At 34.2% G+C, this 72,089-nt stretch overlaps 3 protein-coding genes and 1 pseudogene across 3 annotated transcripts; 2 read left to right on the plus strand and 2 right to left on the minus strand.

Moving 5' to 3' along the window:
- Positions 1-11,160: 11,160 nt before the first annotated feature.
- On the plus strand, positions 11,161-11,810 carry LOC143550342 (E3 ubiquitin-protein ligase ATL59 pseudogene; annotated as a pseudogene).
- A 13,333-nt stretch (positions 11,811-25,143) lies between these two features.
- LOC143550351 (vacuolar protein sorting-associated protein 52 A-like) lies at positions 25,144-32,776 on the plus strand. The gene is made up of 20 exons (XM_077041014.1): positions 25,144-25,190; positions 25,284-25,378; positions 25,504-25,561; positions 26,479-26,574; positions 26,701-26,802; positions 26,900-26,983; positions 27,127-27,207; positions 27,393-27,536; positions 27,626-27,717; positions 29,952-30,033; positions 30,115-30,297; positions 30,385-30,500; positions 30,645-30,703; positions 30,794-30,894; positions 31,386-31,436; positions 31,512-31,691; positions 31,774-31,908; positions 31,996-32,070; positions 32,221-32,278; positions 32,371-32,776. Exons 1-20 carry the CDS (start codon positions 25,164-25,166, stop codon positions 32,670-32,672), a joined length of 2,121 nt encoding a protein of 706 aa, XP_076897129.1. The 5' UTR covers positions 25,144-25,163; the 3' UTR covers positions 32,673-32,776.
- A 3,442-nt stretch (positions 32,777-36,218) lies between these two features.
- Positions 36,219-49,574, minus strand: LOC143550352 (histone acetyltransferase HAC1-like). The gene is made up of 17 exons (XM_077041015.1): positions 49,490-49,574; positions 47,898-48,158; positions 47,192-47,297; positions 46,836-47,082; positions 46,255-46,737; positions 44,030-45,432; positions 43,641-43,937; positions 43,289-43,567; positions 42,234-42,362; positions 41,930-42,130; positions 41,702-41,844; positions 40,751-41,063; positions 39,174-39,313; positions 39,000-39,078; positions 37,375-37,767; positions 36,439-36,656; positions 36,219-36,345 (listed from the first exon to the last, which is right to left on the minus strand). Exons 2-17 carry the CDS (start codon positions 48,062-48,064, stop codon positions 36,234-36,236), a joined length of 4,710 nt encoding a protein of 1,569 aa, XP_076897130.1. The 5' UTR covers positions 48,065-48,158; positions 49,490-49,574; the 3' UTR covers positions 36,219-36,233.
- On the minus strand, positions 48,067-53,142 carry LOC143550344 (histone acetyltransferase HAC1-like). The gene is made up of 5 exons (XM_077041008.1): positions 52,976-53,142; positions 52,270-52,375; positions 51,914-52,160; positions 51,642-51,815; positions 48,067-48,158 (listed from the first exon to the last, which is right to left on the minus strand). Exons 1-5 carry the CDS (start codon positions 53,140-53,142, stop codon positions 48,067-48,069), a joined length of 786 nt encoding a protein of 261 aa, XP_076897123.1.
- Between the last annotated feature and the right edge of the window lie 18,947 nt (positions 53,143-72,089).

The following is a 72,089-nucleotide window of genomic DNA, read 5'->3' on the forward strand; positions in this document are numbered from 1 at the left end:
AAAGAGATTATTATTACTGAAGAGCTGATTAGACAAGTAATGGAGTTCGGGGACTCAGAGTCAGATCCTATGGCGTTGGATGAGAATATAGTTAAGGGATGTTTAGTGAGGATGGGATACCAAGAGGAGATGAACACTATTTCTTATAGGAAGACTGCTTTGTCGAGTCCTTACAAGTTCTTAGTACACGTCATTGTACATCGTTTGGGACATCGCAAAGGAGGAGATGACGAGATTTTGGATTACCAGATGTGTGCGTTGGCAGCATTGTGCTTGAATTTAAAGTACAATTTCTCGAGGATGATACTGGATAATATGAAGAATAACTTTGGGAAAGAAAAGTGGTTGCAATATTCGAGATTCATACAGTTGTTTATTGAAGATCAGTTTCCAGGGGTGAAGAAAATGGGAGATATTCTATTTCTTGACCACATGACGGGGAATTTGTGTGCTAAACTGGTGTCGTATAGGGGAAAGTCAGAGACAGAGATTCCTAAATTTAGAGGCTTATTTGTACACTTGGAGAGTGATACATATGTTGCTCCAACTGATAATAAATGGAGAAATGATGGAAGTGATTCAGACAGAGCAAATGAAGAAAATAAAATGTCTATGTTTAAGCCGATTGGAGGATATAAGAGATTCATAAATATTGAGGAGGAAGAATCTCAACAATTAAAGAAGAAAATGAGGAAAGTTGTGAAGAAATAAGTGGTGACTCCTGAAGTAACACCAAAAGTAGTATATTCTGCCACATCTAATAAAAATGCTAAGGAAACCGAGTCGGATTCGGAGAAAGGAGGAAAACTATGTTTGATCCATGTGCAAGATATGAGGCTAGACAACAAAAGAAGAAAAAAGTACCTAGTGAAGATGATGATGAAGCGTATGAATCAGATGTGGCTGTTGAAAAACCGGTGTAGAAGAAAGGCCGACTAGCCGAAAGAAACATATGGCGAAATGTAAGAGATCTCTAGTGAAGAGGTTGATTAATGAACCTGATGTAGAACAAGGAGAGAAAGTGATCTTGAAATCCAGGTTACTCAGATTGCAAAGGAACTTATTGTTGAAGAACCTAAAGTGGATCTTAGTCGTAATGATAATATTTTGAAGACATCGACAGTACAGGCGACACCACCACCTAAAAAGTCTATTCCAAAGACTAAAACTCCTCAAGGACAACCAGAATTTGGTAATTTTCCTGAATTTGATCCGAGTTGTTTTGTTGATGTTCCATATATTAAAGAGTTTGAGGAACTAAAGGGGGTTGTGATAAATCAAGGGATCAAAATTGACAGTCTGACCATGGAGAATGATTGAATAAGGAGGGAGAATGTGGAGCAGAAGAAGGTGATTGGAAAAGGAGAAATGAGGAGGAAAATACAAGCAGATTTACTTAATTAGTACATGAAATATTTCATCGTGATTGAAGGTAAGCTAGGGATTAGCTTGATGAAAGAATCAGAGGGTATGGATAATAAATTGTTTGAAAAAGTGTATGGAGGTGATGTATCTGTTAAAGGTTGTGCTTTCAAGACTTTGTATGATCAAGACAAAGTAGAATTGAAGAATAAGGGAAAAGTACCTGAAGAACCTATCGTTTTATCTGAGGAAAAGGGTGTTCCTGATATGGTTGAAAAGGAGGTTGGTACATCATGTACAGTTGTTGATCCTGTAATTGTCAAACCAATTCTTGAGCAAGTCAATGAATTGGTTGTTGATCAAGGACCAGTTGTTGAACAAGTATCAATTGTTGATCAAGTTAGTGAAACTGTGGTTGAAAAAGTTGTTGACAAGAATATTGTAAAGAAGAAGAAGAAGAAGAAAAAGTTGATTATAAAGATTCACATGTGCATGATGACGACAATAATGATGATAATCCAGATGATCCGAGTGCAGGGGTGGTATTGGTGTTAAGGTTGGTTATGGTGATGCTCCAGATGTTGAATTAACTCAGACCAAACAACCTGATGTAGCTGAACAAGAAAGACCAGTTGAAGGATCAAAAGGTGGAAAGGTTGATGATGAGTTGAAAGTCTTATTTGTTGATCCAATCTCAAATAAACCTCCAGTGTTAAATCCTTACAAAGGTGTTGAGTTAGAGGAAGGAGAGATTGAGTTTGATCGAGCTGATATAGTCAAATTGTTGAACGTCATGAAGAAGAATTTGACTTTGACTTTGAAAAAGAGAGAGGAGGAGTGTGTGATGATAAACAAAAGCTGATTCCTATTGACGAGCCTGTGATTGAAGAAGTATTGGAGAAAGAGCAAGTCAAATATGTTAACCAGGAGAATCAAGAGTTTCCTGAGTTTGATGAAGATTTCAATGAGGAAATATAGATGTTGAGTCATGAGCTTGATAGCCAGGGTAATCGAGTTGTTGATGAGGAAGAGGTTATAAGTGAAAAGAATGAATGGTTCAATGAGTACAAGGTGGAACCAGAAAAACAATTCTTGTGACCGTTGAAGTACTATAAAAAGCCGAAGAAAGTCACGTTGGGAAAGTGCATTGTGTTGCTTGTTTGAAGAAGATTCAAAAGATAGCAGTTAGACATGTATTTGGTTTTCAGTATTTTGAAAGTCTATGCGAGTTAAAGTCTTTACCATGGATGGATGTGATGGATCTATGCCAAAAGAGATTATTATATGCTCTAGAGAAGGGTCCTATAGGAGATTTTGAACTTTATTGTGAGACAGTCTAAGTGTGGTTTTAGAAGTTGGTCTCCACAACAACCGTTCTTACATGTTTTACGTGTAAAGATTGATCCCAAGATGGAAGATTTTGTGAAGACGTGGAGATATAAAAGGCCAGAAACTTTGAAAATAATTCAAGTATACCCGATGGAACAGAACTTTCACGTTTATTTCAAATTGTGGTTCTATGATAGTTATACTAAGGAAGCTATGATTGTATTATACAAAGAAGGAAAGTGGGATGTTATCACTGTGTTAGACCCAATATAGCTGATGAACTGTGTTGAAAAGGATATTGAAGCTCTACATGCTAACAAGATTCAGATCTACAACAAGAAGCATGTTGACCAAGCTCTACAGTATCACCAAGTCGTTAAAGTTGGTTTTGCTTACAAGATACGTTCAGGTAGAGTTTGGGAGAGAAAGTGGAGAAATCTAGGAGGTGAGCAGGAGAGGGAAGAGCAGGAGAGAGAAGCAGACAGTAAAGAAAGGACGGAACGGGCTTCGTGGTCAAAGTTTCAATACAAGCCTTGTGGTATTTCTATTCCTACCAATCACAAAAGGTCAAAGAAAAAATCGTTAGAAGATATGAAAAAAGAATATCGAGAACGCATTTTTAGAATGAAGGAACGAAAAATGAAGATCAAGACCTAGTAATATCCTAGGGGGAGTTTGTTGATGCTTAAACGTCTATAGCTAGGGTCTTGTATGTATTAGAAATACTCAAAATGTAATATTTTGTATGTACTAGCATACAAGTCCAATATGTAACGCATATCTTATGTGGCGCATAAGTTATGCGCCGTATAAAAATATGCACCGCATATGTACTTTGTGATGTCTATAAAAAGACATGCATTTTAGAACACGATCAGATTGTAGTATTGTACTAGAGCTTAGATATTGTCATATCAACATTGTACTTTGACTATTTTGGATATATATGAGGATTTGAAAGTGATTCTTGTGTGTTTTCGTCTTTAATGGATTTCGTACATAAAGTAAGGGTAGATAATATTACACATCGATCCTACGTCATTACACGTCATCTTTCAATGTTGCATTGATGTCAATGAACCAAGTTTTAGTGTAAATTGTAATGTACTATGAGATATCAGAATTTGAATTGCTCGCTTTGACTTTCTGGTTTTTATCAATTTCGACTCTGACCATTAAGTCAAATGAACTCATTCGTTGATATTCATCCGTTACACAATTTCTTGTCATTCGTTTATCGTGATTAACGAATGACCTCATTCGTTGATTGTCTAATGAATGAGTGCCCATATTTCCTAACGAATGTGAGATATATTAAAGAATGAGTATATTCGTTAAATATATTAACGAATGTGTCTATTCGTTAATTATGTTAACGTATGAGAACTATTTTCATTCGTTAAACTCTTAATTTATAAAGAATGAGGAAAAATGAATCAATTTTAATAATATTTCAAGTATTAACATGCTTGTGTGTGCAGAAATGGTTGATAATCAACTTATTAATGTTCTCGAGGGTGGACAAGCTCAGCCTAGATTTCAAGAAGCTCATGTTATTCAACAACATATTGAGTAGTCTGTTGTCAATCCCGAGGCACAACAAGAAGAACTTGTTAATCGTTTGGTAGATTATAAGAAGCATAAAATTTGTGCTTTCTTGGGTCAGAACTTCTTCGGGCGTGCGATGTTCAGTGATGTAATTATGTTCTTGAGAAGATCAAGAATTACCATGCTATCTAAACAAACCTTCAGGTGCATTACATTATTATAAGACCATTTTGGGAGATTGCTAGATATGTGGCTGGGAAAAACCACATTGTTGCTAAAATACAAAGGAAGAAGATAATTGTTGATGTTGAGATCATTCGTAAAGTATTGGATTTTGGTGATAATACTGATTGTGTTTACGAGTTCGATAAGGAGTTGATACGAGGGTTATTCGGAAGGTTAATGCATAATGGAGATTTGAACAAGTCCATGTACAACAAGGCCAACCTTTGCGAGCAATACAAGTATCTACTACATATACTGATTCATTATTTGGGTGGACGTAAAGGTGGGTTTGATGAATGCAGAGTCATGTTGTAATTGGCCTTTGTTGCATTGGTGTCGTGCAAACCTTTTAATTTCTCGGAGATGGTGTTTTATCACCTAAAGGAGAACTGTACCACAAGGACGAACAAGTTCTTAATGTATCCTAGTTTTCTACAGATGATCATAAATCATTTGGAGCATACTCTTGTCAATGACCCAGAGATTCTAGATGATCTTGTTAAATTAGATCATATTAATGAAGATACAATGAGGAGGATTCAAGTTTACCAAGGTAAAATTGCGCAGAATGGTGATGGTGATGGTAATGGTAATGGTGGTCCTGATGGTGGTGATGGTGATGATGGACACGTAAGCATAAAGCGAAGGGAAAGACTGTTGCGGTTGATACACCAAAGCCTAAGCAAACCAAGAGGGGTTCGGGTGTATTTATACAAGAGGCGCAACCACAAGTTCCAAGGGTTGTTATTTCTACTCATGTTACTTCAGTTGTTACTACTCCACCTACACCGGTTGCTACTACTATTCCGATGTAACGCCCGTCAATTTACGGTTTAAAGATTTAAAGTTGTAAAGTATGTATAATTCTCGGGACTTAACCGACACTTCTTGGAATCCTTCTCTTCATCCCGGTACGTTATAACCTTTAACCTTTCAACCAAAATGTTAATTCTTTATAATTGGAGGGACTAGATGTGAAAATTGTTTATAACATAAACAACCTAACCCTAACCCACTCTAAAACCTGCGATCGGCAGCTTCCAAGACCCCTCCCCCCTGCAATTGTTCTTTATCCAGCCAAGGTGTGAGCGTTAAACACCAATTAAAGGTTAGTACTATGATTCCCCAAGTCCTATACACCTTAATTGATCATATTAACGCGCTTATTGGTCGTTAAGGTTAAGTTTTGATGATAACAGTTTGCTGACAGATTCGTATACGTTTATTGTAGGGTCTATAACGCGATGATAATCCATTGTTTTTTATCGATTCTTGATTCCATGATATTCTAATTTGAGTCTAGTTTCCAGAAAGGTATAATACGTAATTTTTGGACGATATTTGAATGGTTTTTATGAATTTATAAAATCGAGTGTCAAAGCTGATGCGGGATGACGGATTCTGGCCTGTCTTCCCGACGTCATAACCTTTTTTCGACAGGTTCAAATGGGTTGGTTCCACTTCTGAAAGTTAGTATTTTGAGTTAGGAACCAAACCCAATTGGAATCGTTTAATTTGGTTTGGTAATGAATTTTATAAAAATAAAACCATTTTGTTGCGCACTGAAATAGCTGCACGTACCTTACTGTGTTGGAGGAATTTTTATAATTTTTGTGTCCAATAGAAAAATATAATAAAAATATTTTTATAAACCTAAGACATCTATCAAATTCTGGTAAAAATTTAATAATTTATTTCAAAGGTTATCCTATGTAATTAAATGCATCTTCGCATGCTAAAATCTACACGTTTTACTCGTTATTAATCGATAAGTTCGTTTTAGGCTTAACCGGTGGATTTGGTTAGTTGAAAGATTTTAGGGGCTGAGGTAAGGTTGTTAGGCCTTTGGCCAAGTTGTTGGGCCTTGGTCCAAGTGTTGGGCCTTGGCCCAAGTGTTGTTAGGCCTTGGGCCAAGTGTTGGGCCTTGCGCCAAGTGTTGGGCTTGAACGGCCCATTAGGCAAGAGTGTTCTTACGGTCTACTTTAGTAACACGTTGTGTATACTTTACAGGCCCTTGCTTGTGATTGTGCACTTAGGGATTTCCTAGCTCGTTGCAGGTGTTCGATTGATTTCAGGTGAGTTCTTGATGCCCCGTTTAACTCTTTTTAAGTTTTGGGCTAGCATGCACACCTAAGTGTTTTTCTTACTTGATGAAATGTTTTGAATGGTTTTACATAGGCTTGCTAGTATCGGTAGGCCTTGGAATGTTATAGAATGTGTATGTATATATATATTTATATATATTTAGAATGGCCAATATTTGGTGAATGTTGTAGTCGTCTCGACTATTGAATGTTGCGTATGCCTACTTTGTGTTTGCATGCGCCGAATATTACGTGTTTGGGTTGTACGTTTTCTCGGCCCTGAATGTTATATATATATATAGGAATGCACGTATAGAGATGCTCATACGTAAGAATGACTATTTATTGAATGTGGTAACCTAACCGATGTATTTCCGTTTACCGTTTTAAAACCGTTGGAATGATTATTTAAGACTTTTGTTACTTATTTAAAACTTGAACTCACTCAACTTAAGCTGACTTTGTGTGCATGTTAGTTTGAGTTTCAGGTTAGGAAGATGATGCCTTATCGCTTGGACGTGCACGAAGCTACTTGGACGGTGAAGGGCATACGGGGAATGAAGATTTTATTATTAAACATTTATTTTTAAAAGTTTTTATTTAAAGATAATTATGTTGATTTTGGGCAAAATTCCCGAGTTTTGGGAACTCATTTACTTATTTACGTTTTCCGCCGAATTATACTCTGTGATGCTTATTTTAATGAAAAGAATTGTTTTCAAGTTTAATTATTTTTACGAGTGTTTTGAATGATTACCAACTGTGGGGTTCCCAGGGTTTGGGGCCTTACATTCGAGTACACCGAATGTACATTAATGACAACTACTTCTACAGATTCGCGCTTCATGTCTATTCCAAGATATGCTTTATCTCCTATGCCTTCTCCTCAACAAATTCTGGCTACTACAAGTCCAACTGTACCTGAAAGACCATTGCAAATGCCAAAAATGTTTCATTTATGTCATTTAAAAGACCTCAAGGCCCAATGCAGCTAATTCATCCAAACTTTTACAACTTTCCTGTGCAACATCAAATGTTCCAATTAATGAATCTGATACATTTATAGAAGAATCAAATGGTTATCCATCATTTTCAAGAAACTATGAGGGCAGATCAAAGACAGATGATGAGGTCTCCAATTTTTGCAAAGGGAGAATAGAGAGCTGAGAGCATTGGTTGCTGCTCAAGGGAGAAGATAGAAAAGCGGAATGAAATGATTCTTCGACTGACCTGCAAAGAAGATATGCTAAAGAAATTGAAGGATCTGGATCGTGACATGGATCCTGAGGCATGCAGTTTTGATCAGCAACCAGGTGGTTCATCTGGTAATGTACCTGCTAAGGGGGAGTCAAGCTAGAAGGAGATATTTATCATGACTCAACTGAAGTGCACCTTGTTAACACTTTGAAAGTCAAAATGGTGTTATTTTTTTATGAGAATGGGGTTGCAATGAACATGGTGGATGCGGATGAGATATAAGAAGGCGAGTTTGTTGATCACTCGTTAACAAAAGAACATATCGCCTTGCTTCTTAATTTAATAAAGAAGATTTGAAAGAATTGGAGAAACGGGAAGATGTGGAGATTGAGGACATAGAGGAAGTCATATTTGATAACAGTGTTCCATATGGGAATACTAATTTTTATGATGTGGATATGAAAGATGTGACATCTGAGGAATACCCAAACATGTATACTCAATTTAATTCTGATGATAGGATTCCATTTTTCACGACAGAACATTTTGAAGCAGCCGAAGAACATCTAAGTAAAGGAAAAGAGAAGGTAACTGAACCCGAGACACGATAGACTTCAGATGGTATGTTTAAATATAATGAAAAGAAGATGAACAAGATGATCGAGTCGTTGCGGTATGCTAAAAAGAAAGATTATTTACAATCTAAGATCCGCAAGACTGCATATCAGATGAAGAAGTTTGTTGTTGTGAAGACGGTTAAAGGTAATATTGTTTCGTGGATGTACGAACCGGAGCTTAAAGTATGTATCGTGAAATGGGAGAATGGAACTCAGTACTTCAAGCATATTACTGATGTCTTACCATGCCAAGACGGGATGTTCGTACGTTGCCAAATAGACCATGCATGAACAGAGGTGATAATCAGTTGGCAGATTGGTTCTATCTTCATCTTCTTCATGAAATAAAAGATTTTTCAAGTTCTTTAAGCCGTAGGTGCCAACCAGGAAATATGTTGATGAAATTGATCCACACACCGGCTAGAGAAAATTGGTGCTTAAAGTGAAGCCATCGCATACGTTAAAGAAAGTTCTTTTAAAGACTTTTTCCCAAAGTCTTTACAAGAGATTCAATCGGTGGTACTATGATGACAAGACTGGTGAAGCCGTAATTGTATTGGGTTCAGGATTGAAAACGGATTTCATTAAAGTTATTGATCCGATGTGGTTGGTCAACATGTCTGAATCTGATAGTGACATGTTATATGATAATTGGATCAGATGGGCGCACAGTAAAGATAACGAGAAAGCTATGCAATTCCAACGAGTCATTCGGGTTTGTCGTGCATTTGGAATTCATAGTTGTGTAGATTGGAAGACCAACAGATTTCAAGTATGAAGATGACAAAGCTCGAGACGAGGGGGAGTTTGTTGATACATCATTTAGCGTCTCGATCTTTGCTTAACGTATTTTGGAGAATAATTTAATGTATAGGGGTATTTTGGTAACATTATGTAGGACTCATTCGTTAGAGTTATGATAGCGAATGAGTCTGTGGCTTTTGTGCTTCATTCGTTAGGAATATTAACGAATGGAAGGTAACGTATGTGTATCATTCGTTAAGGATTGTTTAACGAATGACTTAACGTATAGGTAGCGAATGGGAGGCTCATTTGTTAGGTATGTCTAACGAATGAGGCACAAATAACCCCTCCCCTACATATACCCCTGTAACATATTGTAAATCAACAAAGTTCTTATTTTACACATTTGTGCCTCGTTACTCTACCAAAATTCTCTCTCAACACACACACTTAACGTATTTATACCTAACGTAATCATATCGAAGACTGGATCTTAATCAATTGAATCATACATGATTCACCAAACAAAAGTCAAACTTTGGTCAAAAGTCAAACCTTTCGGTCAAAGGTCAACAAAAGTCAATTTTTTGTCCAAAGTCAAACCTTTTGGTCAAATGTCAACAAAAGTCAAAGTTTGTCAAAAGTCAAACTTCGGTCGAAAAGTCAAACCTGGGTCAAAAATTCAAGCTTGGTCCAACTTGGTCAAACACAATAAACAATCAATGGGATTGTTTAGACATTAAAGGTTCTAGGAACCATCACACATCAAAAGTACAAGTCCTTTATGACAATCAGATGGGATAATGAGAAACAAAGGGCGTGTTGTTATATGATGTTCTTATAGCTAATGAAGAAGATTTCAAAGTGCTGATAAACCTTCCACTTGAAATGGAAGATGGTGACACCTTAGAGCTTATTTCTTGAAGTAATTCCTTAAGTCAGAAGCAAAAAGGTTGTTAAAATAATACAGTGGATCCTTTTTAAGTAAATGTTTTTGGTATCATCAATCCTAGAGGAGATTATTGTAACCTAGAAAGGACGGATGACCAGAAACCAAACAACTGATTAATATTAGTTGTTCTCCACTATGGTGAAATGATAAAATATTGCTCTCAAACAGCTGATAGCAATCTACTAATGGAACTACTGAAGACAATTGTCACACCCACAAATTTCCACTAATAGAGTTTTACTGCGAGGCGTGCAACATACTAGGATCTAGCTCATTCGTTATACCAAAAAAACCAAATTAAAATATTCAAAACATTTATTTAAGTCTCATTCAAATATCAGAACACAAAATCTAATCCAAACAAATTAAAAGTGTCGCGGAAGCGTTACAGTGAACCAGACCGAATGGTGAAAGGGGTCAACCTTTTTTGTTTGGTTTTTATGATTGGATAGGTTTTAGTGGTTTATTAACACCCCTGTAAATCTATAATAAAGGTGAGATTGAGGTATATTTGATTGAATTTGTTTATAACTAGTTTTTCTGTCTGGCGTGTTGGTAGGAATAATGTGTTATCTTTTCTATTACGTTTTCACCCCTTATATTGCAAATAATAAATATTTTAACCTATTTATTTATTTATTATTCAATTCGATATTCTCAGATAACTTGCGTTTGTTTGCTTTAAAAAAAACTCTAAATACGCAATTGTGTTTTTTTTACTCGACCATCTAGTACAAAATTTATTGAAAACGGAGTTATATTAAATAAAAATAAATTAATAAAGTATTATTTATCATAGGCAATACAAACGCTGTTACCGTAACAATATTATGATGAATGGAACCGATTTCAATGAAAAATTGAGATTATCCTACTCTTTACCGATATTCGTTTTTATGGTTTTCCAAAACCGTGATAATTATTCTTGTTCTCCAACTTATATTAAAAAAAAAGGAAAGAAAAATAGGTTTGGTGGTACTTTGTAAAAAAATAAAGTTGATCTGGTGCGGAATAAGAATAGGCTGCTGCTGGTCAAGTGAGAGTCAAAACAAAATGGCAGCGGCATTGATGAAGTGAGATGATTTGGCCACACACAGTCCAAATGGCTTGTTCATCAACGGAGAGTAGTTGCTGGGATTGGAGGCGGGCATTATCAGCTGAAATGAAGCTCTTCCGAGGGCTGGCGTTGGCTTTCACTCTCGCCTTCACCTTGCTCCTCTACGGTAGCATATTAGTTTCTAGGGTTTTGTTTTTTTCAATTTCAAATTTATGAGATCTATCTAATCTATAGGAGGAGCAGCAGCAGGCTGAATTAGGGGTGAAGAAGGAATTGAGGGAGATGCTGCCTGTTATTGTCTTCAACGAGAGCTTTTCTGTTACTGATACTCTGTCTCTTTCTTTCTTTCTTTCTTGTTATTTCTTTATTATTAGGGCTCTAAACTGAAGAGTATTATTATTATTATTATTATTTATATCATTTGCAGATGTTCACTATGCCTTGGGGACTACCAGGCAGAAGGTAGGCTGCAACAGATACCCGCTTGCAAGCACGCCTTCCATGTCGACTGCATCCACAACTGGCTTTCTACTCATACCACCTGCCCCCTTTGTCGCCTCTCTCTTCTCGCTTCTTCTCCAACTCAACCGCCACCAACTAACGACGCCGTAGCTACTGATCCTGAAAACACTACGGGTACGTCTATTCAGATTGAAAGTTGTGGCCAGTCTTCGGTAGATCCTGTAAGGCAATGAGCTCATAAATTGTTTTGATATAGAATATGAATCTTTGAATAAATACTAGTTAAGGTTATTGGGCTTACAATGTGTCCGGATATACGTGTATTATGTAAATTTTGGTTTTCCTCGTTTAAATGCGTATCCATTTGGATATGATTTATCTATCTGGTTTTGGTGGAGTTTATCCGAAAGGGATGAAATATCACGCAAGAAAGTAAATAGATAAAAGACGATAGGGGTGTAAACGAGCCAGGCTGAGTTCAGGCTCGTCTAAGTTTGAGATTGGCTTGTTTAGTTTACCAAAGCTCGAGCTCAGCTCGTTAATAGATTTTCAAGCTCTTGCCCAACTCATTTACTTTTTTATCAAATATTTAGTTATGTGTGTGTATATATAGTATACATGTATCTATAATTATAATTTTTTGTGTATAACAGAAAAATATATATTATTTCTTTATATTTATTATCATTTTGTATATAGTAACATTTTATTTTGTAGATATATATTTATTATGTGAAATTATGATGCTATATTGATAGGCCCGCAAGCTGAGTTAATCTTGGTATGTGAACTGTGAAGCTTGGGCTTGACCTCATTTATTAGATGAACTCCATCCTGAGCCTGCATAAGCTGAGTGCTTGTCCGCTCAAATTCATCTTGAATTTACACATCTGGAAAAACAAAAACAAGGAACGCGGGATTTATGCTGTTTTGTTTGTGCGTAGGCTGCATTTAGTGTTGGTGGCATCGGCTATACCAATGCTTGGCATGCTATATTTCGTTTAAATTGGAATACCGGACTTGTGACCGATAGTTTCGAGTTGTTATGGGAGTTGATTTGTACACCAAGATAATTATTCGTACACCACTTAACTGATGATTTAACAGTATTCTGTAGATGTAACATATTTTATTACAAGATTTAGTAATTTGAAAACATTTTTTGTATTGAAACCACATAGAATTTGTTAGTTTTAAAATGCTTCCAGGTTACTTATAAAGGTTTTGAGAGAGGATAAAAGACAGACAGAAAATATATGGTTATTTAAAGCATGTTTATAGTTGGTTTGGTTCAGCTATTTAATGTCTATAGTTGGTTCTTAAAAACTTTTAACTTCACAATAGAATCTCAATGCATACCTCTAAACCAATATTTTTAGAACTCAACAGCCATCGAACAGATTGCTTTACGAATTCATTGGTCAGTCTAGTTAGATCAGATTTAAGAACTGAATGATGGACTGAATAATATAAAAACTAAAACTGTAAGCATATCTAATAACCAAATATGGAAATGAATAGCCCTCTATAAGATAGAAAACCAAATATCATTTGTGATATAGTATCTAGCATAAGTTTCAAAGTTAAGTATAAACACATGATTAGTCCTATATAAACACATGATTACTTCTATATAAGATAGAAAACCAAAATATCACTTATGATTTAGTATCTAGCTTAAGAATTCTACAAAAATACAATGCTAGTGTGTTAGTGATGGTTTCAAAACTGTAGAATTAGAAAGCCACCACTAACAGAAATGGTTGTGAAAGAGTAAAAGTGAGTTTTTTTTTTCTTTTCTAAAAGGGAGTAACAAGAGCCTGAATTATAAGTACAAGATACAAAATCATAAAACAACAGAGCTTGAATTATTAGAAGACAATAACAAATGCTAGATACAACATCATAAAACAATATATTGGCAGAATTACTAGAAAACATGACTTACTAAAAATTTGAAAATATCTACAAAATCAAGGTTATAAAAAACGTTAAAGTTGTTTTCTAACTTTCTTTTTAGAGCGATCAAATAAAATTTCATTAACCGTCAAGCAGCATAGCAAGTTGCTAACCAACCTGGATGCAAAAGCCTCCTAATTAATACAAATGAACAAACAAGGAAAGAAAAGAAAAACGGCTACAGTTGCAACCCCCTGATGTACACCCATTGTTAAAAGTTAAAAGAGCTATATTTCCCTCACGTTAGTTCCGCCAGTGTCGATCTATTCCAGATCCAAAGCCATCCCAACGCTTTTATGTTGCTAAAAGCGGTATTAAAGCTCTGTGGTCTACCATTAAACACCAAGTCATTGCGTGTGCTTTATAGACACCACATCGTGACCAAAGAAACCGAATGAAGTGTTTTCGCCTTTTGTTTGGCAAAACCCATAATAAACTTGTAAATATCCAAAGTGTCGTGAACACTACTACACCATTGGGAAACAACTTGCCAAATTGTTTGTGAGGAGGTACACGATACCCAAACATTTAAGCAGAAAATAAATAAAAAATTAAATAAAATTATGTAAGTGTTGGGAAACAAAAGCCTATTAATTACACTGAATATGCATGTTATCATATAGTAGAGAGAAAATAAGATGTAGAGAAAAGGGAGAAGTTCTTATTCATTGAGATATCAAATACCAAATACAAGAGCCACTATTTATAGAACTAGAACATTAATACAAACAAAATGAAATATAGAGGTTATGAGTGTGGAGAGTCACTACATTGTGATGCAATTATAACACTCCCCCTTGACTATCCACGTGATGAAATAAGATAGCGTATTATACGCTTGATGATGTTGTCTCGTTAAAAACCTTGTTAGAAAAACCCAGACAAAACCATAGCTAAGGGAAAAAGAGTGCAACACGTATAATACCCCCCCTCATTTATACATCCTTTAAGTGACGTGTTCTGATCTTCCGAGAAACGTTACCTGAGACTTTTGTTGTTAATAATTCACCACTTGATCTTGAAGCACATATTTTCTTGTATCAAATAATAATGTGTTATCTTCATATATGATTTGTAGCGTCTCATCTTTTTTCAAACTCAATTCCAAACATGCTCTTATAACTCAAAAGTAATTCCACCATATATCTCAATTATCACATGCATGCATACTTGCATTTCAACTTTCAAACTTAAGTAGAGTTTTTATTTTTCTTATAGATTCTTCTTATAATTTTTTTCTAAACCAAATAAATATGAGTATATACAATAAACTGATTAGAGGTGATTACTCGTTTTAGCTCAATTTTAATTTTATAATCATTAAAATCTATGTATGAACCAATTAAGTGTTATATTCAATGAAAGTGTAGGAAATATTAATATGATAATATGTATATTTTAGACCACAACAACAATATAGAAAATACGAGAGAACAATAAATTATTGTGTCAAAAGATTGTGTTACGTCACTTTTCTAATTTTATATTTTGTTCTCATATATGATCAATCCCTCGGCCACTTTTGGTGGTCGATCTCATTATTAACATGAATATCATTAAAATTTTTATGGTCGATCTCACTATTAATATGACCATTATTACAATTTGCTAATTATAGCCAAGATCACTATTAATACAGTTATACAACAACACAGGTAATATTACATTCACTTCACGAAATGAAGTAGATCAGAAAAGTTTAATGGTTGTATTGCTTTCTTGGACCCCAAGAACATGAAAACATATCAAACACTTCGTATTGAAGTGTGACAATTAAAAATATTCTTATTTAATTGTTCTTCACAAATAATTTCTCATAAATATCAATTGAGATAGTAATTAATCATGTAATATTTATCGGTCTAAAAATCACGACCACCTATAAGTAAATAATAAGATTTAGAGAGCACGACACTTTTGGTGTCATGTATATATTTATACTTTTTCATGAGAGTGATGATAAATCGTAACTTTGGTTTAAACTTTCTATAATTCATAACTTTGGTTTAAACTCTCTATTCAAAACCATTTGTATAAATAAATAGTACTAAATGTTTGGACTTGAATATTGATGTATAGCAAAATGCTAAAAGTTAAATCTTTCGTTAATCAAAAGTTGGATGATTTGAGCCCGTCCACTAATCTTACTGTCAACCTATAGCCCAAAGATTATTGATTATTTGAAAGTCAACTGAAGTGTATGATTTAAACTTAGACCCAACAAAACCCGTTCTTTTCAGCCTATTACCGCGTTATGTAACTGTTAGTTATCAGAATTTGATTGTTTATATTGTACCTATATGCAATAATGGGATCTGAAGTGGTGTTTGAATTTGTGTTTTCACTTTTCATAATCAAATATTTGTGAATTTGGAATATTTTGATGTAACACGCCATTCATAATCAATAATGATCATTTTTTGAATGGATTTCTTGCACCTTCTTTGGTTCTTGGAATGAACCCCCAGGGGATGAGATCTGACGACCAACTTCAAATAGATGAAGCAATTGATATAAGGAAGTCAGTTGGGGATTGATTCATAACCGGTGTATCGAACTTTTTAATTTCCTGTAAACAGTTAATAATGTTAATAACTGTATATTTCCACTTTAATAACCGTTATATTTATTATACCCTCACCGCCGGCCATTCACTCATACGATTACCATTATCCTCCAGCGATGCATTCAAGAGGCGATTAACACGCGACCTTAATTGCTCCGTTCATATACCACTAAATTGCAACCTGCATTTAATTCTTGAATCATTTCTCACCAATCAGTTATGGAGGGTCTGTTCACTTGAAGAGTCAGTCATCCATTACCACCAGATGATTGCTAAAAGTACAATTTGTCTCAGCCCCCCCCCCCCCCAATCGCATCATCAAAGCCAGCTAGGTACGCATTCTTCTTATCCAGTTAATAGATTTTTTTTCCCATTTGAGGGTCTTCAGTTTCTAATTTGGTTTTTGGTTGTTATAGATTGTAAATTTTGTTTAATCCATAGCTTTTTCGAGAATTCGACATGACAGCAGTGTTCAACACAAAAAACTGGTCATGTTGTTAAGTTGCAGTTGTTCAGGTCCTGAAAGCATTCTTATTTATGAATATCTACTTATGTGAGCCTCGACCACTTTTTTTTTTGGTAAGTTTAATATTGTCAACAATTATGTTTCTTTTGAAAGTTTGTCATCTAATTTCAAAAATGTGTAACTTTTAGTATTTTGTAATACATCTAATGAATTTGTAAATTTCTATAGATACCACAAGGGAGTGAACTTAAACTGAGAAAAAAGATAAAATATCAACACTAATACAGCTGAAGGCCTTGTGGCTTGTTCACCTTCATGAAAAATACCAAATGTCGGATTATTTATAGGGATATTAGAGCTGCAATATATTATTAGACTTGGAAGTTTCATGCTAAAATAGCTGATTTTGGGTTGGCCTGATCTTTGTAAGAGCCACATTAGCACCATGATTGCAGGAAAATTGTAAGTACATTAATTTCCTCTTTTAAAAGTTTTAAATTAGCAGCTAATATTTTTAATCTTTTTGTGACCTCGACAGAGGATTTATTGGTAAAGAGTACCTAGCCCATGGTCGGTTTACCGAAAAAGCAGATGTTTATAGTTCTAGAGGTGGTCACTGGAATATAATAAAACAACAAAAACAAAAACACAAAATACACCGACAGCTTAGTTGCTATCGAAAGCATAACATTTTTTTTCGTTTTTTTTATTTTATTGAGATATTGTATGCATCATTCACATTTCAAAACCCATTGCTACTCATGTGGAATTTTCTTTAAAAATCATTGAAAAATTGTCAAACGACAACACTAACTATAGCCTAAAAAGCCTTTCTGCATTGTTGTTCTCATTTAGGTGTGGTCCGACCAAACCGGACGGGTTAGGTAGGCGTGACAAGTCAGACCAACTGGTTTTTTTACCGATTTTGATCATTAACTTGTATTTCTGATTTTTTATAATGATAAAAGCGGTTCATGAAGTGAATTTGTGAAAATGACTAAATATTCTGAGAATGGAAAGGAATTTATAAATAAAAATTAAATTCCCAATTTTAAGTTCCAAAGTGGAATGAAAAGGAAAACGATAAGTTTGTTTTGGCACGATATAGAGTTTAAAATGAAATTGCCTTGCTATCACTATCGTTTTGGCATATTTGTCATTTAACAATTTCCCCCAAGTTCTTGTTCAAAACTGGCATGTACGAAACTGATACGTGAATACTAATCATTCTGCGTTATTTACATTTGAAACAGGTGTGGAATCATTTCCAGCAAAATAAGACGTAATCTTCAACCCAAGCTTAATCATAACACCAATTACCAAAAAAGAGCCACCACAACCTATACAAGTAAGTTTGCACTCAATGAGAATGCCATGGAACTCAATGAGATCACACAAAAGTTACATCACTACTTTTACTTTAGCACTGATGATTCTTGTTCAATTGCCAGTTAACCACAGTCATTTCTATCCTAGGAAATTAACCATGTTTAGTTTCTAAATCAACTATTTGTGGTTAGGAAACAAATGTCAACTATGTAATTGAGATCTTTTTATGTGGAAGAAGGAACTTCCCTTTTTTGTTAATTATTTTTTCATGTTATCTAAGGACTAAAGTTTTGATATGTTAACAATAGTTGTGTACAAGATTTGTTCAAAGGGTAGTCACCTTGTTTTTGAGATTCATAATACACAAATATTGTTTATTTGTATTACACTAGGCGACGACACGCAAAGCCGAAGTGACACAAGCTTTTCAACCCATAAAGTTAAACCAGTTATAGTTCATATCGTTTATTTTTTTGGTATTAGTTTCTGTGTACACGCCGTGAAGAGCGGGCTTACCCTATTTATTTGTTGTCTCGCCGTCAACAACCTATCCTACTGTTGTCTCCTACCATTAAATTTTACCGTCGGTGACCTATTCAGTTGTTCTCGCCTTTAGTTACATTAATTAGTTGCCCAAAAAGGTACTCATACGTACAATTGTATCAACAATTAAAGATTAAAAATATTGTGACTTGTCATGATTTAGTTATTTTATTAAAAATATTTATAGGCCATGTGTAGTTTACTTATAGATCAAAAAGCAAGATAACCAACTTATATATGCATTCTTTTTACAAAATATTTCATAGAATATAATACATGTGGCAAGCAAGATTAAGTGACAACATTAGTTTAGCAAGTTTATATCTTATATTATGTTTAATTATAGTAAATATACATTATAAGTTTGGTAAAAAGAGTTTTTTTTCAGTTCCATTAGTTTAGTTTAAAAAGGAACACACCATAATCTAAACCCATATCTTATATAGTTTTACTTGGATCCAAATATTTTTAGAACTTTTGCTTTTCCCACCAAAGATCTTAAATACCTCCATACCCAAGTATAGTTTAAAAAGGTGCACAATAACCAATCGAAATACTACCAACCGAATCCTCATTGCCTTCCCGTCGTAACGTGCGGGCTCTCTTACTAGCATATATATATATATATATATATATATATATATATATATATATGTGAGATCAAGAGAGAACCATTTTAAAAAGAGAACTAGAAAACTCAATTCGAAACTATAGACCTAAAATGATCAAGGGCCGAAAAAAGAAAGGCTTTTTAAAGAAGGGAGGGTAATAATGGAAATTAAGAAAAACGATGAAACTTCCTGCACCATCGTTTCCTTGTCTCACTCAAACTCCACACTTTCTCTATTTGGCGACCATGGAGCAAAAAACTAGGGTTTGTGAAGATTGACAATTCGATCTGCTAATTCATCTAATTGGGGACATAATCAAGCAAAAACCTGAAGAACACAAACAGTTAAATGATTGTAACCTTTGATTTGCAATATTTTTTAGTGTCAATTGGGTGTATTATACACTAATCGAACACAATCAGAGAGTTTCACATTCGATAGGCTCTGTTTTTATTTTTTTTAATCGATTAACGATATATCATAGTTGAACATTAATTCGTAGACTGATATAAATGAAACTATGAACGATATACATATTGACCAGTTCATATATTTTACATGATTTTTCAAGTATTACATATATGTATTACGGAGGTACTACATGTATATCCTGTGTTGATGCATTACATATACGCAGTTCTGATGTATTGCATATATGCATTACATACATGTAGTTTGATTGTCGTTCAATTCACACATTATCAGTGCCAATTAGGTGTCAGCCGTTCGAGCAACTAATTCTTCCTATCAATCGCGAAATTAAGAAGGAAATTTAAAAATACTAAATAGGCACATACTTGTAATTGTTCAATTCACACATTATAAGTCTAAATTAGGTGCCTTATATGCTTATAGTGTAGTTGCTCTGTTTTTTTTTTGTTTTTGTTTTTTTTTTTTTTTTGTAATGAACAACTTAGTGTCGACGAATATAACTTTTTTTACATGGATTATTAATGAAAGTTATAAACGAGCATATACGTATTATTAGATATTGATATCAGTTTACGCCCTGCTTGCGGTGCGCGCATATAATGTATATATGTGTGAACCCTCGGGTGGGCAAAAGTAAAAATTGCACTAATTTTGACGTTATTTTACTAATCTCGTGAAAATAACGTTAAAAGTGGCGGAAGGTTTATCAGGCATCATGTGGTGGCGTTGATAGCCGAAAGACAAGGGCACATGCACCGATCAGCCGGTGTCCCGATGATTGAGTGCTATGTGCCTTATGTCCAAGGCTTGATGCAAAACTACTATCGAGCCGGGGGTCTCACCGGAAGCAGCCTCTCTATCCCTATGGGATAGAGGTAAGGCTGTCTACATCTTACCCTCCTCAGACCCTACCATAGCATTGCTATTGGTGGGATATACTGAGTACGATGATGATGATGATATCAGTTTAGCTATCTTGATTGATTTGTCGAATACTATATATATATTTAATGCATAAATTTTGTATTTTTACTGCATGTTTTAGTTATATTGCATATATGTAGTGTTGAACGTAGTACTATAGTGTCGAGAAATATTAAGTTGTACACTAATTATAGATGAAAGCTATGAACGATGCACACACTAATACTAGTTTGTGTATTTTTACATGATTTGCCAAGTATTACGTATATGCATTGCATAATTGATGCATCACTTATCTATTAAGTACATTTGCAGCTGGTTATATTACATGTATGCAACAATTATCTATCATACGCATATGTAATTCGTTATATTACATTTATAAAGTGCTTGTCTATTAAATGAATATGTGGTCTGATATATGTAATTACATATATGCAGCACTTGTTTATTATGTACATGTGCTGTCTGTTGTATTACATATATGCATCACTTATCTATTGCATGCATATGAAGTCTGTTGTATTACATATATGCAACACTTTTTTGTTACTTTACATATATAATTTGATTGAAATACATATATTTAACACTTTCTATTACATATATATGTAGTCTATTGCATTGCATATATGCAACAATTATAATTGATGCATAACTTAGCTATTAAGTACATATACAGTCATTGATGTTACATATATGCAACAATTATCAACTATATGCATATGTATAAGGGTGTGCAACCTGCGAAACCAGGCCAGATCAAGCCCTATAATTTACAATAGGGTCAGTTCAGGTCCTAAGATACGGGCATGGGTAGGGTTTTGCGGGTCTGGATACTTTCACTTTACATAAACCGGGTAAGACACGCGAGGCTCGAACCGATCAGACTTAGATATTTAACATAAGTTTTGGTCTCAGGTCTTATAGATACCACTAAAGGGGTAAGGACTGGGTTACTCTTTGGGTCTGAACCGTTTCCACATCTCTATGTGCAGGATATAGGTCTAACCCTTGAACCCAATTTACGGTTCCGATTTAGAGGAGCTGCTACTAGAAAGCATGTACGGTTCCGGTTCTACGTTTCATCACTGATCAGTCTGGTCCGAATTTGAGACTGTGGAACAAGGCATACTCGTGAAACCATGAAGCAGGTTATGCTTTGCATGGTTTGGAGGGGTGTAGTGGGGTTAGCAGGACAAGGAAGCACGCCACAGGTATGTAGGTATTCTAGGATTATGTGCAGTAGTTTACATTAGTTATTACAAACTGTATGTTTTAGTTTAATGAAATACAAACAATTACACACATTATTAATAATAATCTAATCTAAATCAGTTTAAAAGCGTACTACTTAAAAAATGCAGGATTCCACAATACCAATATTCATAAGAAGTTAGTAGAACCAGTTTAACTAAAAGCCTACAATATAACATTGAACTCTCAAGTAAGATTAATGAAATCTCTTAATTGTTCTTAATCAAATTTGTATTGAAATGCTTTAATTTGCTTTAAGTGATTGTGTGGATAGTAACACACGTGAGTTGACTCGGCAACTTTAACTGTTGTATTACATGTATACAGTGTTTGTCTATTAAATGCATATGTGGTCTGCTGTTATACACATATGAAGCACTTGTACATTACCTACATATATAGCCTGTTGTATTACACGTATGCAACAGTTATCTCTTACGTATATGCAACACTAATATATTTTGTGCATATATAGTTATTGTATTGCATTTGTGTAACATATATCTATTAAATGCATATGAAGTCTGTTGTATTACATCCATGTAATGCTATTGTATGTCATACTAAGTATTGACCAAACTAGATGGCTTTAATCTTAACATTGCACTACATCAGTATTACATATATGTATTGCAACACAAATGCATATATGTAATAATGCATTGTAAGTAGTATTGCATATATGTAATGCATAAGGATTACATATATGCAATACGTTAGTATATTATGCATGTAAAAGTTATATGGATATTTTATGCTAATCATAGTAAAACTGAAACTTATTGTAAAATATGTTATGCAGGAAAGATATATTCGCATTTGGATATGGAAACATGGGCATTTGTTTTGGAAAGTGCGCTTCAAGACAAGAATTGTATGGCAACGTCATCGAATGTTGGGCTGCAATATTTAAATAACAAGAAAATCATAGAGGCCCGGGATCACATCATTGTTTACTCCACTACACGAGGGAACCTGCAATTAAAAATCAAGTGCGATGTACCCAAAATGCTTTTTTTTAATTTCATTGATAGTAAAGAGTTGTTATGTTATCGATTGTGTGGATGTGCTTAAAAACATGATAGTTATTGGTATAATATGAAAATTTTTGCATATTGCTTGTGAGATCACGATGTGTTTATGTGGTATGAAAGTGAATATGAATATTACAGCAAAGTATCAATTGTTGTTTCAAACATGCAGTTGAATGTTATAGTTTAAACCCGCAGTCATACGCACAGAGGCACATATGTTATCTATTTTAAGAATTTATGATGTTTTAACATGCGTAATACAAACATATAAGATTGAATGTAATACAAAATTTATGGGTCGACCGGTTTTTTAAACGGGTTCGGTGGGACGGGCAGCTAGTTTTCACTAGCATAAGCATTTTCACTTAGTAATAGAATCCTCTGTTTTTATTGGTGGAAACTACAACATGGTAAAACCCGTGGTAACTGCAACATGGTCAAACCCATGAAATTACAACATGGTCAAACCTGTAGAATTGTCCAAACTGTAAAAGGTTTTTGACCATAATATATTTATACTTAAACTAATTTATCAGTTCTTCACCTTTATTAATTCAGCAAAAGCATCCCTCATACAATTCTCTTTTAGAAAGCAAACCTTTTATTTGTGTATATATAAACCATGTAGACTCAGACATTGCATACTGCAGCTTATGATTTCAATTTTAATACCAATATGAAGTCTTCAACTACTAATTCACATCTATAGTACTGTACATACTACATACATGAGAGCTGAGACCGCATATTCAATTATATGGAAATAATTGCACACACATGATCATAATTAAAAATATATTTTCAAAAAAGGTTTATTTATATGAATGACACATGAAGAAAACCAATCATAATTCATACACTGGATTATTAGAAGGATTACATGATGATATAATGAAGATAAAAGACGGATTACGTATGAACATGAAGAAAACTGATAATACATGAACTTAAATTACACAATAGTTCGATAAGATGATTTTGATGAGCTTCAGTTACACATATGACAGAGCTGCAAATAACCAACCTGCAAATACAAAATTTATAATGACCAACATGAAAAAGACAAAATCATATCAAATTACAACTTTTTTTATTTTGTAAACTGGGCCAGCGGATTTCATTGGTCTAACCCTGTGACATACCCCCGAACCGAACTATTTCCCAATTGAACATGAAATACATAATCGTAACCGTATATGTTTCCAGATATCGGTATCGACATATGAACTCGGTTGGACTAACCGGTCAAGCAAATTAGGCATTTTCATCAAGTAGAAACTGTTTCTAAACCTAAATTACGTGATTATGGATTTATAGTGTTAGTTTTGTTTGTAGACTTTAAGAAGAAGCAACACCTAATCAATTTAACAGTGAAACGGTTGTAAATCAGTAACAAAAATACGAATCAGCAAGGAAGATAGCAATCGAATTATAAATACCTTCAATTGCCATGTTAAATGATTGAAATCCTGTTGGATTGAGATCTTCAATAGAAATCTGGATGTAACAACGCACGATTAGGGAATCGATCTTTAATAATTAGGGTTCATAATCATCGAACCTGATGTATTTTACAATCTATTTGTTGAAACCATCACACATTTCGTAGTAACGCCAATGTTTTTGTTTCTGATAATGTTAACTTGACATTTGGGTTTAGTTCTGAAGCATGACAAATACATGTGTTTTGCCGGCTGAATAAATGTTGTTTAAATATGTAAAATTTTTGTATCATATACTATACGAAGTATCACTAGCTGTTTACTAATTTGTGTTTTGGGTTGATTGTATGTAGAGGTATTAACCTAGCTAATACCAAAATAATTCGTGCTACCTCGTTTATTTGTAAATAAATATACAATTTCCGGAGAGTTTGTGTAGTATGGTGTTGTAACTTTAGCTTAATTGGTGTTTTCTGCTTTGTGTGTAGCAAGCTCCGCATCAGTTGTTGTACATTAACTTTTGCATCCGCCGCTCCTGCTCCTTCAGTTGTCAATTGATTTCGATTAGGGCTCAAAGTTTCCGGATCTTCTCTCTCTGTGTGTCTCCTCCTAAACGCCAACGATAAGGTTACTAGTATTATTAATTAGGTTAAATTTATTATACTCATCCAGATTCCATTTCATTTGAGTTTATTGCTTCCGATCTGAATTGGCCAACGGAGAAATGGCTATTAATAATCATTTCATGTTCTGAATTACTACTAGGAGATGATATGATCTAACCTCATTCTATGGTGTCTTTCATTACATTACATTACATCTTCATCATCATAATGTGATTCATATTAATGTCACCAACTAGTTTTAGTTAGGCATCAGTGCGAGATCCCATCAAATTGAATGATAAACTGATCGACCTACCAGTCTATTCTTTTGGTGCTTTCTACTCTCTAACCCTAACTTACTTCTGCTCTGCTTCTAATCACATACAGCCAGTTAGTAATTCTGGTATTGGCTTCATATATGGCAGAGATAGCAACAGATGAACTGGTAAACACTTTTACTCTATTCTTTATTTTTTATTGAAAACATTTGTTTGGCTTAACTCTTTTATCTATATGTGACATGTGCGTGGATTGTCAGCGTAAATCTCAAGGGGAAATCATGGATGCCACTAAATCTGTTTTTAATTTGGGCTCTGTTGTTGGTGATTTAACTATTGAAGAAGATGCAGGCAGGTACACTTCTTTACCTTTCCACTTTCAAGTTTTCTACTTATTGATTGATTTTCATTTTTAAATGTGTTTATATGCAATGAAGTTTTGATTTTCAGCTTTCTGAATCAATGATTGGTTTGTTTCAGCAATGATATATCATTGGAAGGACTACAGCAGGAGCTTGAAGAGTGCAAAGCCGACGAGGTACCTTTACTTATATAGATGCTTCTTTCGTTGCTTATATTATTATTTCATTTTTATTAAATGTATATTGTTTCCATGCACACTTCTTTATATATCTTCAAACCTATCCTGCCAAAAAGACCACGGACGGACGAACATAAACGGAGCATGTTCGTGTTCATTCCTTTTAACTTTAACGGAACAAACAATCGGACACGAACAATTAAACGAATGGAGTTTTCTTGTTTGTGTTCGTTCTTAACAACATAAACGAACGATACACGACACGAACGAACATAACTAGACACATATGAGCAAACACAGCTGAGCTAAACCAATTAGAAGTAGATGTGAAAAACAATGTGTTGGGCCTAAAAAGTTGTTAAAGCTAGATTAAATTGTAATGCCTCTAAAAAACCTAAATGCATATATTTACAAACATAAACGAACAAACTTAAACAATGTAAAATAACGAACATAAATGAATGTAAACGAACAAGCATAAACAAATTTAAATAGCCCACGTAAAGGAACAAACATAAACAAATTTAAATGAACCAATGTAAAGGAACAAACATAAACGAATTTAACTGAACGAACGTAAACACACGAACATAAATGAACGACCGAGACATGTGTTCATGTTCGTTCGTCTAATTTAATGAACACGAAGTTTCTGTTCATGTTTGTTTGTGTATTTAATAAACGAACTTCCCGCCATATGTTTCACGAACTGTTCACTGAACGTTTGGTTCGTTTACTGGCCTAGTTCTGATATGATCATACCAGTTTATTTGAAAATTGGTGTTTATAAGTGTTATCATTTCTTGTGTGATGATAATCATGTTTTTATGTAGTTCATTTATAATGGCAACTGAAATTGTATTTTGGCACGTATATATTCTTTTATAATGAGGTTGTTACTTGTTTGTACTTAGGTTGTTGCAAACATATTATCCAAAGGTGTGAAACTGCGGGAGTATACTAAAGGAGTTGAAAACAATTTACGCCAAGTAGAATTGGACTCAATTCAGGCAGGTGGCCTAGCATTGTGCTTGTTTTACTACATTGATCACATATATACATATGTGTGTGTGTTAATATATTCTTTTTTATGTTTGCATTTATACTAACCTAACTTCTTATCTTTTTATAAACAGGAATACATAACAGAGAGTGATAATCTAGTGTCACTGCATGATCAAATCCGTGATTGTGACATCATTCTTTCACAAATGGAAACTCTACTTGGTGGATTTCAGGTAATTGATTATGTTTTAGACAAAACTGCATTGCATTATTAAAATTATGATACTTTTATATTACATTTTTCAAATTGTTTCATTTTTATTGTGGTAGGTTGAAATTGGTTCAATTAGTTCAGACATAAAAATTCTTCAAGAGAAATCTTTAGATATGGGACTGAAGCTAAAAAATCGCAAGGTATTGTTTTTTAATTTCTATATTGCATACTTATCATTCTTTTATAGTGATCATACTTTTATATTGCTACTTTGGCTGTCATATATTAATATAAAAGTTCTCTCTAGTCCACTATGATTTACAGTATTTGCCATATTTCACAGGTTGCAGAATCAAAATTAGCTAAATTTGTTGAAGAAATAATTGTACCACCAAGGATGATAGACATAATTGTTGATGGAGAGGTAGTTAGTTTTGAGCTTCTTTTTTATTATTGTTGCTTCTGTGACAACATTTTGTCTTTTTGTTGAAAAGCAAGAAATCCAATGTACTGCAATGTGTTGAGAGATTCTGCGACATTTCATTTGTATATTTGTAACAAACATACTGCAGTGCATTATATATATTTGATTTTTAATTTTTATTTTAGGTAAATGATGAATACCTGAGGACTCTTGAGATTCTGAGTAAGAAGCTGAAGTTTGTGGAAGTAGATCCGATGGTTAAAACTTCAAATGCTCTAAAAGATGTTCAGCCTGAATTAGAAAGACTTAGACAAAAAGCAATTTCAAAGGTAAAGTAAACTGATTGGCCTGCTTCATCTTTTGTTGGTTGCACTGCTTTACTTCTCTTTGTTTATTGTATAATCTTTCCAACTTTCAGGTTTTTGAATTCATGATCCAGAAGCTTTATGCATTGAGGAAACCTAAAACAAATATTCAGATTCTTCAGCAGAGCATCCTGTTAAAATACAAGTCAGTTATCTCTCTTAACTGTGTTCAGTATGGTATTTTCAGTAGTTATGGTATCTAGCGTATATGATTCTACGTATAGGTGGCTATCATGACCCATTGTTAGAAAAATGGATTAATTTGGGGAAAGCTAAATTGGATATGGTTCATTTGGGTCACCTTAATTTAGTCAACGGGTCAAAATCATATTAAAATAGTCAAATGGGTGAAATTGGGTTACCTCAAAGTATTCAGCAGGTCAAAATGGGTAACTATTACAAAATTTCTTAACATAAAGAAAGGTCCAAACGGGTTGTCTTTACCTACATTCCACCACCCACTGCCACGATACTCCACTGCCTGATGCCCCTGTCGCCGCTACTTCACCCTGTTGTTGCTGCCACCTGCACACTCACCACTACTATCTTCACCACCAACCACCACAATCAATGTGGGCGGGGTGGTGTGGGTACTTTTTACTTTCTTTTTTTAAACTATTTGTTTTAACCTAGGGTTGGGGTGGAGTGGGTACTTTGCTTCTAAAACGAGTCATTTTAACCCCAGGGGGGTGGGTTCATGTTTTCAAAACGACTAAATTTAAACCGTTAGGTGGGGTGGAACCTTTTGTTGTAAAACGACTCTTTTTATCCCAGGGTGGGGTGGGTATATTTTAATTATTTTTTCTAATAAAAGACTCATTTTAACCTGGGGGTGGGTGAGTACTTTTATTTATAAGGACTCATTTTAACCTGGGGGTTGGGGTTGCGGTGTGGCGGGGTGTGCTCTGATGCGTTTTGATTCAAAAACCCATTGCGTGATGTGCACGCACCACGTATGTGAGGCCTTTGTTATAAAAAAAAGGTACTAAATATATATTTATAGATAATATTTGAACTTAGGCCTGTAAACGAACCGAACGTTCAGTGAACTATTTGTGAACCGTTCGGCGGGAAGTTCGTTTATGTTCGTTTATTTAATAAACGAACGAACATGAACAAAAAATTTTGTGTTCGTTTAATTAAATTAACAAACATGAACACATGTTCCGTTCGTTCATTTATGTTCATGAACGTTCGTTTATGTCTGTTTATTTATGTTCGTTTATTATTAATAGAAAATAATTAAATATTATCTTGATAGGTCATATGCTTAAAGGTTTTATATTTGTTAGTTTGTGTTCGTTTAAGTGTTTTCATTCAAGTTCGTTTATGTTTGTTTTTGTTCATTTACATTTGTTCAAATATGTTCCTTTATCTTTGTTTAGTTATGCTCGTTTAGATTTTAAACAAACGAACACAAATGTCCCTTATTAAATAAACGAAAATGAACATAAATATTTGTTCGATTAAGTGTCCATGTTCTTTTAAAGTTAAATGAACAAATACGAGGATACCCTTGTTCGTGTTCATTCGATTCGTTTACAAGCTTTCATTGTTCACATTCATGAATACATCGGTGTCACTCTCTAGGCTCTGTCGATTTTATTTGTGTTCGTGAACCGTTCGTGAACACATTAATTTTCTTAAATGAACAAACACGAACATAAAATCTCATTTGGTAAGTGTTCGTGAACCATTCATGAACACATTATTTTCTTAATGAACGAACATGAACAAGGCCTTGTTCGTGTTCGTTCGGTTCGTTTACAGCCCTATTTGAACTTGCTAACTTTTAAATTTTAATCACTAAAATGTAAGAGATTAAAATAAGTAAATAAATAAAAGGCTAAAGTACCACCGAAGAAATTTTTTATGTATATACAAAATCAGTCCTTAACTCTGTGTACAAGAAGTTTATGCATAATGTGCAAGTAATCTATGCATAAACTTAGTTTAACTCAGAATTCACACATCGTACAGTATGCGATTTACAGTGCATCATCGAGCATCATGGAATCGTAGCGCATCGGTCCACCTGATGCGATCTCATCGGCGCATCGTGCATTAAATGCTCGTGATGCGCACGCTTTAAAACCAAGATTTTAACCTGATTCGATATTGGCCAAACCCATTTTGATCCCTACCAAATTGTTACTTTTTCAAAACGGCCTGCATTGACCCGTATTCATTTTTGCTTAGAGCCCGTTTTGTTACGATCTCATTTTGCTTATAACTCATTCTGGTCTGAACCCGCCCGACTCGTCCAGTTTGCTTGGCCTATATCTACTAATAGTATTTCAGTTATGTGTGTGTATAGGATATCTTGTAATGATGCTATTATTTAGATTAATCATATTATTGGGCCTATTACTCATGCAGGTATGCTATTTCCTTTCTCAAAGAGCACGGGAAGGAGATTTATAATGAAGTTCGGGCAGCATATACCGATACCATGAACAAGGTAGACTAGTTATATCACTCTTAAGGCCTTGATTATTATTTTATTTATGTACTGTTAGTTAATATTTTTTCTATTATTCAGGTCTTAAGCGCTCATTTTCGTGCTTATATTCAAGCATTAGAGAAACTACAACTAGATATAGCGGGCCCCACTGATCTAATAGGTGTTGACACTAGAAGCACTAGCCTTTTTTTAAGAGGAAGAGAGCCATTGAAAAACCGGTCTGCTATCTTTGCTCTCGGTGATAAAATAAACATTCTCAAGGTCTTTTATAAGTAAATTTAATTATTTCTGTTTGTTTTTCTCACCACCTGGCATTTCAATTATTTTATTTTGTTACTACTGGTTCAGGAAATTGATGAGCCTTCATTAATCCCGCATATTGCTGAAGCAAGCTCAAAAAAATATCCTTATGAAGTTTTGTTCAGAAGCTTGCATAAGTTGCTTATGGATACCGCCACATCAGAGTACTATATATTTGTTTCTTTAGCTCTCTCTCTCTCTCTTTCTCTCTCTCTCTCTCTCTCTCTCACACACACACATTGGCGCGCACAAACAATGGTGTGTTTTGAACCCAGAATATGCATTTTGACTTTTATAATGTTTTGCAGATATGTCTTCTGTGGTGATTTCTTTGGAGAAGAGACTGTATTTTATGAAATATTTTCAGGTATTGAAGAGATTTCTTAAACGCATGTGTTAATGTTCAATAGTATATATATTCAGCAGTAACATTTATTTAATTTTGATTTTTTGTTAGGGCCATTTGCTGTAATGGATGAGCACTTTGGTACAGTTCTTCCAAATTCCTTTGATGCAATAGGTATTATGCTTATGATCTGCATCACCCATCAACACCAGGTAACAAATCAAGTTTATAACAATAGTTATAATAATGATAACAAGTAAGAGTTAATTACACGGATGATCCCTGTGGTATACTCATATTACAAGTTTGGTTCTTACTTTGAGAAGTTGCACCCGAATAGTTTGAAAGTGTAACACTTTGGTCCCTAAATGGATGGGCATTAGTTTTTTCAGTTAAGTTTATGTGAAATGAATAAAATGCCCTTGAATTCTATAATTTTTTATTTGTATACCCATATTTTGTTAGTAAGGCCATTTTGGTCATCTCAATTTAACTTAACTGGAAAAACTAGCGCTCATCTGTTTTAGGGACCATAGGTGTTACACTTTCAAACTATTCGGGACCATAGTTGCAACTTCTCAAAGTAAGAACCAAACTTGTAATATGGGTATAACACAGGGACCATCTGTGAAACTAAATTTAATTATTAAAATAACAACACTTTTTTTTATGTATAATGCATCATTCTTTTCACTCTTTTCAGCTCATAATGTCCAGGCGTCGGATTCCATGTCTTGATTCATACCTAGACAAGGTAACGTCTTTTGTATAATAATGTTTTAATTTTTGTTTATATTACTGTAATTTACATACATATGATTGTGGTTAGGTGAATATATCATTGTGGCCACGCTTCAAGATGGTATTTGATATGCACATACACAGTCTGCGCAACGCGAATGTGAAAACACTGTGGGAAGATGATGTGCACCCGCATTATGTCATGAGGCGTTATGCTGAGTTTACAGCTTCACTTATTCAACTTAATGTTGACTATGGGGACGGGCAGGTTTGACTTATAACTCACGTGTTTAATGAATTTATTATGAAACCGAGAGGCGTTGACTTCTAACCTTTTGTTTTCTTCACAGCTTGATCTGAACATGGAAAGACTGAAAATGGCCATTGATGACTTGCTAATTAAGCTTGCTAAAATGTTCACAAAACCGAAACTGCAGACAGTTTTTCTTATTAATAACTATGACATGACAATTGCAGTTTTAAAGGTAAGTTCCTTGTTTTTTGCGCAATATATAGTTGTGTGTGTTATATTAATGGTAGACGAATTAGCTTTAATGCAATTTCATTTATAGGAAACGGGCCCAGAAGGTGGCAAAATTCAGGCCCATTTTGAAGAGCTTCTGAAGAATTATACAGCTATTTATGTGGTGAGTTTAACTACATAATACCCTTTAATAATTACCTTTTTAGGAATGGAATCGTTTTGACTTTGACCCGTTACCAAACGGGCCCGGACCACTCATTGTGCAACCACTAGTTACTTGGGCAGTTAAATAGCACTTTCTTGCTTCTCACAGGAAGAATTGCTGTTGGAACATTTCAGCAGTCTGATCAAGTTTGTCAAAACCCGAGCCTGTGAGTTCATGAATATTCATCACATTTTGTGTGTGTTATTGATTATGTCGGTCAAAATAAGTCAAAGACTAAGGCTGACTTTTTGAATGCAGCTGAGGACCCAAATTCCGGATCTGACAAACCGATTACTGTGGCAGAAGTTGAACCGCTAGTTAAAGATTTTGGAAGTAGGTGGAAGGCGGCAATAGAATTAATGCACAGCGATGTAATCACTTCATTTAGCAACTTTTTATGTGGAATGGAGATATTAAAAGCCTCCTTGACGCAACTTTTACTTTACTATACGCGACTCTCAGATTGCATGAAAAAGATTGCTGGTGGGTCCGCCCTAAACAAGGATCTCGTTCCCATATCGTCTATTATGTATGAAATCAGAAAGTTCAGGACATTTTAGAAGATCACAAACTCGAGTTGTTTGTTCATACAACCTTTTCACTTTTAAACTGTGCTGTAAGAATATCGTTTCTTTGCAATGATTCTTAATACGATTGTTATAACATTTGTTAACGTGAGAGGTTTGACCGTATGAGTAACTAGTCGTGTCACTGTCATGGATCGGATCGGATCGGCCATGATCTTGCATACGATCTAATAAATGGAATTGATCTCACCATGTATTCAACTAATCTAAATTTTATAAACAGCTTTTAACACAAACTTTTGTAATTAATTACATAGTAAGAAGTGAACATAACTTGATCCTTTTTTGCAGGATACATTACAAGGTGAATGAATTTTCACATTTCTAAGGCATTTCTAAAGTTGTCGTGCTTTTAAGCTTAGTTTTAAAATGCGCGCATCAAGAGTGCACAATGTCAAATACTTCGTTTTGCGTTTTAATTTTGACTTTCAATCGTCAACTTTTTTGAACATGTCTCTATTTCCATACTCAAAAGCTTGTTTTCTTATGGGGTTTCTACTTTCTAGGGATTCTTTTAAAGTACATGTTCCCAGTTAGTTTCTGATTAAAATAATTTCAATTTTGACTCTTTGGTCAAGTTTCTTGAATACCCAATGTTGTTTCCATTCAATGTGGACTTAAACAACCAAAAACCAGGGATTCTAAGGACTTATTTTTGTTTCAATCTGAAAAATTAAGATTCTACTCTAGTCAAGTGTTAATTTGCTACATCATTATTTTGGTGTTATTGTAAAAGACTTTACTCTTTCATATTTTTCCCCAATTCATTTTCTTAGGCATCTTTAATATGTTAGATATATCAAGAACTATTTTGAACATGCTAAGTTAAGTAAAGAAACATGTATGCCTACTTATATTCAATATCAGTTGTTATAGATGTTCATATAAGATATATCTGATAAGGTCGTTATAAACTTCTTAAAACTTCAAAAAAGATATGAGTTATGAAAACTGCATTAATAAGTATGGTTGAAGAAGTCGCCAGGCGCTGTCAGGTCGAGGAGTACTCGGGGATTACTTGTCGAGTACTAGGTGCAATTTTTACAACCATGATTAAAAGAACCTTATGCTTTGATATAACATTTATGCAGATGTTCCTTTATGTAGTTTTAAGGTTCTGCAGGTTGGGTAATCGATCAAAACAGACCCATTCGTAAATCATTTGGTTGCTTTGATTATAGATGGTGTTTGGATGTGCGGTTTACAAGTGTTTATTTTATTTTTTATTTTGTGTATAATTTGTGTCTTCTGAGATTATAGGGTCATTACCATATATCCAAATTGTTACATGTATACCATAGAATTCTCCTTGTTTTATTATATCTAAGGATGGAGGGAGTGGTTAATTTATTTAAAGTACCATATAATATAAAAATTAAAGTTTACAAATGACAAGCAATATTAAATAAGAATGATAATGATAGAATAAAATACATGATTATATTGAAGGAGAATTAACTTCACAATACAATCAAGAGAATTTTCACAATCTTGACAATTCTTCTTACAATAATATGGGTATCTAAGGATTTGGAATATTGGGATGTTGAAAATATAATTTTTTTATTTTATTTTTTATTTTTTTACGAACAAGGCTTCATACATTAGGGATTAAAAAGGATTTTTTGAAAAGGAAAATTTTTTTTTTTGAAAGAATTTTTGTTTTGTTTTGTTTTGTTTTGTTTTGTTGTGTCCTCTCTAGCGAGCAAGCTTTGCCTTTTGTAGGGAAGATTCCACCTTTCATTTGTTGAGTAGAGATTTCAAATTGGTTTTCTTGATAAAATTCTTCTTCTTCTTGTGAATAATTGACCGACTAAGTCACACTTTTGGATGTATATATATTTTTAATATATAAACAGGGACGGGTTATTGTACAATAATGGTTTATTGTACATTATGCATGCGACCTTTCAAAGTTGCGGTAGCAGTTTTGTAAATAACCCCAAATTCATTGATTATAAATCAAGGCTAATCCAATTTCAAAAAACTCTGTGTTTTATCTCATCCAATTTTTTAACCCTAATCAAAGCTTAAAATATAAAGTTTCAAAAGTCAAAACCAAAATCAAAATAGAACGTCGTTAAAACATCAAGAATCTTCAAATTGATAAAAAAAAAATTGACGATTTAATCAATGGAATTGATGTGTAGGAGGATTTAGTATCATCAATCGATTATAAAATTACATAACAATACATTCAATTGAGCTCTGATTATGGTTCAAAATATTACGTTTAATTGATTTGAACAAAGCTGAAGACACTATGCCTATTTAAACGTTCTGACCAAAACAAACACACTTTAATCGTTCAGGACAAAATTGTAAGACCCTCAGAACAAATGACCAAAAGAACTACATACTTAAAACGTTCGGAACAAAACTAAGAAATTAGGAACAAAAAACTAAGAAGTTCAGAACAAAACTTAAGACGTTCATAACAAAAATCTAAGAAGTTTAGAAAAAAAAAACTAAGAAGTTAATAACAAAACTTAAAACTTTCAGAACAAAAGTCTAAGAAATTCATAACAAAAACTCGACACAAAACTATAAACGTTTATAAGATCGGATCTGAAATTAAACTTTCTATACATGAAATTGGACACTGAAATCAGTTCATATAATATCTTAATCATCAAATAATATCATCAATCGATCATCGATTTCATCATATGAACAATTCTAGAACGTATTTAGACTTTACCCTTAAAAATCAATTTTCAATTTAATTGAAGTGGAGTCTGCAATGGCGTCACTGACGCTGGTTGAATGGTCATAACGGTTAATTAGAATGAAAACCAAATTGACAGAATTTACAATACTGCCATCGCGTGTTTTTTGAAATCGATGGTGTAGGAAGTGGCTTACGTAATATACAATAAGAGATTAATGTATTGAATCATTTACTTATCTATTTGTGTGTGCGCGCACGCTTACGCTGTTGTAACAGTAAAAATCAATTTTTTACATAACAGTATTTTATAAGAATCTGCTTTTGATGATCTAGGTTTAAAGAAATGATGGATTTTTTTAAAAATAATAAAAGAGATTCTGATTTGATGTGTTATCTTTTTTGGTAAATTTCTATTACTAAAATACCCTTCTATCATTTAAAATCGATGCCCATGATAAATACATCATGTATAATATTTTTCATATACCATACGGCTCATACAATCTTATACAATTCATTTGATATTTAAAAAATGTTTAAACTGGCTCATATAATACATACAGTTTGCGTACAAGCCCATATGACGTGAAAAATGTTATATTAGAGGCGCACAAACTGGATATTTTCAAGAACCGGAACCGGGTAGAAACCGGGTCAACAAAAGTCAAAACCGGGTCCGGGTAGGAACCGGTTCTGGGTATAGTCGAGTATTTTCCATACCCTCCGGGTTTCTTTTTAAAGTTTCGGGTAGGATTGAGTCGGTATTGGTGCAGCTGTCCCATTCCAAAAATACTTGAAGAAAATTCAACTAATCAAAACTGTAACTGTACACTGACTCATCTTGTATATTTACAGCTTGATCATCAACTGCTACTAGCAACCTCAGCCGCCCGCTGCCTCATCATCTCCATAACCGCCGCCCGCCGCCTGCTATCTGCCTGTTGTGTCAGCCTTCTCAAATGCTCCCTCAGATCCCTGTTGTACAATAAAATTATATATATATTTACTTTATAATAATAATAATAATGGAAAAGAAAACAAAATAAAAAGGGAATAATGAAAATGTGCCTGCAACGGGGGACGGTGCAAGGAGAGTCTTTGCAAGCACGCGCATGAAGCTGAAGAAGATGCCACATTTTCTTGCAGAGGGGGCAACCACCGGATGCACGTATCTTGCATTGCATTCCGTGTCTGAAAAGTCCCTTCACTTTTCTACAATTTGGATACTGGCATTGACCCGCTTTGCATTGGGATGCGTGCACCAAAAGATCAAGCATCTTCCTTAGCTGCAATCAATTCAACCATGTTACAAGAAATATAAGTAAAAGAAATCTTGCACAAATAGGGATGGCAATTTCCGACAGGACACGGAAGTAATTCGAGTTTGGGTTCGCGTATCTAACCCGTTTAAAAAAGGGTTAAACGGGTTGTGTTTAAAGTGGCATGTTCATAAATGGGTCAACTTGGTTGACATGTTTAGTTAAACGGGTAGCACTAGGGTTGACCTGTTTAACTAAACAGTTCATGTTCCGGTTGGCTTGTTTAATGAAACAGATCTTGTTCTGGTTGACTTGGTTAACTAAACGGTTTGTGCTATGGCTGACCTGTTTAACTGAACAGATCGTGTTAAGAGTTGGCATGTTTAAACCGTTTACATAAACAGGTCAACCAACTAAGCCGTTTATGATCGGTTTAATCCATTTTCTCACAACCCAAGCTCGTTAACAACTTGATTATTACCCACCAACCCGTGTAACATATTTAGATGAATTGGTTAAACAGGTCGTTTTCAATTACATGATTTTAAGTGTGCGCAAGTTAGGGTTGATATTGTTAACACATATAAACAATATGTTAAAAATAGGTTAAATCATCCACGTTCAAATTACACGATTTTAAATGTGCAGGTTAGGGTTGATGTTTTTCACACAAATAAAAATACAGGTCGTGTTCGGGTTGAACATTTGAACCCATCAACCCGAACACTCATACACTATGCATTACCTGAACAACTCGTAGTTGGCGGGCTTCTTTGTTTTGTGCATCGCGTTCAGCAATGGAGGGATGATGAGTCAGCTTATGAGGATGATCAATGCCTCTATTTTTGAGATAACATGCATTGCATATATCATAATCAGGGCAGATCTCGCACCGCCAGCCTTGGCCCGTTTCAATATCAAGCCTACATATTATGCAATTTATCACAAATGCGGGAGCCGTTGGGTTGTGAAGATGATATAATGCCATCATTGATGAATGTTTGGCGCGTCTTAACGTATCGTATTGATAATGATTTCCTTGGCAAAGGTTAAGAAACGCTTGTCGGGTATCAAAGAACTCACTCTCTAGAATTTCGTCTCTATCTTTTGTATCGGTTGGTACGTCTTTGATTTCCTTCTGCATAGTTATTAATAATACATTATAAATATAATCAAATTAGTAAATAGTATTAAAATTTAGTTGTGCAGAATGAGGGTGTAGATAAACGGTTGAAACCAACTGAACCGGACCAAAGCAAGAAAGTTTTTGAGATTTATAAGGTTTGTTCTTGGTTTAATTTTGGTGGTTCAACAAAAACATCATGGAGCTATGGCAGCAAATAACTCAGCACTAAAACAGATAACTCAAAATTAACACAGCCAAAGCATTAAAAACCAACCAAAAGCATAACTAAGACAGAGAAAGAGCATAAAAAAATATTCTTGGAAATAGGACTGATAAAAAAATAAATAGGTATTTTAAAAGATGATAAATTTATGCATCTAAACCTTCAATTAAGAGAAGTAACAACATAATCGCATAAAAACCAATTAAATCAATGCTTTACTGTTGCTAACCTTTTGGCTCTTCTGGTTTCTGGTTCTTGGTTTGTGATATGCATAATAACCAATTGTCGTCGATATTTACAGATTGGAGTTAATTTTGTTACTCTGATTAATTTTAGGTAAATAAGTAAAGTGATAAATCAAAAAAGAATCAACTACCGATTTATATCCTAAAATTGCGCCTCAAGTCAGTGGATCATTTTATTTTAATAACTATTTATCAACCATTTTTAATATGAACCAACGGTTTAGAAAAAAAAATAATAATAATAAACCTCAGTCTTACCATTTTGGGCTTGAAAATATTTGAACGAAAAAGAAGCCCAAAATAAATGAACTTGGGCCTGAAACTGTTTCCTAAAATTGACAATTACACATTTAGACCTAGATATTTTGGATTACATTTATTAAATTAATTTATTTATTATAAAGTAATTTTGGTTCAGTTTTTTGGCTTTTGGTTAATAGAAAAACCACTAAAAACATACACACAAAACTGTCTGTTTTTTACAAGTATGGTTGTTTTGGTTCGGTTATTCCGGCTGGGGTATTACGGTTTCTTGCACACCCCTACAAAGAGTCACAGCCGGAACCTCAAACGTCAAACCGCTAAAACCAGCCGGTCCACCAAACCGTAGAACGTTTTCCAAAACCATGGTTACCGATTCAGTCCAAAATCTTAATCAAAACCAGCGAATCGAATCATAAACACCAAAAAACTGATTGCGAAACATAAAACACCAAAAAAACAAAAATAAAATAAAAAAATTTTAAAAAAAAAGTCCAGTCAGAACCCCAACTTACAGGATAAAGTGGATGCTTGACCCTTTGGTTAATAGGATGTTTCTCTCTCTCCTCCCGAGTTTGTTCAACTTCATAACACCTGGTACAAACATCCACAAGCATCAATTAACGTTACATTTACATATAATAATATATTTTAAAGCAAATCTAAAGACACCATCAAAATGTGGTTACCGAGTGCAGAGCTGAAAATTTTTGCAATTGTTGCAAACCCAGCGGGTCCCAGAGACCATTAGAAGGCAGCAATGAGTACATGAGTGCTGCAAGTGAACCATGATGAAATCTTCCTTCATTGGGGATATTGTTTCACCAAGCTGTATAAAGAACAATTTACGAAGTATTATTATACAATTAAATAATATGAATCCATTCATTTTTAATATAGTATATATATATCAAGTACCAACATTAATCAGACGATCTATATTGCTACAATCAAAGAATGAATTTGTGTTGATGTATGATGCAATAAACACGATCTTTTTTTGGGTGATTTCATATATCCCCTTAAACTCGATGATAAATATCATATTTACTGAACAAAAAATCATAATATCAAAGATACCCATTTTCAAATTTATGACATTTATACCCTTACCATAAAAGGTGCATTATTAAGAAATCGAAGTTTAAAATGTAATGTAAGAAGATGAAGGAAGAGTATGATGCCCCAGATCAATATACACACAGCAGTTATGGGTTTAACCCCCCACTTCTGCACATCGTGGGCCACCCTTGTTTTCCTCAATTTAGCTTCAAATGGGGTTCAGCTTGACCCAAATCTAAAGGTTCGTATCATCGACTCTTTTCTTTCGATTAATAAACTTACAACAAAAAACATGATTTCATACAGAAGATAAACATCCCTAGACCTATATTTATATAACTCGACTCAAACTCAACATAAACTTACTAGTTAAACCAACTAACCATGAGCTAATCCTATTCTAACTCTAACTCAACTTACTAGATATTCCAACTAACCAATAGCCTAATCCTATTAAACCAAGAAGCAGATCAAACCCAATCGCTCTAACTAATAGACCAAACATTCAAATTCAAACTCTTCTTAACTGACTTTAACTCTGTCTCTTCATCTCTATATTTTTTCTTCTTTTTTCACACGTGAACCTTAATCAGAATTATTTCCAACAGGGTATAGTGGTCAAATAATAAATTGCATTTAATGATATGGGTAAAGATGAATTTTATTTGGTTAGGTAAATATGATATGATGCAAGTTTTCGCCTGTATATATGAAATTGCCCTTTTTTGCGAACACATAAATTGAAGAGAAATAAAGCATTCCTATGCATAATATAAAAAAAAATCGGAATAATATCATATTCAGCTGACAAAAAAAAACCATAATATCAAATATACTTGTTTTCAAATTTACGACATGTATACCTTACCTTAAAACATGTCATCAAGATGTCAGCATTTGAAATGTAAGGATAAAAAGGATACAATGGTCATGTTATGAATTTTATTTAATGAACTGGGTATATGAATTTTTAAGCATTTTGAATGGGTATATTAGATACTAACTTTTCTGGAGAGTAAATATGATATTATGCAAGTTTTAACTGCTATCTGAAATGGGTTTAAACTTATGACATTACAACCTTACCGAACTTGCATTATGATGTCAAAGCTTGAAGTATATAGAAAAAAAGAAGGGTATAATGGTCATATTATAAACTATATCGAATGAAATGTGTGGATAATAAGTTGAATAAACAAATTACCCGATGCATGAGTAGCAGATCTTTAGAAGCATTTGAAGAAAGATCGGTTTGACCTGAAGCTTTAAGAGCTCGCTTTGTAATGGTCCTTTTCATTGGCCCTTTTCTATTATGTTTTCTTCCATCTTCTTCTTGACGAAGCTCAAATATTATATCCTCAGCAGCACCGGGCCAGTAATCTCCATCAAAATATGGCAACCGAGATGCAGTAACTTTAGCTCTACATTCACCCGATTGTACAAAAAAATGGTCATATAAATTTGTCAAATCCACCACAATATTTTCCTTTGTAGCCTTTTTCAACATTGACAAATACCTGATAATAAAAATCAGTAATCCACGTCAGACGATCTGTAACAGTTCACATTTTTAGTTGAACGAATTACACAAATAGTCCTAAGGGTATTTTGGTCATTGTGCAGCTTTAGTCCCCAGGTTTCAAAAATTACAACTGTAAACCAACTCATTGCACGAACGTAACACCATTGATCCCTGATATGGATATAGATTAACTTTTTCCATTAAAGGTAGTCTAGTCATTTCACGTCCACTAAACTGAAAAAATTAGTGCGCATCCACTTAAGGACCATAGAGATAATTCCTCAAAGTTAAGGACAAAACTTGCAATATGGGTATATACCACAATAACCATCCGTGTAATTAACTCTATTAAAAATATAAAATCAAAAAACCTAATACTAAAAAATAAAAAATATATTAAAGTAGTGGACCCCACACCCAATATATATGTATAAAAATATAAACACTTGACTTTTGTTTTTCAATATTCCATAAAAAGCTAAACTCCATCCATACAGGTACCATCAGTGTTACATTCGTTAAAACAGTTGATCTAAACTAAAGTTAATAAGTTTTAAACTTAGGAACAAATGTTGCAATATGACCAAACCACAGAGACCCTGTGTAACTAATTCATTTAACATAACCACTTACCATTCTCTTAGTTTATCTGATTTTGGTGTCTTTTGAATTTCAGGATGGCAATATAAGATATAATCTTCACCCTTCAATGGAGGACATGCCCATATATAACAGCTTGTGAACCCACGTAACTTGCAATATTCTAGATAACCAATCTGAGAAAATAGTATGATTTCAGTCTTTTTAATATAATAATTTGAAATATAATTTGGAAATGTATATATAAATATAAAAACTTACCAGAATTTCATGGTATACGAATGTACGCAGAGCTTCTCCTGTAACGGTTCTTATCTCAGGCCTAAAATACTTCACTGAATCCAAATACGAAAGATAAACGCGGCGATGATTTGGCTGCTCACATTCGGCTCCAAATTCTTGAACATACATGCCAAAAAGACATACTTCTACCCCTTCGATTTTCTGGAATAATAAAACAACCTAAAAGAAGTAACAGGGTTTAGTAGATTGTCAATCTTGATTCATGAGATTAATTAAATGAATGCAGCAACACTTATAATATTATTATTGTTTATGTGCATACCTTAGATTTATATGGAAATTCTGGTGGGTAATTTTCCTCTTGAAATATCTCAAGGAACCGCGGTTTAACTTCCAACTTTTTGTCTACAGATGATACTACCCTGACAACAAGTGCTTCCGCTCCAGGAACCTAATAACATCATAAAGCATCAGAATTTGGATCAAGTTTGTAACTAAAAGAAAAGGTGGGAGAATTTCATATACATCCAACCCAAATTTAAGATATCATCATGTATACCCATAGAAACTAACATAACATATATACCCAGTTTATTGAATGCAATTAAAATATGACCATTACGCCCTCATTTTCTTAAAAATATTATATATTTCATATGAACTATATTCAGCCTTAAATCTAAGGGGGTTCATCAAATAACGAATTTTCAAATTAATCTAATTGAATTTGTTTTAAAGTTGATTAATTTGATTCGAGTTCGTATTTAAATTATTTGCCAAATCAAAACTCAGTTTGATTGAACAACCATACCCAGTATATCCCGCAAATAGCAAAAACTATCAGTAGGGTCTCGGTTTGATTCAAGTTAGGTTAAATATTAGAAATAACTAGTACGGCCTATTGGCCATTTGGGCTTGGTAATGTTATAATAATGGACTTATAGATAGATATAAATAATCCAAATATAGAATAATTTGAATTCGCATTTTGAATGGAATTGAAAATTAGAAATTCGTATTCGATTCAAATTCGAATTCGATTACCAGACTTGAATTCGAATTGAGTAGAATTTCGAAATTTTCGAATCCGAATCGAATTTTCAGATCACCCCTATCTAAATCTCAGCACTCTTAAAACATGTGTGCTTTAAAGAAATGAAGTAATTAACAAAGTTTATATTTTGAGAAAAATACTGTACTAAAAATCAAAGGTTAAAAATGGATAAAGATGAAATTTTAAAAGTTTTGAGAAAAATACCAGTAGATTGGTTATATTTTCACTTGTTTCTATAACGAAATGGATGAATAACTGAATATGATAATTTAGTTAGTGTCTAGGGCTATATACGATACTTTAGAAGGTTACATTTACATTACCTCATCATAACTTTTCCCTTGAAATCTTGCTCTATCTAATCTTTCCTGCTTCAATCTTTTAAACAATCTGTTCTCTATGTGATCACTAAGAATGGTTCTTGGTAAATCTTTAGCTCCAAGAAGAGCACTCTGGGGTAGTGGAACCCGTTCTCCTCTTTCAACTTCTTCCACATAACAATTAGGGCAAGTGTACTCCGCTTGACCCCCATCATCTCTCCGACCATTAAACAATGCACATATTTGATGTTGCCAAGATTCACATTTGTCACATTGAACCCACTGTAAAATGATTCAAAAAAATTAGACATTTAAAAAAATGCAAAATCTTAAAACAAAGATAGCATAATAATACCGGTTCTTCAGGCTCCTCGTCATTTTTCTTTTTCTCTAGTCTTGCTTTCAAAATATTAGTCCCATCAACACTTATAGTGTCCCCACGGGACTCGTTATAACATGGAATACAGAAAAAATGGCGTGTCTCGCCACTCCCCCAAGTGTAAAACATTGCATTTCTTTTGATGCGGGCGCCACAGGGTGAACAATATATTGGTGGTGGTTCAAAATAGAGCTTTTCAACTGCACATAACGGACAAGAGTTTCCCTTCATGGAGAGCTCCATAGCTTGATTCTTTTCTACCTTTGCTTTACTCTGTAACAGAACAAATAATGAACATTATGCTTAGATTTATACAGGCGTAACCTGTTATATGAAGCAATTATCTATTATATTTAGAAGCTGACCTGGCCAACCCACTGCCTGAGACCAGTTATATGCTCTCGGACCTGCTCTGGTGTGAACAATTCTGTCATTGATACTCCCTTAATTTTTGGCTTCCCAGATTTGGTCCCAGAAGATGACTCAGCAGCAAGTGCCATGTCATCCTGTTTAACCGGGCCCGCCTCTTTCTCTGCCTTAAAAAACTCTTGCTTAGGGAAACCAGTACCCTCATTTGACATGTGTGAAACACCATCATTGTTCTCCTTAGTCATCTTTACTGCTCCCTGCATAGAACTTGTAGAGGCTTCTAGTTTAACCTCATTTTTTAGCGGTTGACGAGTGTCACGATCCTGAAGACCCTCAGAAGTAGCAGGGATTAAAACGGGTAGGATCGGATTAGGGTTTTGGTTTTGGTTCTGGTTCTGGTTTTGGTTTTGGTTTTCACTTTGAGCAGCTGGTGATGGCTCGATCTTCAACCGTTTAATAGAAGGATGCAAATCTTCTGAAGTATAATCACACGAGCCATTTCCTGATGGTGGGATGTTTGTTTGGTGGACACTGTTTTGTTGTGCAAAGAGCTTTACAGGAACACACACAGGACAGCTTTCATCTTTGCATTGCTTATAATGATGAAGCAACTCCCTTGACTTATGACAACGAGGATACTGGCATTGAGTGACATCATTGCACGACACAATATGTTTGCAAAGTTTCTGAACAAAAATGCATTGAATCGCAGGGCATTTTCCAGGTGGATAAGCACAATTCCGAGCATGTAGCATGAACAAAAGCCATCTTATATGATTCCTGAACTTTGTTTGTTGGGCAGATGATGGATCGACTGGTGCATTGGCAGCCATTGATGTTTCTGAAGACAAGCTGTTCCTTTGAATCTGATCTTGAAAACCCTCTTCAGTTTTCATCTCATTTGATGAATTACCTAATTGTTTGTTCGGTTCATGTAATCTGGGATGCCATTGACCGCCTATCTGCTGCTGCTGCTGCTGCTGCTCAGAAGCTTGTGGCATTATTGCAGACATATCTTGAGAACCAGATGAAATAGCATGTAACTGACCACCTCTGGATGACTGGAATTGATCATAAACGTGTGGTTCTGATTTAACTCTATTACCCAGATCAGATATCATCTGAGATTGCCCATACGGTAAACGCTGATTCTGCTGATTCTGTTGTCTTTGAGATTGAATGAGTTGTTGCTGATTCTGTAAATGTTGAGACTGAAAGTTCATCTCTTCTGATTGATCCATTGAAGGCTTCACACCTGCAGACTGATCAGACATGTGCAAGTTTGACTGATTAACCACCAATGGGGAGTTTGTTCTTTGTAATGTCGATAAATTAGGGTTCATATTCATAATTGATGCAGATGAGGTTGTTGGGACAAAGAAGTTTCCTGATCCATCACCTAAAAAATTTAAAATTTAATATAATTCAGATCATGATATATCTAAAGGGTCACACGAGATGAATCAAAAGGTTTAGTAAAAAAGGAAACTGGTATTCAAAGTGTATTGTCAACACAACCTACTAAAACAACATTCTCTAAGCGTGTAAACAAACAGAACATACAGTGAACAGTTCATAAACCGTTAGGATGTTTGTTTATTTAATAAATGTATGAACATGAACAAAAAATTTGTTCATTTAGTTAAATGAACGACCATGGTCACATGTCTCTTTTATTCATTTAAACTCGTTTTACAACTTTACATTCACTTATGTTTGTTTGTTTTAAGTTCATAAATACATCCATTTAAACTTTTGGGCCCATTACAACTTAATCTAGTTTTAATAACTTTTCAAGCCGAACACATTGTTCGTAACATTACTTTTAACTAGCTTTAGCAAAATAATTTAAATTCATCTATGTTTAGTTATGTTCTTTTGTTAACCTTTCATTTATATTGTTAACTTATATTGTTAATGAACAAAAATAAATGAGCATGTTCATTTTCTTAACGAACGTACAAGAAAACTCTGTTCGTTTACGTGTTCGTGTTTGTTCAATTAAAGTTAAACAAACAAAGAAGAACATGCTCCTTTCGTGTCCATTCAGTTCGTTTACAAGCCTGATATTCTCTGTAGTTATATCTTTAACAAACAATGAGCAAAAAATATATTTTAACTAAAGAGCCAAAAACATTCCAAGTCAATCCAGGATGACCACCCCCACCCCCCACACCACACACACACACACAAAGCATATATGTATGTGTAGAAAGAGTACCCTGAGAAACCTGCCCTTGATGTTGATCAAAATATTGTGGCATTAGTTTAGAAGAGTTTCCATAAAGAGAATCTGTCAAAAACCCTTCAGAGTTACCCAAACTATTAACCATCTGTGAACTTTTACCCATCATCCCTAAGTTACCGTTTAACGACCCGTTTGGAAACCCATACGGTTTTTGAGTCAAAGTTGATCTTATCCCCCCACCCATATGACTTCCCAAGTTATGCAAGATCCTGCTATTTTGACCACCAGCTTGTTGCTTCTGTTGCATTGGTTGAGTCACCATTGCCGAGTCACCATTTGAAATAGCAGAAACATTATTAGTCGGCTCCATTTTCACATACGATTGGTTACTTGTGCTGTTATTGTTATTATTATTATTAAATCCAGGAGTAGGCATCATTTGGCTGCTAATTCTTTGTCCACCACCCGGTAATGAAAAATTAGACATCGCTTGTTGAGATCCGTCCGTTAAACCTCCTGAAAAAGTGGATACACATCTACAATTGTACATTGTTCTAATGAAGGATGAAAATATTATAAAATAAAATTGTAAGAAGTAAGAAGAGAATAAATACCATCAAATGACCCAGTGTGCATGCTTCTAGAAGGCCCAGGGGTATTCATGGAAAAGCTGCTCTGATTGACAACTGATGACATCATGTTATTTGAGTTTCCACTTTGTGGGATGCCAGGTGTCGGAATCATTGTTCCCATTGGAACATTAGCATTGCTTTGTTGCTGATATCGTTGATTTTGACTGCCAGTTCGTCTAATCAGAGCTTGTAAACGGTTTGCCAGTGTTCCTAAATTCAAATAGTCCTCCTAGCAGCAAAAATCACGTTTATTTAAAATGCGTGTAAATATATTACTGTAATATGAAGACATCAAGTGAAAATAAATCACATGTTGCATAAGTAAATAATTAGCAAACCTTTGATGTAGCATCTTTGTACAAGCCAGCCTCCAATCGTCTTACGATATCCGTTATACCCTTTGGAGGATTCTCTTGATTTCCTCGCTGAATGAGAACCTTATAGCTAGAACAAAATTTATATTTTTCATCAGGAAATGATCAAGAAAAAGACATGGTGTAAGTGTGTAACCCTAATTCATGAAGCACTTTGTAAAAAAATATATCTGAACTAAATATCAAATTGATCTATGATGCTTCAAGATATTACAAAATATGAGAATCAAACTTTTCTGATCCAAAATTAGGTTTCCTCGTCAGCATTACAAGAATGCAGGAGCAATAGTTAACTTATTGTTATTATCACATAACAAAGATACAATAAACAAAGAAGCCAATACCTAAACATTATTATCATCGATTTTCAATGATTGTTGCTTTCTCAACTTCTAAAAACACTTATTAGCAACCCTTTTCTTACCAAACAAACACAGAAAAAACAACAAAACACTTCATTAAACTTGTACAAAAGTAACTTTTTCATTAAAAGAATATAAGTATTTGTAACCTAAACAAGCGAACAAAGTACCAACTAAATTTGTCGATAGTTCTTAACAAATTCAATAGTTGTCAACAGGTACAATAACCACATCAAACACTTAACGCAAACACAAATACCTACACGCACAAAACATGTTTTTCATAAATACAATGAAAAACAACTTACATATGTTCTGTTATAAACTGTCTTGCCTCCAAAGTTATTTGAGCGCGCGGCCCACCTTCAGAGTTCTGCATCATATTCTGTTGCTGTTGTATAGCAGGCAGCGAAGTCCCGCCTTGATTCGAAACCTGCCTTGAATACTGTCCTGCTATTGGAGCTTGCAAATTCATTTTTATCCTCTTGGCTTCCAGAAACAATATGTTTCATAACCAACTGTAACAGTTCCTAATACATGAAGATTCACATTCAGTTTTAAGTCAAATGCTGCAAACAGAAGAATGCAAATGTCATAATATGCAGTGGCGGATCCAGAATTATTTTTCAATGGGTTCACTGTTTTAAATGCTCTAATTTTATATGACCGGACATAAAAATTTTCAGGTCCGCTCAACGGCTCGGGTCAGGTAAGGTTCATCACATAAAATAAATTCGATTCTTTTCGAACTAAAAAAAACTACCTGTGGTTTGACCATATGCCTTAATGATTCAAATCAAAACCAAAATTATATTATAGCTGAATCATCCCAAATTGAAGTTAATTTTGTCGATTTTTAGTAAACAAATTTCTATGAAAATCTTAATATTTGGAAAAATTGTTCATTAACAAAGTACAAATCAATATCAATATATGAAATACAGAAAATTGATAGATGAAAAATGGAAGTGATAAAGAAGAAACTGTTTCTTTATGGCTTTAGGGAATTAAGTGAAAGATAGGTAGGTAAATAATATATGATGACCTTTGACTTAATGGATTAGAGAAAAAAGAAAACCTGTGACTTAATGGATTAGAGAAAAAGGAAAACAAGGGAAAAAAATGTGCCTGAGGGGTTTCGAACCCGGATTATTTTTGTAGAAGTAATAATCTTTACCACTAGACCACAATTCACTTTGTTTATATGTTCAGTTACTATTTTAGATATGGGTTCACTCCAATATTTTATATAGGCATTCTGCTAAAAAACCGAAACTCAGTGGGTTCCCGTGAACCCGCAATTTACATACTAGATCCGCCCATGATAATATGTAACAAAAACACAATCAATTGAGCAATAGTGAGCTTAAATATTAACATCAATGATAAAACTGGTCTCTTTTGGAGAAAATCAATCAACTGTAAGCAAACTTAATTTGGCAATGCATCAAACCCTAATAAAATGTGACAATTTCAGATGCATACAGATTCACCTTCAGTTTTCCCTAAAAAGAATTAAAAGCACCTTCAATTTTAATTTTTTAAGTCAAATGCTAAAAACAGAAGAATGCCGACAATGTTATATTAATCAACAAAAACACAATGAATTGAGCAATAAAATTGATGTCCCTTTTAGAAAAGAAAAAATCAATCATCAGTAAACATGAAACCCTAATTTGCAAATTGAATTGAATTGAATTGAATCCCCAAAAAGCTCGTAAATTTAGGATTGGAGATGGAGTGTTAGACCTAGAATTGAATAATTGGGGAGCTACAAGAGTAATCATCATCTAGGTCTGAATCGGTTGGAATAGAATTAGGCGAAATCGATTGAATTGGAGGAATAACAGAATCATAATCATAATTAAGCGATAGATCGATCGCAGTGATTGATGGATACCTTGATTGATTGGTTCGATAAGCAGGAAGGAAGCTACGTATGGATTTCGACGCAACGCGACTTACCAACTGAGACAATAGAAAAGGGTTGAAGCCTTGTACGGCATATAGTAATATTATTGTAATTATTATTGTAAAAATACCTATGTATGTATTATTATTTACATATATACATTTAACCTATAATCTAACTATTTATATTTATATAATTGTTCACCATAAAATCCTACGTGATACTTCTCACCCCATTCTCACAATCATCAACCCTAACCACCGTCTTCGTCTCCAATTCCTACATGAAAGAATCAACAACCCCGCTACACCTCCAACTCCGACCTCAATTCATCACAGGATTAACTGTTCAGTTTAAATCCTATTTCAGTCGGAGATTTGAGGGTATCGAAAGCTCAACTTCTCGAACGATATATGAACCAAATTGGGGTCCTAGGTTTCACAGACGTTATATGATTGATTGATTGCACATCTAAGGGAGTGTTTGTTTTTTCACATAAGATCTTCATGACCTCTTTTGTCTGCGTCGCGCATACATTGCCCTCTGCAGACTGTTTGTTTTTTCGAAGACGTTTCATTAAAAAACATATGCGCGCCCCCTTCTTGGTGCAGACTTGGACCTTCCACTTCTCACTTCTTCTAACATCTTCTCAACATATCCAGCATATCATGTTATCTCCCACCTCCACTCTTCTTTTATCTTCAAACCCTAACATCTCCCACCTCCACTCTTCCTTCTCCTCCAGCCACACCTCCTCCACCATCTCCCCACAGCCGCCGCCACTACCTCCCTACAGCCATGCCGCCGCCGCCACTACCTCCCTATAGCCACGCTGCCGCCGTCGGTGCCCTAGCCACTATCTCCAACCCTTCCGTCGCCGCCTCCACCGCCACCGCTATCTACCTTGTTATGTCCGTTTCTTCTAGATTTGATATTTTTTTCATTTTTTTTTCAAGCTTTTTTTCATTAGTGTGTAATTTTCATATTTGTAATTTTCAGATTTGATAATTTTTTTAACTTACATCCAGCCTTATTATTAGTTTAGGTGTAATGATTTGTTTAATATTCACCATTCTTGTAGTTGTTCAATTATTATTATTGTTTTGTTGAAGAAAGTTTGTAGAAAAGTTTAGGTATAATGAAAGTTTGTAGAAAGGATTCATATAATGAATGTTGTTGTTGCTTATTTATAGTTGCATGTGTTCGATTATTATTAATTGTTTGTTGAAGAAAGTTTGTAGAAAAGTTAAGTATAATGAATCGGTTTATTTAAAATTTCTGTTTATTATAACATTCTGCAGATGTTTGGTCCATCTCTTCTTCCACAGATGTCCGCAGAATACATATATTTTACCTCTTAAAAAACAAACAACATATAATTTGATTACTAATGAATGGCATTGAATCCAAAAATATGTGTAGGATGATTGTGAATTGATTTTCGATTGAATGTTCAAATTTCTCTTTCAAGTATTTGTGTAAATGCTTAGTTCTTTTTTTTTTCGAAAGGCGGTATTGTCTTAAAATTATGCAACAAGCAAAAGCAAGCTACCAAAAACAAAATAATGAATTTGCATATTCGGTCTTAGAAGCCATTTTTTTTTCTATTGTGATAAACTATATTTTCATTTTCTGTGCACAGATTGTTTCTGCCTTGGTGTCTGCGGTAGGGCTGAGCACGGTTTGGTTCTGTTCAGTGTTTAGGTGAAACCGAAACCAAAAAATCGGGTTTTCAAATATACAAACCGTTCGATTTTCGGTTTTTCGGTTCGGTTATATTCATTTTTTTTGTGAGTGTGTGTGTTTGTAGACATTGCAAAAATAAATTCAAAAAAATGAAAATGCATATTAGATTCAAAACACAAAAATTAGCATCTGTTATGTGAAACCAAACAAATACAAACTTGAAAGAGTACTAAAGTTTAAAATTTAGCAAAGTTCTTAATCAAAAACACTAAAAGTTTACTCCCAATCTTCATCATCTTCATCTTCATAATCTCCATAATCTTCATCACCATCAACGGTAGATCCTTTTGGTGTTTTGTTTCCGGTCATAACATCTAAAAAACACATATAATATTTGTATTAATATTTAAGTAAAAACTAAAAATCAAAAGACGTCGTAAATAAACATTATTACCAATTTCTATGTTCTCCAACTTTTCAATCAAAGTCTCTAATTGGTTACTTGTGCTGTTATTGTTGTTATTATTATTAAATCCAGGAGTAGGCATCATTTGGCTGCTAATTCTTTGTCCACCACCCGGTAATGAAAAATTAGACATCGCTTGTTGAGATCCGTCCGTTAAACCTCCTGAAAAAGTGGATACACATCTACAATTGTACATTGTTCTAATGAAGGATGAAAATATTATAAAATAAAATTGTAAGAAGTAAGAAGAGAATAAATACCATCAAATGACCCAGTGTGCATGCTTCTAGAAGGCCCAGGGGTATTCATGGAAAAGCTGCTCTGATTGACAACTGATGACATCATGTTATTTGAGTTTCCACTTTGTGGGATGCCAGGTGTCGGAATCATTGTTCCCATTGGAACATTAGCATTGCTTTGTTGCTGATATCGTTGATTTTGACTGCCAGTTCGTCTAATCAGAGCTTGTAAACGGTTTGCCAGTGTTCCTAAATTCAAATAGTCCTCCTAGCAGCAAAAATCACGTTTATTTAAAATGCGTGTAAATATATTACTGTAATATGAAGACATCAAGTGAAAATAAATCACATGTTGCATAAGTAAATAATTAGCAAACCTTTGATGTAGCATCTTTGTACAAGCCAGCCTCCAATCGTCTTACGATATCCGTTATACCCTTTGGAGGATTCTCTTGATTTCCTCGCTGAATGAGAACCTTATAGCTAGAACAAAATTTATATTTTTCATCAGGAAATGATCAAGAAAAAGACATGGTGTAAGTGTGTAACCCTAATTCATGAAGCACTTTGTAAAAAAATATATCTGAACTAAATATCAAATTGATCTATGATGCTTCAAGATATTACAAAATATGAGAATCAAACTTTTCTGATCCAAAATTAGGTTTCCTCGTCAGCATTACAAGAATGCAGGAGCAATAGTTAACTTATTGTTATTATCACATAACAAAGATACAATAAACAAAGAAGCCAATACCTAAACATTATTATCATCGATTTTCAATGATTGTTGCTTTCTCAACTTCTAAAAACACTTATTAGCAACCCTTTTCTTACCAAACAAACACAGAAAAAACAACAAAACACTTCATTAAACTTGTACAAAAGTAACTTTTTCATTAAAAGAATATAAGTATTTGTAACCTAAACAAGCGAACAAAGTACCAACTAAATTTGTCGATAGTTCTTAACAAATTCAATAGTTGTCAACAGGTACAATAACCACATCAAACACTTAACGCAAACACAAATACCTACACGCACAAAACATGTTTTTCATAAATACAATGAAAAACAACTTACATATGTTCTGTTATAAACTGTCTTGCCTCCAAAGTTATTTGAGCGCGCGGCCCACCTTCAGAGTTCTGCATCATATTCTGTTGCTGTTGTATAGCAGGCAGCGAAGTCCCGCCTTGATTCGAAACCTGCCTTGAATACTGTCCTGCTATTGGAGCTTGCAAATTCATTTTTATCCTCTTGGCTTCCAGAAACAATATGTTTCATAACCAACTGTAACAGTTCCTAATACATGAAGATTCACATTCAGTTTTAAGTCAAATGCTGCAAACAGAAGAATGCAAATGTCATAATATGCAGTGGCGGATCCAGAATTATTTTTCAATGGGTTCACTGTTTTAAATGCTCTAATTTTATATGACCGGACATAAAAATTTTCAGGTCCGCTCAACGGCTCGGGTCAGGTAAGGTTCATCACATAAAATAAATTCGATTCTTTTCGAACTAAAAAAAAACTACCTGTGGTTTGACCATATGCCTTAATGATTCAAATCAAAACCAAAATTATATTATAGCTGAATCATCCCAAATTGAAGTTAATTTTGTCGATTTTTAGTAAACAAATTTCTATGAAAATCTTAATATTTGGAAAAATTGTTCATTAACAAAGTACAAATCAATATCAATATATGAAATACAGAAAATTGATAGATGAAAAATGGAAGTGATAAAGAAGAAACTGTTTCTTTATGGCTTTAGGGAATTAAGTGAAAGATAGGTAGGTAAATAATATATGATGACCTTTGACTTAATGGATTAGAGAAAAAAGAAAACCTGTGACTTAATGGATTAGAGAAAAAGGAAAACAAGGGAAAAAAATGTGCCTGAGGGGTTTCGAACCCGGATTATTTTTGTAGAAGTAATAATCTTTACCACTAGACCACAATTCACTTTGTTTATATGTTCAGTTACTATTTTAGATATGGGTTCACTCCAATATTTTATATAGGCATTCTGCTAAAAAACCGAAACTCAGTGGGTTCCCGTGAACCCGCAATTTACATACTAGATCCGCCCATGATAATATGTAACAAAAACACAATCAATTGAGCAATAGTGAGCTTAAATATTAACATCAATGATAAAACTGGTCTCTTTTGGAGAAAATCAATCAACTGTAAGCAAACTTAATTTGGCAATGCATCAAACCCTAATAAAATGTGACAATTTCAGATGCATACAGATTCACCTTCAGTTTTCCCTAAAAAGAATTAAAAGCACCTTCAATTTTAATTTTTTAAGTCAAATGCTAAAAACAGAAGAATGCCGACAATGTTATATTAATCAACAAAAACACAATGAATTGAGCAATAAAATTGATGTCCCTTTTAGAAAAGAAAAAATCAATCATCAGTAAACATGAAACCCTAATTTGCAAATTGAATTGAATTGAATTGAATCCCCAAAAAGCTCGTAAATTTAGGATTGGAGATGGAGTGTTAGACCTAGAATTGAATAATTGGGGAGCTACAAGAGTAATCATCATCTAGGTCTGAATCGGTTGGAATAGAATTAGGCGAAATCGATTGAATTGGAGGAATAACATAATCATAATCATAATTAAGCGATAGATCGATCGCAGTGATTGATGGATACCTTGATTGATTGGTTCGATAAGCAGGAAGGAAGCTACGTATGGATTTCGACGCAACGCGACTTACCAACTGAGACAATAGAAAAGGGTTGAAGCCTTGTACGGCATATAGTAATATTATTGTAATTATTATTGTAAAAATACCTATGTATGTATTATTATTTACATATATACATTTAACCTATAATCTAACTATTTATATTTATATAATTGTTCACCATAAAATCCTACGTGATACTTCTCACCCCATTCTCACAATCATCAACCCTAACCACCGTCTTCGTCTCCAATTCCTACATGAAAGAATCAACAACCCCGCTACACCTCCAACTCCGACCTCAATTCATCACAGGATTAACTGTTCAGTTTAAATCCTATTTCAGTCGGAGATTTGAGGGTATCGAAAGCTCAACTTCTCGAACGATATATGAACCAAATTGGGGTCCTAGGTTTCACAGACGTTATATGATTGATTGATTGCACATCTAAGGGAGTGTTTGTTTTTTCACATAAGATCTTCATGACCTCTTTTGTCTGCGTCGCGCATACATTGCCCTCTGCAGACTGTTTGTTTTTTCGAAGACGTTTCATTAAAAAACATATGCGCGCCCCCTTCTTGGTGCAGACTTGGACCTTCCACTTCTCACTTCTTCTAACATCTTCTCAACATATCCAGCATATCATGTTATCTCCCACCTCCACTCTTCTTTTATCTTCAAACCCTAACATCTCCCACCTCCACTCTTCCTTCTCCTCCAGCCACACCTCCTCCACCATCTCCCCACAGCCGCCGCCACTACCTCCCTACAGCCATGCCGCCGCCGCCACTACCTCCCTATAGCCACGCTGCCGCCGTCGGTGCCCTAGCCACTATCTCCAACCCTTCCGTCGCCGCCTCCACCGCCACCGCTATCTACCTTGTTATGTCCGTTTCTTCTAGATTTGATATTTTTTTCATTTTTTTTTCAAGCTTTTTTTCATTAGTGTGTAATTTTCATATTTGTAATTTTCAGATTTGATAATTTTTTTAACTTACATCCAGCCTTATTATTAGTTTAGGTGTAATGATTTGTTTAATATTCACCATTCTTGTAGTTGTTCAATTATTATTATTGTTTTGTTGAAGAAAGTTTGTAGAAAAGTTTAGGTATAATGAAAGTTTGTAGAAAGGATTCATATAATGAATGTTGTTGTTGCTTATTTATAGTTGCATGTGTTCGATTATTATTAATTTTTTGTTGAAGAAAGTTTGTAGAAAAGTTAAGTATAATGAATCGGTTTATTTAAAATTTCTGTTTATTATAACATTCTGCAGATGTTTGGTCCATCTCTTCTTCCACAGATGTCCGCAGAATACATATATTTTACCTCTTAAAAAACAAACAACATATAATTTGATTACTAATGAATGGCATTGAATCCAAAAATATGTGTAGGATGATTGTGAATTGGTTTTCGATTGAATGTTCAAATTTCTCTTTCAAGTATTTGTGTAAATGCTTAGTTCTTTTTTTTTTCGAAAGGCGGTATTGTCTTAAAATTATGCAACAAGCAAAAGCAAGCTACCAAAAACAAAATAATGAATTTGCATATTCGGTCTTAGAAGCCATTTTTTTTTTCTATTGTGATAAACTATATTTTCATTTTCTGTGTACAGATTGTTTCTGCCTTGGTGTCTGCGGTAGGGCTGAGCACGGTTTGGTTCTGTTCAGTGTTTAGGTGAAACCGAAACCAAAAAATCGGGTTTTCAAATATACAAACCGTTCGATTTTCGGTTTTTCGGTTCGGTTATATTCATTTTTTTTGTGAGTGTGTGTGTTTGTAGACATTGCAAAAATAAATTCAAAAAAATGAAAATGCATATTAGATTCAAAACACAAAAATTAGCATCTGTTATGTGAAACCAAACAAATACAAACTTGAAAGAGTACTAAAGTTTAAAATTTAGCAAAGTTCTTAATCAAAAACACTAAAAGTTTACTCCCAATCTTCATCATCTTCATCTTCATAATCTCCATAATCTTCATCACCATCAACGGTAGATCCTTTTGGTGTTTTGTTTCCGGTCATAACATCTAAAAAACACATATAATATTTGTATTAATATTTAAGTAAAAACTAAAAATCAAAACACGTCGTAAATAAACATTATTACCAATTTCTATGTTCTCCAACTTTTCAATCAAAGTCTCTAATTGTGGACCATAAACATTTGAATCTTGCAAATCCGTTGATGAATACCGTAACCAATCTTGACCACAAATCAATGCCTTGGCGGTCTTAGGGATAAGAGAGCACCTATACTTATCAATGACCCTACCACCGGTACTAAAAGCCGACTCCGATGCAACGGTTGACATTGGAATTCCCAAAACATGCTTAGCAATTTGAGAGACAATAGGGAATTTAACCGAATTTATCTTCCACCAACCTAAAACATCAAATTCTTCCTCTCTTTTTTTGGTTCCATCACGCAAATATATTTCTACCTCATTATCATCAACAACCCCTTGTTCACCTTGTTCCTTTAAATGCTTTAAATAAGCCCTTTCTAAATCATCATCATCTTCATTATCATCAACCAAACTAGGTGTGGAAGATGATGTATTCTTTCGCTCTTTTCTTTTCTCAATTTTTGACTTTTAATGACGATGCAACTCCATTAATGTTTCCTTCACTTTATCTTTGACTTCATCTATTCTTAAAGAACCTTTACCATACATCAAACATAAAGATAAACCAAGATGCTTCATCTTATTTCGAGGATCTAAAACCGGTGCAACGTATAACAAGTCATTCATATTGTCCAAATTATCCCAATACTTGTCAAATTTTGTTTTCATAGACAAACCCATTTCCCTCTCATTCTTTTCGGCATGTAAAGACATTTTTGTTATACTTGAATGCATTTTGCAAATCTCAACAAATAACAAATTTGCGGTCACGTACTTAGTCCCCGAAATCTTCTTTGTCACATTAAAATAAACCCTTCAAAAACTCTATAAATAGCCTATAAAATAAATCACTTTTAAACTCAAAATATATAATAACATTTTTATAAAAATTAAAACAAAATATAAAACGAATTTTACCTCGCATTCTCCCAATCGTTTTTATCAGGTGTTCCCAAAACTTTATCACCTTTTTTTTCGTTTTTTTAGTCGTTTCTCCGTCCGCAATTTCATTAGCAAAATATAATCTATAATTGAAATCCACCTCTTCAAGTCTATTAACAAAATAAGACATAACATATTAGTATTAAACAAAACAATAATATAATATAATTATGAACAACAATAAGAAATAAGAAGTATCTATCAAACGCCCTTGAAAACTTGAGTGTCGTTTTCGACATTAAGAATGTTGAATTCCATCGAGTATCTTCATCAAGACATGGTTTCCTTTTGCCACCAATCTTTTCTTTCTCAACACAATCTTTGAAGTTTTGAAACCTAGAAGGAGATGATCTTATATATCTCACCGCATTTCGAATCCGAGCTATGGAAGCAACTTGTTCTTCTAAACCATCCTTTACTACAAGATTTATAATATGAGCATTACATCTCATATGCAAATACTTGCAATCTAGCACCGAATGGGGACCCTTAAGCATTTTTTTTCAAATACCTAATTGCTCCATCATTTGATTAAGCATTATCAACGGTCACCGTAAATATTTTATCTATCCCCCACTCTTGTAAACAACGATAAACCAACTTTCCAATGGTCTCACCCTTGTGATTTGAAATTTGGCAAAAGTTGAGAATTTTCTTCCTCAAAACCCAATTTTCATCTATCCAATGTGTGGTAAGACACATATAATTAAAATTTTGAACGGATGTCCATGTGTCGGTGGTAAGAGATACGATTTGATCTTTTAAAAGACGTTTTAGCTTCTTTTTCTCTTCTTCGTATGTTGTCAAACCATCCCTAGCAACCGTCCATCTAGAAGGAAACTTAAACATTGGATTCAATTCCCACACAAATTCTCTAAGCCCTTGATTGTCAACCACACTAAATGGAAGGTTATCTATTATGATCATCCGAACAAAAGACTTTCTACATCGTTCTTGATTAAAAGTGTGAGCAGTCAAAGTACCCTTTCCTTCCCCCGAATTTTTAGGCTTAAAAGGTAATGTAGATTGTTTCTTATCTACCTTTTTATAAAGCAGAGACGTCCGACAATATAGCCTCAAATGATTCCCCATACCACTTGTACCATTTAGTTTTGAACCCGACTTAATAAGCTTCTTACAATAATGACATTTGGAATAACCGATTTCCTTATTTTGTGTAAAGTGTTTCCACACAAATGACCATTTACCACCATCTCCCTCTTGCTCCACGGTTTGTTCACTATCGACCTGTTCGCTCAAGTTTTCTTCATCAACATCAATAACCGGTGCATCCTTTTTATTCATATGTGGAGTCTCGCTACATGAAGTTTCCATCTATTTTTACACAAAATAAATATAAAAGTTAGTCAAGACTTATTATATAGGGGAAGTTGGAAGCAAGCAAAACATTTGGGACCGCATATTAAATTTATAAAAGAATTGAATATTAATTTTTGTATATAGAAATCATAATGTAAATGGATTACATTAAAATAAAAACCTTTAACATAAATTCACAAATCTAATGTTGATAACCTGTAATATATATCAAACAATCATCATTATTTACATCTACTGATATAATAGTCTATATTGTCCCTGCTAGAATATTGTACTGACGTGCAGAGTTAACACTAACCTGGAACTGACGTTTTTTGTCTCTCCGGCAGCGGCGGCAGGCCAGGCGAGGTGTTTGGCTGGTGGTGGTTTGAAAATCTTGAGAGGGTGAGGGTATGAAATTGAGTGACGGTTGCACTATTAGGTTAAAATGATAAAGTCAAATACTATTATATGCTAAATGGGCCACACTTGATAATATAAAACAAAGACTTATGGACCACAAAGTAGGGCTAAACAATTAAAATATTCTAGTGGGTCCTGAAGCAATACGGTTCGGTTCGGTAATACATCGGTTCGGTTCGGTTTTTTCGGTATTTTAAAAATTGTTAACCGAACCGGAACCGAAACCGAAATTTCGATTTTTCAAAAAAACAAAAAAAATGTCAATTCATGCTTCGGTTTGGTTTTTTCGGTTCGGTTTTTTCGGTTAATTCGGTTTCGGTTCGATTTTTTCGGTTTTCTACTCATCCCTAGTCTGTGGAGAGTATCCTAATTTCATATGTACTGATTTTTTTAGGTGATTTTTTTTTGCATTATGCATGTTTTTAAAATTGGAGTTTAGGTTGCTTTATTAACCCAGTGGTTTTCAATGGGATGTGCTTAGGTCTGGGCGAGTGACGTAGGCTGTTGTGGTCTACTAAAAAACAATTAATTAAAGACTTAAATACCTATAATAAGTACGGGTAAGTAAGGTCGCCTCCACAGGAACTCAAGAAAAGTGCAAGTTTATATTTTTAACTAATTAATTAACCTAAGCGGACAGACGATGTCAAGCGGTTTTTGAAAAGATTTAACTAAAACGATTACTTTTAAAGATTTGTAAACACTATTGATAAAGGGTATTCATTCTAGGTTCGGGTAATATGTTCTTCAACTTAATCCCAGATTCACTTGTCTTGATTGCGCAGTAATTACTAGACCTAGTAGTTTGATTGTGATCACAAATGATACCCTAACCAAATTGTTGACACAATTGAACTCGATCTACACAATTAACAATTTATGTTTTATGATAACTGATTAAATAACATTAATCGATGATTCTTAGTTCAATGACACAAGAGCCTAACCCTAAATATTGATGAACAAACCAAACAAGTGATGTACTAGTCAATAATCGCAAACACAAATTGTTTAAACAACCAAGCAATCAATTGAACAAGATAAAAGCAATAAACTAAATCAAGTTCATAATCATTAAGCACATGAATCAGGTCTTAAGGAGAATTACACAAACCCTAGCCTAGAACGAACACGAACAACTTAGCCGAACATGATCATGATGTCAAAACACTTATCTTTGATAAACATGCAAACCCAAGATGAACCGGAAGCCTTGGAATGGTAGGAAGTCGCCCAACACAGCCTCTTTTGCCTCTAGAAGTCGTTATCTGCCGAATAGGGTGGAAAAATCATTTATATAGTGAAAAACCCTAAGTTTTGCCAACTTTAAGCATCTTCGCGTATCGCGAAGTTGCATGTTCAGCATCTTTGCGTATCGCTACAAACAGACTTCATATTCAGATTCTTCTCACCAAGAAACCCGAAATTCATATATTATGGATTCCGTAACTCATTTTCTAGGCCGAGATATGCCCGTTTTACTAAAAGACACTTTCCTGGTAACCCATCTTGTTCAGTTTTCACTTCGGCTTCAGGCTTCTCATCCAATCCTTTCATGAATCCTTCTTAACCCTCAATACATGTTTCCCCATGCTTCCATCTTCTCTAGGCTTGCTTAATCTTCATCTAGATGGCTCTGAATTAGCTCGTTTAAGCTCCGAACTTCCAATGTCCTGAAAACACATAACAACGCTTGAAGTACCAATGTTCATTCATTTATTAACCTAAATATAACTAATTAATATATAAAACTAACTAACTTTTACCCAACCATCATATCCCCCACTTATCCTTTTTCGTCCCGAAAAAGATTTTGCAATGGAATCAGAATCAGAGATTATCTTTACAAAATACTTCTTAGATTATCATTTAAGCACAAGGAACACAAAAACCGCGATTGCCGATATTGTTGTCCACTTAAACCCATGCCTTAATACTTACTGGGAAAAATAAGGTGTGACAGTATTATTAGTTCATATGATTAAAATGGAACCCACACCTCAAAGCCCTGAAGCCGCCTTACCATGCTTCATTATAGTTTTACTGAACCAGACCACCCCAACTTGACTTAAACCTTAAAATTAGACGATCAAAATTTTGCATATTTGTACAATTTTTCAAGCCCATATGTAATAGCTAAGACAATCTTGGATATTTTTATCAAACCAAAACCTAAACTTAAGCATTAAAGTCTACCAAAATGGCCATTAGATACGATTAAGGTGCAATTAGGTAACCAACTAGTAAATAGCCCCCACTACATGACATACCCCCGTTATCAAGCAATACCCCGAAGTCCATCACCATACGTGAGTAGGCACGAATTCATTTGTAGGGCTTACATATGATGTGTCCCGTGTGGTCCATTTCTTAATGGTAATGAGACGCGAGCACGGGGACCACATATGACTAACAGCGTGGATGATCAAGTCAGTAGTGAATTTGTACTTTTAAAGCACTTTTTGTGATCATGTTTAATGACTTATGAATTGGCAGATAAACTGCGGGCTTGCTCTTTTTAAGCTTATTTAATATACATAAATCCACTTAGGATTTACGTATACCCAGATGATAAACCGCATACCGACCCATGGTCTCCGAACCCCGGAACATCCCATCAATACAGGATTTAAGGTCATAAAGTCATACGCCTATGAAGTGTTAGCCATTTAAACTAGCAGTATTTTCATTTATGTTTATATCACAAGCCATCTAGCATACTCTAATGTTAAGCCTATCTAACCATTGTACTATAGACTATTCATATTAAAATATATCTTTGGTGATCAAATCTAATAGAAAGGCTTGAGTATGGCCTAATCTTTCATTCCCGTCCTTACACAGGCTTAGCTAAACAAACAAAACACTAAGGCGTTTCCCACTAAAAATTAAGCATTTAAAGTTCAATTAAGTCTACAACCAAATTATCCTTTGATTCTCAAGGCTGAGCCTACCGACACATCCCAAATTAAGTGTGTTCCTATTTTTATTATCTCATATATAATAATAATTTTGAAAAATAATCCCTGATCAGTTTGACTTTGATAGGAGTTAAAATTGAGATTTGATATTGCAGGTCTGATATGACTGTGACCAAAAGGGTTGTAGATTTACATTTTTTTTGCAGTAGTTAGATTATTTGATGGTGTTACAAGTCAAAATTTCGTTTATGTTTATATCTGGATGAAACATTGAATGAATATCCAAATTACTCTATTAGGATAAAAAACTAACAGTTCAGTTTGGGTTTGGTCAGTTTGGGTCGGTTACCTAAAATGTTCAAGGTTAAAACCTAATATTCAACTTTTTTGGTGAAACTGGGGGTTTTATCTTGGGGATTTATTTGTGAGGGAGTTGCCTGTGTATGTTTCTTTTTTTGTGGGCATAGTTCTTTGTTTCACGTCAACTGTGGAAATCGTTCTGTGTTCTATGTTTAATTTGTCTCTTCTAATCTTTAAGGGTCCTAGATGTTGCTAAAATAAGCGGTTAGCAGGTTAATTTATGCTTTACATTTGTTAGTGAATACTTAGGTAGCGTTTCGTATGAAGAAATGATAGGGGGAACGGAATGATTCATTGCGTGGGAATGAAAAAAGTGGTGTTTGGTTGCTTAATGGAATGAAATCATTCATTAGACATGGAATCCCATTCTATAAAAACCATTTCTTCCCACCCCATTCTTTTTTTTTCCATTCCATTCCTCCTTCACCCTACTTTATCAACACCACCACCACCTAACAGCAACAACCACCACCACTACCATCGCCACCACCTGACCACCTCTGCCGCCGCCACCACTTACCACAAGCGCTACCACCGCCGCCACCTTACCATCGTCATCACTGCCAATTCTACCATTTCTTGAACCCCCCCACCACTCTAACCACTGCCCCTGCCGGCTAACAGCCGCCACCACCACCACCATCAGCATTTTCGTCGCCGGAGATACCACAGTCGTCGCCATTGTAGTTTTTGTTCGTAAAAAACATATTTTGAGATGAGAGTATTTTATTGTTTCTATTCCATTCCTAGAATTTTTTTGGATACCAAATAACATAAGTAATAACTCATTTCATTCCATAGGTTAATCAAACAACACATAGGAATGGTAATGATCTAATTCATTCCCCTTGTCCATTTCATTCCTTCTCCCATTTCATTCCCCCTTCATTTCATTATGATATGATCCTATTATTATTATTATTATTATTTAAATTTATCTTTTATTTAGTTTCCTTATTATAGTCAAATTATGTTTCCTTATTGTTTTATCTTTTTCTATTTTTATGTTTTTGTTTCCTATATATTGTAATCTCGTTTAAGAATAACAATAAGAAAGAATTATTATTTTAGGTCTATTATTTCTTCTTCTCTTGTGTTCTTGGGAGATTAACAGTTGTCTCGAATAAACCATAACAATTGGTGTTTTCATTGAGCCTTAGCCTAGATGGCTTTGGAAGAACTCTTGTGGAAGCATCTACAATTACCTCGTTTCACCGAATCCAATCCTGCCCTATGGATCTCTTAAGCTGAACGATATTTCCTCTTTTACGCGATCTATGGCGACGAGCGGTTTCCCTATGTCATTGAATCCTTCGATGATGAACCATTCTGGTGGTTTAATGGTTGGCTTCGGAGTTTAGACTTCCTCACCTGGGATGATTTCACTACGACAATGCTTACTCAATTCCACGCTAGTTCCATCAATGCAGTTGCCAAGTATGATCATGAAACCATTGTTAATGAGGAAGTTACTCAAGGATTGGGGGATGTGACCTTAGGTGGGTATGAAACTAGTAAATATAAGCAACAAAACAATAATTTGATGGTTAATAAAGATGCCAATCAAATTTACAACGATACAATTAGCTCGTTGGCGCCGACACCGTTAAAAGGTGCAACAAGGCGACCCGTGTTGCGCCCCTTGTGGTGGTTCGTTGACATTGGCCCGAATAACACTGGAAGACTCGAATGGTGGCCACCGTGGTGCTACGTTGAGACCGCCCCACTTGTCATTGTACGACTCGAGTGGCGACCGCCGTGGTAACAACATTCCGTCCTTGAGGACAAGGACGTTTTCAAAGGGCCGGGAATTGATACGATCCTATTATTATTATTATTATTTAAGTTTATCTTTTATTTAGTTTCCTTATTATAGTCAAATTATGTTTCCTTATTGTTTATCTTTTTCTATTTTTATGTCTTTGTTTCATATATATTGTAATCTCGTTTAATAATAACAATAAGAAAGATTTATTATTTTAGGTCTATTTTCTCTTCTTCTCTTGTGTTTTTGGGAGATTGACGGTTGTAACCGTAACACATTACCTCCAACCAAACATGTTATGGTTTTTAGTATAGAACAATCAGCTGTTTAAGCATTAGGATACTTTTTGACTAATAGAATAATAAGATGTTGTAGTGTGAATATTTAATTTGATTTTGATTATACATGGTTTATGTTACAATTAGACAAAGGGGACCTGAATGATGAAAACCCTTTCTTGCTGTATGGACATCGGGTAGATAAATCTGTTAATTTAAGTTAGAAATTAAAAGTTTCGTTTAGGTATTCCATCTTCACAACCAGAAGAACTAGATGTTGTATTTGCTTCTATATCCGTTAGTTGACGAATCAAGTGGTTCGCAGCAAGAAGAAACATTACTGGGAGGAGTATTCCAAGTGGAATCGGAGCCAAACCTTGAAATCTACTGATATGAAAGGTGAATAGTTGATTATGGATCTAAACAGGTACACATGTAGCATCCAAACTGAATTCAAGCTATTAGAATTTATAAAATGAAAATAAATTAGGTGATAAGTTTTCATCAATGCCCCCGTGTAACATAAAACATGTTTGTGTTCGTTAATTTAAAATCTAAACGAACAGTACATTAACATAAACGAACATAACAGAACAAAAGTAATTGAACAAACGTAAAGATGTTAATTTGTTTAAAACATGAACATGTTCGTTTATGTTCGTTAGTAAATGAACATATATGTACACTACATCTCAATTTTTTTAAAAGATAAAGGCAATAACTTTAGTATTTAGAGGATCTTCAATTGAATCAACCACCATTGAGCATATTATTTATGCGAATACAACCTCGCATTGTGAAGTATACAGTTAATTGAATGAATTATTTGCTAGTTTACATCAATATAAATTGGTGACCAGTGGCTACAAGGAATAATAGCATAGTTCTTGGTTTTATGTTTGCTTTAGTTAATAGTTAAATTCAATCTATTATTATTTGCAATCTTTACTTTCATTCATTACATTTTACAAAACTAATAGATGTATTACCTCTTGCAGAAGTTTTTACGAAAGTCAAATTTGCTTTTTGATACTAATTTGAAATTATATTGCAAATTGATTTTGGAATTTGGTTTTACAACTGTTATTATTTGTCAATTGCATTTGTGTTTATAATAATGGTCTTTAATGTGGATTATTTTTAAGACGTTATTGCAAGTTTGATTAGTCAATAAGGGCTGCAGGCAATATGAATAAGGGGAATGAAGGCAAAGGTGGCATATGGTCTTTGCAGTAGAGGTTTGGTCAGCTAGGATGAAGAGGCTAGCAAGCTGAAGAATACATACATAGAGATGGTAACCATCTCTCACTTTCAAGATTATTTTCTAACTTTAATTGTTAAGCGTGCACACGTTGTCACCGTTTAACGATGGTAATTGATTTGGCCTTTTGCAGAAAAGACTTAACTTTGCTTCAATATCGGTGGTAATTTTTTTGATTTTTTTTTATAGAAAAACCGATTTGGAAAATCGGTTTAAAAAAACATTAAGCAAAACCATTGGTTTTTTTTGAATTAGGTTTTGTTACTACAGGTCGATTATTTTGGTTACGAATAGTGTTTTGGGTTCGGGTTTTGAAAAGAATATTAATCATAAAGGTGTTGTTGTATCTTGAAACCCGATCTCGAGAACTCCTAATGGTTCTTCAAACGAAATCAAACCAAACATCCACCAAATGTTGCCGCATGATAGCCTTCTATCGTCTAGCATGGCACCTGTACCCACCATTCACACACAGCTCGAACGGGCCTGTCTTCAATCAACCACATTATCAAAGACCAAAGTGTACCATTCATAAGTCAACTATTTACTCAAATCTTTGTTGAAAAGAAAACATTACCGCAAACTAAATAAATACAAGCGGTTGAAACCGTTACGGGTCGATTGTAGGTGAGTTGGAACTTGAGAAGAAATTTAGACGAAGATCCAAAAGTTTAAATAAGAAACCCGGACATGTTGAAAGAACTAAAGAGCAAAAAAACAACAATCCATGTTCATGTCCGTGTTCGTTCGGTTCGCCTTGAAACCTTCTAATAAGAACATAGCATTCACGTTTACAAGACGACAATATCCCTTATCAGTTTGCTTCGTTATGATTATAAAAAAAAAGTCAAGGACAATTATTAAGTAGGGTTAAAAAACGACGTCTTCTCACACGACATCTGTGTGTCACAATATCACGAGTTACGAGCAAAAAGGGTTTGAAGATACTGATTCTAAACAAAAATGACAAACAGATTACTAAAACGACAAATGTCGTTTTCAAGGAAATTTTTTCTTATTTGAAATAAATCAAATGTTATCACTTACATTATTATGATTTATGGATGTAGTAGAATCTTATGAATTCATGACGTAGAGTAACAAAAATAGCATCACAACAATAATGTTTATAGATTTAGTAGAATTTTATGAATTCATGATGTATACTAACAAACATAACATCATAATAACAAATACAATTAAAGATTTACGAATTACATTGTTTTCATGATCGAACCATGCTCCAATGTTAAATACATGAGTTCGATTATGTTTGTGTTTATTTTCGGATTTTGTAGGACAACAATAACATGGTCCGAGATGCTAAAGCAACATGCATTGGAACTCTATGTTTTCAAAATAAATATACATAATTAGCATTGTTAAATGAAGCTATGCAGTAAACTACCACCGGGATAATATAAAACAAACATATACAAAATAATATCAAACTAAACTTCATACTAGGAAAAAATATAATAACTCTTCAAAAAAAATTAAATGAAAACACATGATGTGCCCGTTTGAGATAGAATTCAAACCCATTGATTTATTTAAAGCCCAATTCACTATCAAGTCCATATCTTAAACAACAAAATGTTTAGCTACAATAATTGATAGACAATAAGAGCCCGCTGAAGTGATCCATCAAACAACATATGTGTTCTGAATCACCCATGAATCATAACAACTCAATATAAACGTAAATAACGTAAACCATATGGCATACTTTACACCAGACCTCATTTGAGATACTTTAACTACATCTAACAAATATAATGTCACACCCCGACTTAGAGACTAAGCGTGTGACTCATAGTTGGTACATGTTTAGTAAATATATCAGAGTTACGGGTTATTTAGCAGAAGACTTTGGTTATAATAAAATATTAATTTATTTTGAAAACTTCTCGGATAATAAATATCCAAGTGTTTGATTTGCAAACCTTGCTTGTGTTGGACTCGGTCTACCCAAGAAACATATTATAATTGATGTGGCTAGTACGTTATGATCCAAGTCGGGTCATACCCAATAACAAACTAGACAAACACCAATTATATTTTTTTATATATGATATGATCATAAGTAAATAAATATTGACACTTATGTTATTTGGAAAAGGGTTTCTATATACAATGTACTTGTGAAATGAATAAATCATATGGATGATTTATATTTTGAGAGAGAACATTCCATAGTGTTACTTAAGATGATTAAATAACAATATGTGAAAATGGTTACCTAGCATGTTGCCTATATGTTGTGTTACACTTATAAGTAATAAGTTTTATAACACAAATATATAAATGGAAGGTTTAAAAAATAACAATAATAATAATAATAACAAGGAAGGAATCTCTTTCTCTCTTATTATTTTATTGTTATTTCAAATGTTAGTGGAGACATGCAAGGTTTCTAATTGGTGCCATGGGTCGTGCCAAAAGATACACACTTACTTCCTCTTTCACTCTCATTTTTTTTGCAAGTAACAAAAAAGTTTTCTACTCTCTCTCTTTTCTCTCTAATTTTCGGCCAAGAGGAGGACCCAAGGGAGGAAGAAAATTTTTGAGTGCAAATCCTAGCTACAAGGTGTTTGCTTGAAGGCTTGAAGGGTATACAAGCTTGAGGAACTCCTATCTTGAAGTTCTAGCCTACCATTCATCATCCCTTTCACATTCCTTGGTTTTGAAAGGTAGTCTTAACATGCATGGACTTATAGTGACATGCATGTGTTTGATAGTATGTATTTCGTATTTGGATTCGGGTTTCGATTTTGCATGTATAAAATTGGTTTTATACACTATAAACTAACAAGATTTAAAACATTTATCCGCTGCGTTTTTGGTAAAAGTAAGGTTTTATCACTTTGATAATCTTGTTAAAACCCAACAGCTTGATCTTGTTCGTAATATTTTAATAATTAAAAATTGAGTTATCTCCATATAGCGAGCATTTATTCCATTAGTGACTCTAATTCCTTGATATCTGTACTAAATCTGTTTCCCTGAAATACGGGGAAATGCATCAGCGATATGCTGGTGATTCAAATTTACAAGACCAATCTACCCGAATTGTGGAAGGAGACACCATGGGAAATGTTTGAGATCAACTAACATTCCCAAAAATTAATCCATTTGTCTCATGCACCTTCTGCAAGAAAATTGGTCATTCGGAAGATGATTGTAGAAGGAAGACAGTTGTATGTTTCGACTGTGGAGAAAATGTGCATTTTAGCACAGAATGTCCAAAGAAAACAAATAATGCAAGTGGAAGCGGAACTAAGAAAAGAAATGCCAGAATAAATATGTTAAACTTACAAGAAACATCTAGCGATCAAGAATAAAAGCAGATAGGAGTATGCCAAATAAATGTGCGAGATCTCAATGCATTCGAAATAACTAATAGTTTAGTTTGCTCTTGTAAACTGTTTGTAAACTCGTTTTTAAAATGAGGAATTTTGTAATGATAATAGGGTCTTTAAATCTCTAATATAAATAAAGAAAGATATTAGCATATAGATCGTGTCGTTACATAAGAATGCTTATATCCATTAAAGAGACAGATTCACAATTTATTCAAAATACTAAAGATTGAAAAACTATATGGTTAATATAGTCCATTATCTATAGAAAGGTGAGATAAGATAAAGATTCATTAAAGAGTATATCTTTATTCAAAGAAAAATCGGTTATATGAACTTTGAAAGTTCAAAGGAAATAATCGACAGATATAAACGGAAAGGATTCGCCAAGAATTATAAAGCAAAGGATAATGGGAGACAAGTAGAAGTATCTTGAAAGTTGTCAAGATGAATAAGTTGAAAGGATTCGATAGACTGAATCCAAGAGGCCTTATAATTAACATCGGTAAATGTTTAGAATACAAAAGGTAAGGTAAATAATTAAACACAACTGGCCACTGTGCTTAGCAATTTACAATTACTTATGATATTCTGAACTATTGACTGATAATATCAATTAAGATGCAAAAGTTAACAAAGATTCAGGGATTTCAACTATTCAACAATCTAGAGTTAACACAAGAATCAGATTAGAGAGAATCTAATCATCCAAATCTAAGACAGCGAATCTCGAGGACGAGATTCATTTCAAGGTGGGGAGGATGTAACATCCTAGAAAAATCCCATAATTATTTGGACGAAAAATGTCAACTTTGAAAGTTGAAGGATTAAAAATTTCACATGACAAGTAATGGGAAAAATGAGATAAGAAAAATAAAATATCTCATGTTAAGGAAGTAAGAAATTCCAACCCACATGAAAAAATGGAAGAAAGTAGAAACATTCCACATGGGTATAAATAAGAAAGATAACTTTCATCCCACATGGAAAGAAGAAAAAAAATGGAAGTTCTTTATAAGGAAGATAGTTTCCATAGCAATATTCTTATGTGGCTAACCACTCTCCATAGTCCAAGCGGAGGGTGCGAAGCACTCGACGTGCACGGACACGGAGTCAGACTTGGGCGTAATGTGGTGTTTCGATGGTGCACTTTGCACTTCGCACGCTCGCATCGTTGTAAGCCGCATAAGTACCCGCTTTAGTATTTTTGGATAGTACAGGGTCTGGAAACGAAAATATGAAATTTCTTCCCTCGCGCGACACGAAGGATTAGGCTTCAAGGTCTTCGCGCGACGCGAAGTATTCCTTCGCGCGACGCGAAGTAACAGATCTACATGCGTGACACATGGCAGCACATGGTGCCACGTGGCAGCACACCTGATGACTCAGCAACGTCTAGGTGGTTCGCGCGACACAAAGAACTCCAAAAGTTACTATAAATAGAAAGGTCCATGACACTTCCCAATTCACACCAAAACACCATCACTCTCACACGTTTAGCATTGTTTTGCATGCCAGTTCTCATAGTACGTGCCAAACCCCGAAGTTATGATGGTTTAAAGCCTTAATACGTGATAGAAAGCAGAAGTGCTATCTGTACAAGCTTAGGCGTATAAACTCCGAATACCCGTGTAAAGTAGGGGTTCTGCCTAAGTATTATTTTATTATATTATATGGCTTAGACCATAGTCAGGGGTATAACCCAAACCTTGATCATAAATATGTTTACAAGAGCTTTATACATACAAAGGTTATAGCTAAAAATAATATTTCTTCATGATTAAGAAATATAAGCTTTTACATACAAGATGAAATAGACGAATATAGTTTCTTCACGATTAAGAGACACAAAGTCTTATATATACAAAAGATAGAGTTTTCTTCGTGAGTAAGAAACGTAAGATTTTACATACAAAGGTGATAGTTATTCAATGTTTCTTCTTAAAGAAGAAACCTATTAATAGATGTTTATATCATGAAGAAGAAACTCAACATATGATTTGTAAATAAATAAATGAAAAGACTACAGGTCCAAATATTTTATTCAAACAAATGATCAGTCAAGGTTTAAAGCTATCAAGACCAGACAAAAGGTCTGCAGCTGGATCAAGAGACGATCCGGATATTTATATAAACCTATTTTATTATAGGTCAATTATCATTCACAAAGGTTTTCAAACGAGATCACCACATCATTCAGAAAAGACAATCACAGGTGAATACGTTAAACCTTTTACAGTCAGTCATTAAGATAAACGGGTTGTTTATCTTAATAAGTCAGTCAAATGTTTATATAAGATTACGTGATCTCTAAATTTAAGAGATTACGTGATCCCTAAGTCACAAGGTAGAAAATAAAAGCAACTCAGACCGAGTACACATGTGTCTAGATCCAAACATATCTGTTTAGCCTTTCAATCAAGGCTGCGTGGCCGTAGGCTAAACAGTCATAACCAAAGTTCTCTAATGGGCATCAGTCCCCGGAGAACCGTAATTGTGTGTGTATGGCAGTGGCACAAGTTCCCATAAATAAGAGATGTTTCTGCTGAGATTGTTTAAGAAAACTATCTTGTTAGTCAAAGATTTATTAATGTTTTTAGAGTCAACGATTCACCAGCATATCGCTAACGTATTTTCCCCCCACATTACAGGAAAGCAAGTATAGCACACATAGCAAGGAATTATAGTCATTCATGGAGTTAGATGCTCGTAAGTGG

This window comes from Bidens hawaiensis, unplaced genomic scaffold, assembly GCF_021521415.1.
Source record: "Bidens hawaiensis isolate Kalapana, Puna unplaced genomic scaffold, B.hawaiensis_p1.1 tig00016014_1, whole genome shotgun sequence".
Taxonomy (NCBI): Eukaryota; Viridiplantae; Streptophyta; class Magnoliopsida; order Asterales; family Asteraceae; genus Bidens; species Bidens hawaiensis.

Excerpts from the sequence above, each read along its gene's own strand:
- LOC143550351 (XM_077041014.1), top strand. The coding sequence starts at position 25,164 with ATGGCAGAGATAGCAACAGATGAACTG. Across the intron at positions 27,537-27,625 it reads GACAAAAAGCAATTTCAAAG|GTTTTTGAATTCATGATCCA; the intron begins GTAAAGTAAACT and ends TCCAACTTTCAG. Across the intron at positions 30,895-31,385 it reads GCATCACCCATCAACACCAG|CTCATAATGTCCAGGCGTCG; the intron begins GTAACAAATCAA and ends CACTCTTTTCAG.
- LOC143550352 (XM_077041015.1), bottom strand. The coding sequence starts at position 48,064 with ATGAATTTGCAAGCTCCAATAGCAGGACAGTATTCAAGGCAGGTTTCG. Across the intron at positions 41,064-41,701 it reads TCAGATAAACTAAGAGAATG|GTATTTGTCAATGTTGAAAA; the intron begins GTAAGTGGTTAT and ends TTTTATTATCAG. Across the intron at positions 39,314-40,750 it reads ATCTGCTACTCATGCATCGG|CTTGGTGAAACAATATCCCC; the intron begins GTAATTTGTTTA and ends TTCTTTATACAG.
- LOC143550344 (XM_077041008.1), bottom strand. The coding sequence starts at position 53,142 with ATGAATTTGCAAGCTCCAATAGCAGGACAGTATTCAAGGCAGGTTTCG. Across the intron at positions 51,816-51,913 it reads GCACACTGGGTCATTTGATG|GAGGTTTAACGGACGGATCT; the intron begins GTATTTATTCTC and ends CCACTTTTTCAG. Across the intron at positions 48,159-51,641 it reads GTTGGAGAACATAGAAATTG|CATTTGACTTAAAACTGAAT; the intron begins GTAATAATGTTT and ends TTCTGTTTGCAG.